General features: G+C 46.8%; 1 protein-coding gene across 1 annotated transcript; it reads left to right on the top strand.

The window, feature by feature from the left end:
- The first annotated feature begins 3,301 nt into the window (after positions 1 to 3,301).
- On the top strand, positions 3,302 to 57,105 carry LOC125102903 (uncharacterized). Its single transcript, XM_047734517.1, has 10 exons — positions 3,302 to 3,394; positions 6,012 to 6,150; positions 8,453 to 8,529; positions 21,206 to 21,280; positions 46,350 to 46,433; positions 48,342 to 48,451; positions 52,766 to 52,826; positions 53,474 to 53,676; positions 56,071 to 56,170; positions 56,593 to 57,105. Coding segments are annotated over exons 2-10 (762 nt in total). The 5' UTR covers positions 3,302 to 3,394; positions 6,012 to 6,149; the 3' UTR covers positions 56,644 to 57,105.
- The last annotated feature ends 6,432 nt before the right edge of the window (positions 57,106 to 63,537 follow it).

Genomic DNA, 63,537 nt, shown 5'->3' with positions numbered 1-63,537 from the left:
TTTTAAAATAAGGATCTTTAAATTTTTTTTTTAAAGATTTTATTTATTTATTTGAGAGAGAGGCAGTGAGAGAGAGCATGAGCGAGGAGAAGGTCAGAGAGAGAAGCAGGCTCCCCATGGAGCTGGGAGCCCGATGCGGGACTCGATCCCGGGACTCCAGGATCATGACCTGAGCCGAAGGCAGTCGTCCAACCAACTGAGCCACCCAGGCGTCCCTAAATTTTTTTTAATTGTCATAATTATGTTGAAAACATGACAGAGTGGAAATGCAAGCACTTTCCTTATTCCCTCACCAAATATTTTTGAGTGTCTTTTATTAATATTACAAAAATGCAAAATAAGTAATTTTCATTTTGCTATTTGTTAGCTACATTATTTCACTTTATTATTTCCATAAATATTTTCATTACAAAGAATACTGGACTCTATATTTATCCTAGGTATGAATGAGCAGAAATTAATGTTTACTAAGCCCTTCAAGTATAATTTTCAAAAAGTTAAAAACATGATTCCCACACAAGTAAAAAACGAACACATAGAAAAGATCAATGAAACGAAGGGCTGTTTCTTTGAAAAGATAAGCAAAGTTGGCAAAAAATACATAAATAAATTCATTTATTTGAGAAAGGACTCAAATAAATACAATTAGAAATGAAAGAGATGTTACAAATGAAACCACCGAAATACAAAGGGTCACAAGAGACTACTATGAACAATTATACTCCAATATATTGGCTAACCTAGAAGGAATGGATGAATTCCTAGAAACATACAAACTACTGAGACTGAATCATGATGAAACAGAAAATCTGAACAGACTGATTACTAGTAAGAAGATCGAATCATTCATCAAAAACCTCCCAAAAAAATCCAGGACCAGATGGCTTCAGTGGTGATTTCTACCAAATATTCAAAGGAGAATTAATATCTCAAACTCTTCTAAAAACTAGAAGAAGGAATTCTTCCAAACTAATTTTACCAGGCCAACATTATCTTGATACCAACATCAGACAAAGAGGTCACAAGGAAAGAAACTTACAGGCCAGTATCTCTGATGAAAATATATACAAAGATCCTCAATAAAATATCAGAAAATTGAATTGAACAATACATTAAAAGGCTCATAACCTATGATCAAGTAGGATTTCTCCCAGGGATGCAAGGATGGTTCACCATCTGCACATTAGTCAATGTGATTCACCACATTAACAAAGTAAAGGATAAAAATCACATCAGCATCTCAAAAGATGCAAAAAAAAAAAAAAAAGCATTTGACAAAATAGAACATCCATTTATGATAAAAACTCAACAAGTAGTTATAGAAGGAACATTTCTCAACATAATAAAAGCCTTATAGGACAAGCCACAGCCACATCATATTCAGTGAAGGGTTGAAGGCTTTTTCTCTAAGATCTGGAACAACACAAGGATGCCTACTCTTACCATTTTTATTCAACACCATTATTAGAAGTCCTAGCCAGAGCAATTAGGCAAGAAAAAGAAATGAGGCATCTAAATTGGAAAGGAGAAAATAAAACTGTCACTATTTGGAAAGGCCACAGTATTACATACAGAAAACCTAAAAACTCCACCAAAAAACTCTTAGGGCTAATAAAAGAATTCAGTAAAGTTGCAGGAGACAAAATCAATGCACAAAAATCTCTTGCATTCCTCTGCCCTAATAATGAATTCTGAGAAATGAAGAAAATAATCTCACTTCCAATTTCAACAAAAAGAATAAAATACTTAGTAATAAATTTATCTAAGGAGATGAAAGACATGTATATTGAAAACTACCAGGCATTAATGAAAGAAATTGAGGAAGACACAAATAAATGAGAAGCTAGTCCATGCTCATGGGTTGGAAGAATAATGTTAAAATGTCCACACTGCCCAAAGCAATCTACAGATTCAATGCTGTCCCTGTGAAAATTCCAATGACATTTTTCTCCTGCAGAAATAGAACAAACAGACCTAAAATGTGTATGAAACCACAAAAGACGCCAAGTAGCCCAAGCAAATTTTGGATAACTTGTCATGGTCTAAGAGTATCTCTAAGACAATTTTATATTTGTAGATTTCTGTGTTCATAGGGGAAATATTCCCCTAAAATATTGATTTGAAATGAACAAATCTGGCGTACTTGGTATGTAGATACTACCATTCATGACTATTGAGGGTTAAAATTGCTCCCAGCAATTAGATTCTCAAAGCCACTATGGTTCCTTGACTTGAAGCTGCCTCTCAGTGAGCAGTGAGCACGGGAAAACTAGTAAAGGGTAAAGTTAGGGGTCTTGAGGAGTTAGGGGCCTGGTGCAGCACGTTCTGGGAAATGAATGCAAGTGAGCTATGACTCAAGACAAAGGAAAATCTCCTAGGGGACTCCAGGTTTGCATAAGGAAATTCTCCCTGGGTGCCTCCCTTCTTCTGAGAGGTGTCACTCCTTCACAATGAAAGGGAAAGGGGAACCGTAAACACACTCTATATATCCAAAGAAAGAGAAAAGAGAGAGAGAGAGCAGAAGGCTTCAAACCTCTTTCTGGGCTGGTGGTTGTTCTATTCAGGACTAGACTCATGCAAACATCGTTACTAACACAAGTGGGTCAACTTGAAATTTCTGTGAAGCCGGCTGGGTGGGCTGAAACAGGAGTCAGATGCTTTTTATCTCAAGCCCTTCTGAACAACATGGTTTTAAAAAGCCGTGCACGTGTATTAACGTGATGTTTAAAACAAAATGATGCAGAAATTTAAAATTTTAGATTCAGAAGGGACTGGAGGTGCCGTCTAGCCCAATTCATTTTAGGAGGAGTTTTAGTGTCAGGATCAGAAATGTTGGTTCAAAACTAAAAATAATGAATAGAATATATTCATACTTATTGAACATATATATTTTATTCTGAATTCAGGTTTCTAGTTCAGTTAGAATCAGTGGAAGAGGGCGATACCATTATTACAGTTTAATCAGCCTATTCTAACTTGATATTCAGGGCACAACACAAGAAATATAACGATGAGAACACACTTGAATTTTCACCAAGAAAAAGTCACCGAGATGGTAAGGCACAAACTAGGTGACGCGACTGCCTCTGTGGGGAGATGCCACCGGACACTGAAGTTCCTTTTGGGATTATTTAAAATGATTTGTTTGTCTCTTTAAACCTTCATCGGTGTTTACACTGTCGTAGGTTATCTATAAAGATATGTTTTTGATTAGATTTATTCTCTTCTTCTCCAAAAGGGAACACCACAGATAAATCATCAAGAAATAATTCCCAGGTCTTGGGTTACACTTGGTAATGCTTGGCAATACTTGGTGCCCAAGCATCTGAAGTCGACTTTCTGAAATGAAATTTACTCTGAACCACTTTTCCACTCACTTTCTCAAATGTTTAAGGTAAACAAGCTTAAAAGGCAGGACTCTGTTGGCAGTGCCTTCGCAGACAGAGCTCCCTAAGTTCCTAAGCATATCTCTGTGTGTGGTCTGGTACCTGTGGATTCCCCGCCCGGCCCCCAGACCCGCAGTGGTCGCAGCAGCCCGGCTGCACCCGGTGGGCGGCGCGGGCCTCCGACTCTCGCTGCCCTGGGGTCCTCGACCGAGGGGGTGGCCGCGGGCAGTGATGCTCGGGGACCGCGCAGGAGGACTGGCCCCAGCTGCCCCAGGGGTATTTGCCCAATCCCAATCCAGCCATCCTGAGAAAGAGCTCGCTCCAAAAATTAAAACCAGCTCTCAGTATCTTAAATAGGTCAGACACAGAGTCACAGCGGGGCCACGAACCCTTGCTTGACCACTGCTAGTTGAAAACAAATTTCTTAATAGTTTAAAATGTAAGGGAGCACAAAGGGACATTTGGTTATTCGGAAGAGTTGATTTTTTACGAGAAACTATTTCACAAGACTCCTTGGAAAGTGGCTTGATGCTCACAGCTTCGTGTTCACACGCGGCTAGTTAGGGGAGGACGTGAGAATGTGCCAGATCACAGAATCCCAATTTTCTCTTTTTACCCCTGGAGTCTTCTTATTGGGATTCCAGTAATTGCGGCTTCTAATGGCGCAACTGGAAAGGGGGACAGACGCGCGCAGCAGGTTTACGGCCTGCCAGCGGGGCTCCGGGCGGGTCGGGGCCCCGCGGCGTTTCCTCGGCCGGTCCCGCTGCGCGCTCATTAGCGCCCACTCTCCTTAATGGCTTCCTGTGGCTGGATGTTTACTTGTCATTTGTTGTCGCCTTTGTCTCCCCGCTACTGAACCGCAGGCTGACGGCGACTTTCCTTTCCAGCCTTGCAGCTTGCTCCCGGGGGTGAACAGGCGTCCCCGAGGCCCCCCGCCCCGCGCGCACCTCCGGGCGCCCCGCATGCACCCCGCGCCCTGCGAACACCCCCACCTCACCGCCCCCTGCATGTGCCGGGTGCAGCGCCAACCCTGCAGCGCTTCCTCGCCCGCACCAACCCCCTCCGCGCGGCGCCACGCTGCGCCCTGCACTCCACGCACCGCAAATAACTCGCATTGCCCGCAGCCCTGCATGCACCCCGCGCACCGCCCCACGCAGCGCATCGCGCCCGGGCGTGCACCTGGGGCACACACGTGGCCCTGCCGGTGGCCTCCCCGAGTGCCCCCCACTCCCGGCGCGCACGTACCTCGCGCTCTGGCGCTTCCCCAGTAGGATTTAGGGCAAGCCGGGAGCAGGGCTGAGAAGCCCTGGACAGGCACGCCCGTTGCCACAGGCAGTGTTCCGTGTGTCCCCTCTCAAATGTGCGACCCAGGAACTGGGGGGCCCGGACCAGGCAGCCCCTCTGCCCTGCATAGGTGGAAGCAGTGGCAGACGCTGTCAGACCCTCAGGGACACGTGAGACGCAGAAAGGTGGTCAGGAGGGGACACCCCAACACCATGCCCCCCAAACACCTACACCCTGAGGGGCTTCTTTCTGTACCCTCGCAGGCACTCGTGTTGACGCGCACGACAGACGCCCCTGTCGTTTCAGGGCCGTTCTGTTCCGGGCAGAACCCCAGGAGCAGCCTCGGCGGGTGAAAGCTCTTCCTGCCCAGAGAGGGAGGGAACCTACCTGGGGGGCCACCGCAGCCTCCACCGCCGATTGACCTCACCTAGTGAGGAGCTGCTTTAGAAATTGGACGGAAGACATTGTGTGACTTGTGCTGACGTCAGTTACATTTGCATCATCATCATCATCATCAAAAAAAAAAAAAAAAAGAGAAAAGTCCCCCAATCTTTTTAGAGCCCCGTGCTTCCTGATTTTATTCTCCTTGAAGGGACACAGGGAATTCCACCCCGGAGTTAAAAATCCCTGGGCTAATTGGTTCTTCTTCTAAAGAAGCTTCTCCATGTATCTAGTTATGCTTATTAACTGAAACAGGCCTTATCAGTGTGACATGTCCTCCCAGTTTCTAAAAGATGATATTTAGAGGAGGTGAGACTCCTGGTGCCGTCATTTATTACCACGCCAGCCTGCTTCCATGTGACAATTGGTTTATAGGGTGTGGTAATTCCAAAGTCTCCCCCTCAAAGGGAGATAAAATTAGAAATGGAATTGTAGCAGACAGTTATCTTGATCTACTTCCTCTCACAGTTCTCAAGGCTGCTCTTCCCTCTTTCTCCATTTCGTCCCGCCTGCTCTCTTCTGCTTCACCAGCTTGTCCAAAGAAGTCTCCTTATGTTAACTCCTAGCTACTATCACTGAGGATAGAAGGAGGAGGAGAAAGAGAAGGAGAAAAGAAAAAAAAAAAAAAGCCCAGTTCACTTCCCTTCAAATTGTTCCCTTTAATACTTAAATACAATTGAGCTCCTGGAACTTAGGGACAAAGACTTTCAAAGGTCTTACTCTTGCGGGGTCAGAAGTTACTATTGAAAATAACCCTTTCCTAATTAGATACCTGTCAAGTGTCCACATGTTAGACTCTGAGGCTTAGAAATGGGATTTTAAATTCCTAATTATCTGCTGACTCATAATTTGCCACTACAATATCACTGAAATACAATTATTGTTCTCTCTGAAAATAAGATTACAGAGTGGCCGAAGGAGTCGGCCAAATGCGGACCCTTGAAGAGCCTGAGCCCTTGTGAGGAGTTTTGGAAGCCGATTCAGGAGGAAGCCTGAGGAACAGAAATCAAACAAAAGCTCTAGGACATAAAATTTAAAAGTGTGTATTTTTCCTATTTGTTTCTTCTGGATTTTGATAAGTGTTTTCAGTTTTTAGCACTTAGTTCTGGGAAGTAGTGATATCATCCGCCTTCCGGTTAGTTTAACCTTACAGGTGGGATGTTTTTGGAACTATGTTGATTTCAGTTTAATTTTTTAAATAAATGGGCCCTGTAAAATCGTACTTATGTGGTTGATATTTCCTTTAGTGAACTAACATCCATGACAGCAATCATCAAGAACCAAATCCAAATCGCAGTCAGAAAACACTGCACACTTTTTCCCTCAGGACCTGGGCTGCCTCTCTCACCAGAGTGAGGAAAGTCATTTCAATAAACGCTGGGCATGTCCTTCTTGCTAAGTAAGTCCTTTGCACAAAGACATGCGATAAGTAGCTGGGGGATGAAAAGCCAATGTTCCCAAAAAGTGTTTGAGGTGTGAGAACATGAGATTTTAAAGTAGGGCTGCAAGAAATCTTGTGAGTTAAATTTACTTTGCGAGTCCCATAACACTGGTCATACCCCACCGTGGGTTTCATCCCAGCGGTATCACGGATGCTTACGGAAGCACAGCTGTTACACGCGCAGGAGACGCCAATGAGGGGAGAGTGAGGGAAACCCGGCCAGCACCGTTGGGTGGCTCGTGGTGCATTCAGATGAATGGGTTGGATCAAGCAGCCCATGGAAGAGCTTCATAGGGTCCGTAGATGAATGCTACCTTCTCTGAGGTCTGTAGCGCTCCAGGATGAACGAAGTCCTCCCGGATTCTTGCCTAAGTGCTCATTAAATGTTCACCATGCCAGGCACTGGTGTAGGTGGTGTTGGTACTCGGTGAACATGACCGACTGATATTTACACATTTTTCTTTGGGCAAAACGCTAACATGAAATAGGTTTAGGTGAGCACCACTTCTATTAGCTATGCATTCACATTAATATCTTGCATGAATATTTTAGACTCTCTTCCCTAACGTGTGCTCTGGGTCTTACAGACAATGTTATCTTTCACATTACCCCAAATATTGTTATGTGCTGTTTCCATAAAAATGTCTAAAGATGTTTTGTTCCAACTTGCAGATTTCTTCCATGATTTGTGCACTTAACCCATTTAACAAACAAAGTCAACTTCCAGAGAAGATTTAAGCATTGTTAGTAAAGTAACTTTTTTTTTTAAGAACAGAAAAATTCAAGGGCAAGTTGTGGTGAGGTGTGTTGGAGCAAAAGGGCCTGTCACTTTTTCATATGCCCATGAACTCCCAAAGAATGAAGAGTGGGGTGGTGTGAGAAGCCTGTTGAGAAAGCGCCTCCACCTGGGAATTCAGGGTGAAGGGCCGGAGCTCCCCAGTGTAAGGAAGCAGGAAGGACAAAGGAGGGACAGTTTGGAGCCCGTCATTGGGGTATGAATGGCTTCTGGCTGTTCACTCTGACCTGCCCATTTATATACGTAAACGGAACTTAAAGCCTGGGAACACACAGACTGTGGATCTTTTTGAGTGGACACAGAAACCGGGACATCTGAATGAAGCTTTTAAATTAGAGATAGAAGGAATAAAAAAAATCAAAACAATGGTTCTCACTCTTGAGAGCAAATACGTGTGCAGGTGACTTAGGGAGGTTCTGTGGTGAGCAGGGAAGAGTATCTGTTGTCAGAACATTTCTTTCCACCATTAGCAAGTGTTCTGTGTTTCCTAATAGATCAGTGTGATGAGATGTCCCAAACACTGGAAATCTCTGTCATCATCTGGTAATCATAGAGCTGTTGCAGTCGTGAGACTAGACCTCCGTACGTGATGTCAAGTTAGCGACCTGCTCATAAACATTCACAAAAGGAAAATAGTAACATTTTCTGGAACATGCAGGACCTTGTTCCAAATAAAAATGCTGTTTGTCAAAATTTTGGAATATTTAAATGCTATGTATAAAATGTGATTTTTGTCTCTACCAAAATAAGTTTAGTTTTTCTTGGAATTTTTAAGGATTGAAACATCCTGATATAATTCTTGTTTTCTATACAGTGATAAATAAAAAAATCTACCGGCACTCGTGCATATAAATAATAGTATTAAATATGGAAATACCAGAATAAATTCTGAAAGAAAGGACTGTAAATTTCCAGTTTTGTGCCAAAAGGATGAATTTATTGTTCAAATGTTAGACTTGATCTTAAATATTAAGCAATGTATCCCAATGTGAATTCATATTCTATTCTATTTATAGGGTAGTGCAAATTTATAATATCAAATGCTGCATTGTGTTACTACATAAGTAGGTGAGTCCTTGATAACTTTAAAGTATTTCTTTCCAGTGTCTACTCCTAGACCCTGGGCTGCTCCTAAGACAAGAGAAACTCGGTTGATGGTCAACACTGATCAAAGGGAAGAGGTAAGGTTTCTCATATTGATGAAAAATGTATTTTCTAACACTCTGTTTTAAATCCATTAGGGAATATTTTTTGTGTGCTTCCTATGCTCCATGATTTTTAGTTACTTAAAATTAAAATATTCATTTCAGCCAAGTGGCAAGTGTAATAAACATGTTTGCATTCTTTTTTTTTTTTAAGATTTCATTTATTTATTTGAGAAAGAGAAAGAATGAGAGAGAGAGGATGAAAGGGGAGAGGGCTGAGGGAGAAACAAACTCCCTGCTGAGCAGGGCGCTGGATGTGGGACTTGATCCCGGGATTCCAGGATCATGACCTGAGCCAAAGGCAGTTGCTTAACCCACTGAGCCACCCAGGTGCCCCACATGTTTACATTCTTATTTTTACTCAAAGTAATGCTTTGTGTCATCCAAATAGTTCTTACTTGGGTGACCTAAAGGAGGACAGTCATGGTCCCTGCCCCTGAGACTGTATCCGGGGAGATAAAACCCATTAAAAATGGCACAAGGAGAGTAACAAAATCACCAAGGAGGTGATTTTTTCTCCACAGGTTTGGAGAGGAAGAAAATAAGTTATGATCGTTCCTTATTATAAAAAATCAGGATGAAAATGAACGAAGGAGTTTCTTTTTTTTTATTTTTCAAATTTATTTATTTATTTGACAGAGACAGAGAGAAAGACAGTGAGAGAGGGAACACAAGCAGGGGGAGTGGGAGAGTAGGAGTGAGAAGCTGAGCAGGGAGCCCGCTGCAGGGCTCGGTTCCAGGATCCCGGGGATCATGACCTGAGCTGAAGGCAGATGCTTAACCCACTGAGCCACCCAGGCAACCTGAGGCAAGGAGTTTCCTGATACACAGCAGGTTTAGCACTGTCTGCAACGGTTTGCTTTTCCAGAAAGGAGAGTACGTGTCCCGGTGTGTGGTGTGTGTCTGGTCTCCTGAGCTGGTTTTAGCTGGTGTGGCTCTTGAAGTCGCCGGCTATGGTCACAGGGGTTGGGGGCGTGTTTCTTTTGGCTGGTGCCGTCCATTGTTCTTCCTTTGCTATTCTGTGCATCTCCATTCCTTCCCCGAGTGGTGTTTTGCCTATTATTCCAAAGCTAGATGGCAGAGTTCGGAAATTAAAGACAGAAGGATCTAGGATAGAAATATAGAATATCGTGAAATGCATTTTTGTACCTGCACGTTACTGGTTAGATTTCAGCGCCCAGATAACCCCTTTGCCTTGGTTCGTGGCGCTGGATTTTGTTGTTATTGCTGCGTATTTGCACCTGGCGGAAGCAGCGGAGGGACAGCTCCATCCGGCATAAGAAAATCTGGGTCCAACTCCTCGTTTTGTTCCTTTAAAGTGGCCTGAGCATGCCGTCAGCCCCTTGAGTTCGTCTAGAAGCGGTGATGACGGCGCCTATTTTGTGAGCAGAACCCCGCGTGAAAGTACCTGGCACAAATCCGCTTCAAGACAAAAATGAAGCCTGTATGCTGTTTAAAGTATGTTTTATTTTGTTGTGAGTCATTTCATCATCCTTTTTTCTAAACAACCTGGTAGGTTGTGTCCTGAAATTTTTCTTGACCAGAAAATCGTTGGGGGCACAGCCAGCCACAGGATACCGCTCAGCGCGCCCTCCTGGATGAGCGGAGGAAGGCGGGCCCTTCGCACCTGGGTGCAAGGAGCACATCGCTCTCGGTCTGCTAGACAGGGTAGCATTTTGGGGGCTCCTTTGTCAGATGGTTGGAGATGGCTGAAAGTTTAATTTGCAGCCAACATTTGTCTTATGTACAGCATTCTCTGTAGGGAAGACAACATGGTCTCATGATTCCAGACTCAGAAGTTCCATTTAACACCTTTCTATCAAGATAAGTCTTACATGTTGAACTAGGAAAGATGGTTTTCTCAATTAATGTTAATAAGTGTGAAGCTTTTGGGAAAAAAAAAATCACTATCTGCCTGAAAGTAAGGCTTCAGTGTCTGTGGAGAAATTGAAGAAATTACAACTATCTTTGATGTGAATGATTTCTGGCCACCCCCTCTATTCAAAGAGGAACTGAAAGCACGCTCTTTATCCACACACACACACGCATGTGTACAGAAGCAGTCCTGCTCCTGTGGGGGAGATCTGGTAGACAACTTACAGGATTTCATGCACATTTTAAGGCAAAGATGAAAATGTCATTCCCTTTGCAAAACAAAGCTGGACTGTGTAGTAAAGCTCTAGAAAATTCTATACCGGGGAGACTCAAACAGGTTTACCTGAGCCTGGGAAGACACGTGTAAGGGGAGAGTAAGTGTCTTCAGAGACTTGGGGTTCTCATGTGGGTTTCATATTATTTCATATTCCAAAAAGCATATTTAAGATGTATTTCATGTTTTTCCTAAGTAGATTCAGAGACCAGGCTAGGGCCCAAGGGAGGGAGTTACAAAGAAGTAAATCTCGTTCAATATGAGATGGCATGTTTTTAATGACTAAAGGTGTACCTTTGCTCCAGGCTAAGTTTGGGTAACTTGGAAGTGTGTAAGCCTGAACTGGGACCACCACCCACCTTTCCCCTGTCCTACCACCCTCCCCTCACCCCCACCCCAGTGATTTTGGTTTTTGAGAGAAGTTTACTTAGGCAGCTGCTAATGTTCCTCCCAATTCAAAGTGTATAATCATCTGGATACAGAGAGAAAAACAACTAGAAAATAACACAGGACGTGAAAAACAAACGTACTGTATAGAAAACTATTCAGGAGACTGAGTATAGATACTAGTTTATAAACCTGAAGCCACACTACACATGCAAGCTTGTTAATGTGTAATGAGTTTTTTTAAAAGGTTTCATTTATTTACTTGACAGAGAGAGACAGTGAGAGAGGGAGCACAAGCAGGGGCAGTGGGAGAGGGAGAAGCAGGCTTCCCGTGGAGCAGGGAGCCCAGTGTGGGGCTCAATCCCAGGATCCTGGGATCACGACCTGAGCAGAAGGTAGACACTTAATTACTGAGCCACCCAGGCACCCCTGTTAATGTGTAATGATTAATTAGAGTTTTTCATTTTATAGCTTTTTAGGAGATGTTAATATTATTTTATAGATGAAAAAAATCACTGCTGAATTTAAGTCAGACTGATTTTACAGGCATCTATGTGCACTATCCCAGTGCCACGGGAAAAGGCTCCAGGGAAGAGACTAAAAATTAAGTGTCCTAATTAAATAGTACAATAAGGAAAAAAGGGTTTAAGCTTATATATTTCTTGAACGTTTATGTATTTGAGAGAGAGAACAAGTACAAGTGGGGGAGGGGTAGAAGGAGAAGGAGGGAGAGGATCTCCCTGAGCACAGAGCATGAGCCTGAGATCAAGACCTGAGCCGAAACCAAGACTCAGACGCTCAACTGACTGAGCCACCCAGACACCCTGGGGTTTAGCACATACTAAAGCCATAAGATGTAGGCGAGGCGAACAGCAAAAATAGTAACTGTACGTATTTAATACGACCTGTCAAGCACCGCACCTGGATTATACCAATTAATCTTCACACAAACCCTGCAAGAGGGTGTACTGCTGTTTTTTTAGTAAATCCGTCTTGCAGATAAAGAAATGGAAATTTAGGACAATTAACAACTCACTTGCACAGGGCACCCAGTTAACATGGCACAGACTCTGAATCCAAACCCAGCCTATCTCCAAAGCCTGTGGACCTTGCCATGCCTATCTACGGCACAGCATAAAGTCACTAGAGAACATGCAGCAGATGTACAGAGAAGCCCTTCCTTGTGACCAGGGAGCAACAGTCCACCAATTTTGTTATTAATGTGTATTAGTAAAGTGACATTAATTACATTACAAGAAAAGACAACTACAGACCAATATCTCTCATAAACATAAATGCAAAAATTCTCAACAAAATAGTAGCAAATCAAACCCTCCAAAACATAAAAAGAATTATATATGATAACCAGTTGGGATCTATCCCGGGTATCTAAGGCTGGTTCAATGTTTGAAAGTCAATTGATGTATTTCAGTATGTCAACAGACTGAAAAAGAAAAATCACATGATCCTATCAGTAGATACAGAAGAAACAATTGACAAAATCCAACACTCATTCATGATTAAAAAAAAAAAAAACCTCTAAGTAAAGTAGAAATAGAGGGGAATTTCCTCAACTTGATAAATATCTACAAAAACATACAGTTAAGTTCACACTTAATGGTGAGAAACTCAAGGCTTTCTCACTAGGATCAAGTACAAGGCAAGTGTCCCTTCCCATCATTACTTTTCAGCATTGTACTGGAAGTCCTTATTCACGCAATTAGATAAGAAAAGGAAATAAAAAGTATCCAGATTGACAAGAAAGACAAAAAACTATCTTTGTTCACAGATGACATGATTATCTATGCAGAAAATTGAAAGAATGGACCAAAAAAACCCACCTGGAACTAATCCGTAATTATAGTATAGTTGCAGGATACAAGGCTAATACACAAAATCAGTTGTTTTACCATAGGCCAGTAATGAACAAGTAAAATTTGAAATTAAAAACACAATACCTTTACATTAGCATCCCTGCACCGGCCACCCAGAAAAAAAAAGAAATAAATACTTAGGTATTAGAGTTAGGTATAAGTCTAACAAAATATGGACAAGTTCTATATGAGGAAAATTACCAAGTTCTGACAAACAAAGTCAAAAGAACTAAATAAATGGAGAAAGACACCATATTCCTGGATAGGAAGACTCAGTAGTATCAAGATATCAGTTCTTCCAATTGGTCTGTAGATTCAGGGCAATCCCAAGCAAAATACCAGCAAGTATTTTAACAATAACAACAAGCTGTTTCTGAAGTTCATATAGAAAGCAAAAGACCCAGAATACTTAATACAATATTGAAGGAGAAGAACTTGGAAGACCGACACTACCCTACATCAGTACTTAACTCTAAAGCTACGGTACTGAAGACTGTGAGGTAGCGGAGAAGAACAGACAAACAGAAGCGTGGAGGAGAGTAGAGAGCCCAGACACAGACCCACATGAATGAGTTGTCCTGAGCAGAAGCAATACAATGGAGCAAACAGAGCCTTTGCAACAAGTGGAGTTAGAACAGCAGGAAATTTGCATGGAAAAAAAAAAAAAAGAATCTAGACACAAACTGTACACCTGTCATGAAAGTTAACTCGATGCATTCTATACTTAAATCTAAATGCAAAACTGTAAAACTCTTAGAAGAGAACAGGGGAGTAAACCTATATGTTCTGGTATGGTGATGACATTTTAGATACAACACCAGAGGCATTGTCCACAAAAGAACTAATTGATAAGCTGGTCTTTACAAAATTAAGAACTTCTACACTATGGGGTGCCCAGGTGGCTCTGTTGGTTAAGCATCTGACTCTTGATTTTGGCTCAGGTCATGCTCTCAGGATCGTGGGATGGAGCCTTGCATTGTTCTCTGTGCTGCACATGGAGCCTCCCTGAGATTCTCTCTCTCAGTCTCTCCCTCTGCCCCTCCCCACTTGTGTTCTCTCTCCCTTAAAACAAACAAACAAATAGAATAAAACAAAAAAAGCTTCTACTCTGAAAGACAATGCCGAGAGAATTTAGAAGACGATCCATAAGATGGGAAGAATATATTTGCAAAAGACACACCTGATAATGGACTATAATCTAAAACGTACACAGATCTCATAAGACAAGAATATAAGAAAACAATCCAATTTAAAAATGGACCAAAGACTGTAAGAGACCCCCTCACCAAAGAGATACACAGATATAAACTAGGAGAAGGTGCTCTGTATCATATGACGTTAGGGAAATGCAAAATCAAGCAATGAGATACCACAACACACTGATTAGAGTGGCCCAAATCTGAACACCGACAACAGTAAATGTCGACAAGGATGTAGAGCAAGAGGAAATCTCATTCCCTGCTGACGGGAAAGCAAAACGGTGCAGCCACTGTGCAAGACAGTTTGGCCATTTCTTATAAAATTATGTATGCTCTCATCGTACGATCCAGCAATCACGCTTTTCATTAGTTACCCAAAGGAGTTGAAAACTTATGTCCACGAAAGCCTGCACACAGATGTTTATAGAAACTTCATTCATAATTGCCTAAATTTGGAAGCAACCAAGATGTCCTTCGGAGGTGATGGTCCCTTCAGGCAATGGAACACGATTCCGTGCTAGAAAGAAATGCACTATCAAGCACGGGAGACTTAGAGGAGCCTTAAATGTGTATTAGTAAGTGAAAGAAGCTGTAGTCTGTGGAGGCCACGTACTGTGTGATTCCAACTATAAGACCTTCTGGAAAAGGCAAAACTATGGAGACAGTGAAAAGTTCAGTAGTTGATGGGGGGTGTACAGGGAACAATGGGCTGAGGAGAGAGGAGTTCTAGGGCAGTGAAAATATTCTGTTTGATATGATGACGTTGAATATGTCATCCAACCCCCAGAATGTCCAACCCCCAGAATGTCCACCATCAAGGGTGCCAAGGCAAACTACCGATTTTGAGTCAAAGTATGCTCATCCTTAGTAACAAACGTACCTCTTTGGTGAGTGTTGCTGATTATGAGGAAGCCTCTGGGATGTCTCTGTACCTCCCTCTCAATTTTGTTGTGAACCTAAAACCGCTCTAAAAACAAAGTCTTCATTAAATACAAAACAAAACGACAAACCATAGAACACACAATTATATGTATGTTGAAAATAAAATGACTACTTTCTAAACTTTCCAGTTAAAAAAGATGATATAATGTGACTCTGAAGTTTGCCAGTCCCTTCCTAATCATTGCTTTTTGCTAGATGGAAGTATTTTCACAGAAACCTTTCTGCAGAAGGACCCTTCAGGTGAATTCGGAGCTCGGTGGGTGCAGCTCGCACCTAGCTGTGAGAAAGCCTCCAGGCCTTTTATCTGGCCCTTGGGTCTCTGTTGGCCACGGAGCTCCTGTTTGGTTTGCTCGCATTAAGGCAAACACATCTTTGACTCAACATCGTTACTCAGTGGCTGGCCAAGGAGGAGAGTGTTCACAGAAAGGTGAGAAAAAAATAAAACTGAAATGAGGCAAGACCGTTTTTAACAGGAGAAGGAGAAGTGCCACTTGAAATTACATCCAAAATGAATTTGAGGTGATTGCTCCAACAGTTTGTCAACAGAGAAGACAGACAAATGTAGACAAGCCATGCTTTAGAGGAATGACAGTGGAGAAAATTAAAGAAAAGTGGGAGAAAGGGTGGAACGTATCTGTGGATTCCAGTGTGCCCAGATTTACAGTTTTGGCTGGGTAGTTTCACATTTTCTTTCTAAAACCATGTGGCACAGAGTTGTGGTTTTTATCGGCAGTGTGATCCAAGATCCAATGCATGACCATGGTCGCCAGTGTGAGGGGCTGCGTGAAATTTAAGTACCCGGCCTTAATTACTTGAACTTCAAAAATCCTGGAAAGAATGCCTTCGAAATACTGAAACCAGGTCATGTGGTTTGGGGGCAGCTCAGGCTCCTGTGGCCATAGGACCCCTCTGAGCCACCACTAGCCACCTGCCAGAAACTCAGACAATGGAGCTTTGAGCAGAGTGGGCTCGGGGTTTGGCTCACCACAGAGCACAAATGTCTTGCGGTGGGAGCTGCCCCCTTTGAAGCCTGGTGTCGGGTTGCTGGTTGAATTACGTCGGGGGTTCACTTCCCACTGATCACCAAATACTCTATTTTATGATCACGGTTTGACTTTTGTATTTTACCAAATAGTTCCTCACAGACCTTGCCTTTCAGAGATGGAGCAGCTGGGCTTTCCACGGCTTGGAAGCCACTCGGAAGCTCTAGGACGAGCCTGTTAAGTCCTGTTGCTGCAAATCAGCCTCTCTGTCCAGCCCCTTTGCCTCTGGATGCGGCACCAGGGACCAGGGCGTGGCACTCGAGTGGTGAGGGGATGGTACACGGCAGAAGCGTGGGAGTATTAGCAAATGCGGGCATTCTGGGCCTGTGCTGGGACAGATTCTGCCCCGTTATCAGACACCATACACCCAATCCCTTACCACACACTGGGTCAGCCAGAGCGGCCCTGACCAGCCCAGCACCTACTGGGAACTTCTTAGAAATGCAAATTCCCCGCGAAACTCTGGGGTGGGCCCAGCTGTCTGTTTGTAACAAGGCCCCTGGGATTCTGATGCAGCTGGAGTGTGACAACCAGGCCCTCCGCAGGAGCCCCAACTTGGGGTTTTGTGGTCTGGATTAATTGTTTGGCTCTTGGGTCTGCTAGAGAAGGACTGCCCCACTCTAAGTAATGACCCCAGGGCTTGCGTCTGAAGGCAGGTGTTGTCTACCTTGCGCAGGGGACCAGAGGGTGGGGTTAGCGATGGGGACCCCACCGTGCCTTGCTGCAGCACCCTGACAAGCCTCCAGGCTGCCTGGGCTCTGAGCTCTTTCTTCCCTGGCGGGGGTGGATTTGCCCTGGCTGGGCACCGGGTGACCAGTGGCACACATCTGTGAGAAATTCATCTGTGATTAAGCTGTTCTGCTCTGCGCTGAGGCTAGCTAGGACTTCGTTAGCCCCGAGCCTAAGCCCCTGGGATCCAGGGGTGAACCTGCTAAGGGGCATCTCCTAGTGGCCCGGCCTGGGGAAGACGGGGAGGAGACTTATCTTCGTGGTGTGAACAAGCGTTTGTGTGAATCGTCTGTTTAGCACTTCCTAGAATTTGGGTCCCAGGCCCACTGAACACAGGGCAGGGACCAGCACTGGTTCCTGGAGGAGCTGGCCAGTGCCCTGTACAAACCAGCATGCTCGGTAGGCTTCCTTCCGCGTCTTTGATCCCGTGTGAGCAAGACCAGCCGGGGCGTGCAGAGCCCCTGCACCACAGAGGAATCCCAGCGAGCTTTCAGAGCACGTGGCTGTCTTCAGAGCTTGCTGCGCCGTGCAGGTGACTGAGACCGTGGACCCATCTCTTCACCTCTGCAGCACGAGATTTAGAACTGGTGCCCGTCAGGCTCCAGACCCACGTCACTGCAGGTGAGCGGGGGAATTCGGTGGAGGGCAAGGAAGGGGAGGCGAGGAGAGCCAAACACGGGAAACGAGGAGCATCTGTGACCCCTCGTAGAGAATGTTAGAGAGAGATTTCCTAAAAGGGAGATTGTGGAGGCCCCTCGGCCAGCTCAGGGCCCTGGCACGGCCATGGCATGCCAGAGAATGGACAAACTACCGGTTTTCAAAGTTCCAGATCTGAACCTCAGTGTTCCGACTCAGAATAAAGACCGTCTCAGAAGTAACGTGTTCGTGGGCGTAAAGCAGGTGCCAGGTAAGAGTCACGGACTGAGTGAAGGCCTCCAGGAAAACCAAAGGAGTCACGGACCTGGATCCCCCGTGAGGCAGACGGAGCCCCAGCTCGAGTCCTTGGAAATGAGCGTTGTGGTTCTGGGCCCAGAGCTTGGGCGGGAGCCGCCAGGAAGGGATCCGGAGCGGCAGCGATGAGCTGCGGGGAGGAGTCCATCACCTGCCCACCTGCGCAGACATCTGTAACCTGGCTGCCTGGGCGGGCAAAGGCCGTAATCCCTGGGGGAATGTCCAGGGAGACATGAATGTGAACTTGGAGTCCCTGGGATGCTACCCTCACGAATTCTCCCTAATGACTGCTTTCCCATTTAGCGTTGTGTCCCCTTTGTGAGCAAATAAACAGAACCTGCTTCCTGGGAATGAGAAGGGCCGGATCTACTGATCAGCTTTCAGAAGGAAACCACCACTGGAGTTCGCCTCCCAGAACTGCTTGAGGACTCTGGAGGAGTCTTTGGTCCTGAGTCTTTTGGTCCCAGTAGCTGCCTTGTGGTCTCCATACCTGTACGTGAAGTTCTAGAAAATTCCTAATCCTCTGTGCATCCTTGGGGGATGGGTGACTCCCCACAGCTCTGTTCACTCCCAGTGCTGGCACACATCTGAGTGTGGGAACCTCTGCTGGGTCTTGGGACCTGCCTTGTCCTCTCAGACAGTGCACCTGCTGATGGAGAACTTGGACAGTGTGTGTGCTGCTGCTTTGGGGAAGAGTGAGCTGCCAGGTATGAAGTCGACTTTGGCCTTGACTTGTCTCTTTTGTCCCAGCTCCCACACGATGTCAAGAGTTGTGTGGGCCTTTCCTTCAGAACATATCCAGGGGAAGCCACAGATGAGTTCTGCCTGTATCAGAACTCTGTGTAGACGGAGACATACTCCAGAGTCCGGGGACTCCAGAGCCTGGTATGATTACCCACGTCCAAGCTGGGCTCACCTCTTGTCCAAATCATCGCCCTTAGCTTCCAACACACCCATGGAGTCTAGTGTTAACACAAGGGCCAGACCAGTCCTGTGTAGGGTTTTAGACATTTGTTGCTATGTAGCAAGTGCCCTGAGTTGAGTGGCTTCAAACGACATTATATTTTGTAAGGATCAGTTGGGGCTCAGGTGGAAGATTCTTTTGTTGGTCTCCCCAAGGCTTAACCATGTGGCTACATTCAGCTATGAGCTGGACTGACTCCAGTCCCTCCAAGATGGCTGTAGACCTCTTCTTTCTTTCTTTCTCTCTCTCTCTCTCCCTCTTGCTCTCTGTCTCTTTTTACCTCCATTTCTGTCTCTATCTCTGTTTCTGTGTCTGTCTGTCTCTGTTGCTCTCTCTGTCTCTCTCCGGTTTTCTCTCTCTCTCTGGCAGGGCTGCTGTTTACTGAGTGGTGACTGTCTTCTAAGAAGAAGGAAGCAGAAACAGATCATCCTCTTAGGACCTGGGTTGGAAGTCCCAGAATTTCGCTCTGTCATATTCTGTGAGTCAGAGCAAGTCACAGGGCTGCCCAGGTGCAAGGGGAGGGGACACCCATCCCACGAGCTCCCAGGAGCAGCCACAAAGATGAACAAAGACAGAAGAGTTGGGCTGCCAGAGATGCAGCCCACTCCTGTGAATGTCCTTGAAAGACTCCATGTGCTGTAGGAGCCAATGAGACCCATTTGTTTATGTGTTTGTCTGTCTGTCCACCTCCCTTCGCTGGACTGATTTTCTTGTGGACGGGCATAGCTTTTCTTTTGTTCCCGATTGTCCTCCATGCCCAGAGCAGTGCCCATGAGTAGGAAGAGCTCAACGAACATTTGCTGAGTGAGTAGAGGAGAAATACATAAGCATATTCAGATAAAGTCATATGCGTGTCTTCAGCTAACTGCCTATGTTTAGAAGCATGTGGGCATGTAAGAGCGTTTCACAGCATGGTCAGTCATGGAGAATGTGAGACAGAAAGTACTGCCCTGGATCCGACTTGAGCTTTTGTGTTTAGAGCAAACATGCTGTCTGAAGAAGACTGCGTGGGCTTCCCCCGTGTGGCCAGCCACTCCCAGTGAGGGGCACACTGTGGTAGTCCCGTGCTTGCTGATGGATGGTACCAGGAGAGCCCAGGCTGGGCCTGTTCAGTCCCAGGATCTACCAGAGAAGTTCCTTCACTCCCAACGAACTAGTCCTCAACCTGTCAATCTGTCATCTCCCCTGGTACCATGTTAACCTGTGAATTCCTATCAAGTGAGTCTTCTGGTTGGTAAACAAAGACACACCAATTTGAAGATTAAAAATATATTGGAATAATATGGCAACAACATATTTTTAGCTTTGATGGATGTCCAGTGCTGATTTTTTCCCTTTAATTGCCCTTGTTTGGGGGGAGTGGTCGGTTAGGCCTGACATGAAGTTAGTCTGTTCACAGAGCAGCACAGATGCCGCTGCCACTCCAGATGCTTAGTCCCTGGCACTCTGTTCAACAACAGAGCCCTCAAGTCTGGGAGGGGACCCTTAGTTGTCATACCACCGGAGAGATATCTGCTCATGTTTTCAGTAAGATGAAAGAAAAAACATGTCATGGTGACATTGCATCCAGGGTCGTAGTGAGGAGGGATTCACGTGTCTAAATGTCAAGGGTACATAGGAACGTGGGAATGCTCTTTTGGAAGAACATTACCTGGCCATTGTTCCCTCTCTCTCTCGGCAGGCACCAAAGCCATCACAGTTTAGCTGCAAACTACCAGCCCACACTCCGTTTTAGTAGACGTTCATTGTTGGAATCTTCATGTTACTTAAACCTAAATGGAAGCGATATCTGTTATTGGTTTATGGGGAATAATAAAACTTCTCAAACTTCAAAAATGAAAAGATAAAACAATCACCGTTACACCAACTACAGACTCATTTGACGTTGCACACTTTTAATGAACCTGAAATTACAAAAAATATGTGCTCAGATTTTCTAATTATAAGTTATTTTTCTTGACAGCCATCAGCCCACTCTTATTTTGGCCAGAACCTGCGCTGAAAGCATGTTTAGATCTCTTGAGGAGCAATAAGTAATACAGCTTTGGATCCTTAGTGCTATGTTTTACAAATCTTGTCAATCACTAATATTGACATAAAAAGACATTTTCAAGAACCAAAAATAATTTTCCTCTAAAAATGTTACAAAATTATATATATCTTTGGTGCCTTATGTGCAGGCATTGTTATATGTGTGAATCTAGACTGATAGAAGGACTGTATTTATTCGAGCAGGAAAAGTTATTTGAATTACCAAAAATATATGTAAAAGTATGTTTTTCACTCCAAAATATCAAAATACATAACATCTCCAAACGAGAGGTGTTTCGTTTTTGCGAAATGTTTTGTACGATGAGGCCTCTGTCCACTGGAGTTGCTGCTCATGGGACTTGACCACTGGATGTTCTTTACAGGTTAGGGGCTCTGCCTTGGAATCAGCTGCTCATCCACCCCAAGCCCAGGAGGGATCTCAGCGGCCCCTTCCCAGGGTAAGCAACTCTTCAGTGTGGCCTTGAAATCTGAAGGTTATTTATAAACTTGATAATTGAACCTGGACTCATTGTGGTGGAAAATGTGATTCCTTCTGCAGACATCAGCTGTAGAATATGTGTGTGTGTGTGTGTGTGTGTGCGCGCATGTGTGGGTGCGTGTATCTGTGTGTGTGCATGACTGTGTGTGTGCATGTGTGTGCGTGCTGAGATTGTGTACGTGAAAGTCTCTTCTCTGTGCAGATGAAACTGGGAGTGTATTATCACTGTCCTTCCCATGAGTGTATTGTCCTATACCTGAGGGTGTCCGTCTCTGAAGTTCTAGTGCTTACTTCTAAACTTGATCAAATATCATCATCCATCCATCCCCCCACTCGTATATTCATCTACTGAAACCCCTTAGAGAATGCACCAAGAGATTCTGTGAGGGAGAAAGACAGGAACCAACTCCTCAGGTGACTCCTACTTTGGTAAATGTTTCAGCATTTATTGTTCTGCAACTTGATTTAGGTTTTAGAAGTAGAGGTAGAGTGATTTTTCATTGTGATAATGTAGGTGAAATTTTACTTTTTTTTTTCCTTAAAAATAATTCCAGTATTGGAGCTCTTGGGTGGCTCAGTTGGTGAAGCATCAGACTCTTGATTTTGGTTCAGGTCATGATCTCAGTCAGGGTCATGAGATCGAGCCCCGTGTCAGGCTCCACACGTATCTTTCTTCACACTGAATGTGGAGCCTGCTTGGGATTCTCTCTCTCCCTCTCCCTCTGTCCCTTCCCAACTCCCCCAACACCCACCCCGCCCCGCCATTCACAAGCATTCTCTTTCTCTCTAAAAAAAAAAAAAAAAAAAAAAAAGATTCCAGTGTAAGAAAGTATCTAAAGGGATGAGAAGTAACAGCTAATGAGAAAACGTCAATGAAAACACATGTTGTCCCATCATCTTCTCCCCGATTGACTATGAGCAACTCAGTGTTTCCCTGTCCCTTCGCTTTCCTAAAGGCACACTCCCACCTGCACTTACACTCACCCCACACCATCTGCACTGGACAGGGAGGCCCTGATATAGAGTTATGTTTGCAAAGGTGTTCCTAAAATGGAAAAAAAAAACACAAAAACCCACAGTGCTCTTTCTGGAGCGCCTATAATGGGACCTTTGAAGACATCTTTGTGGGTCCACGATCCCTAAGGGTTTGAACCACCCCTGGAAGCAAACAGTGTGACTGGGGTGGCCCTTTTTCTCCATTTTTCTTCATTCTGAGCATCAGCCACAAACAGTTCCTCCCCTTTCACATTGTAAAACAAAGCGGAAAGACTGTGACTGCCTTTTACCAGATAGAGGTGATGTTTCACGAGAAAGGCATCTCCCGAGGAGGGGTCTGCACATGGTCCACACGGTCCCTTCCAGGATGCAGTGTGGACGCTGAAAGAGAGCTTCCTGGAGCCAAGGGGCTGGTTCCCGGGTGCTCAGACCATAAACAGCCTTCAAGGCACTTAAAAAATCTGCATTTTGTGGGTGTTGGCAAAGCCACTCTCGCTTCCTCCCCCCGCCATCTGTTCTTTGTGTCTGAGCCCTCCCTTTGAACATTTGCCTTGGCGTGTAAATACTGCAATTTACTTCACTTCAGGCTTCAAGTTGATGCCATTTTGCCAAATGCACTTGTGGTGGGTCCGTTCCCTAAGAAGCCTTCATGTTTGTTAACCAGACTCAGCTTTTCTTGGTGAAAGCCGTGGGGCAGGTTTTAGGGAGCATAGGGGCACACCTGGGACCTGGCTGTCTGTCCCGTCGATGTGATGGTGAGGACAGAGGCCACCTTTCCCAGCCCCCTTCATGACCCACTCCAGACCGTGGCACTTTAGAGTCCACATGCAAAGCCCTGCAGGCCCACTCGGGACGCAAGTCCTCACATCCAGTGTTCCCCTGTCATCTCAGGACTGTCTGGGCACAGGACCCAGATGGGGTGTCCCGGGCCCCCACTGTCGTTTACAGGCACATGAAACTCCCATGTGAGGAAACACTTTGTCTCAGGGACTGTTCTTTTTTTTTTTTTTAAGATTTTATTTATTTATTTGACAGAGAGAGATCACAAATAGGCAGAGAGGCAGGCCGAGAGAGAGGAGGAAGCAGGCCTCCCGCTGAGCAGGGAGCCCGATGTGGGGCTCGATCCCAGGACCCTGAGATCATGACCTGAGCCGAAGGCAGAGGCTTTAACCCACTGAGCCACCCAGGCGCTCCTCAGGGACTGTTCTTAAGAGAGCCACCTCCGCAAGGTGGGCTTGTGTGTGCCCAGCGGGCATGGCTGCTTCCCGGGACCTGGGGTCTCACTGTGGGCACAAGGACGGGCTCCCTCTTTTACCAATTTTCTAGAAGAGGCTTCCTCATGTGTCAGGAGGACTCCAGAGGACTTTGTAACGTTTGGGACTTGTTAAATCCCTTCATGAGGCTTGGAAGCAGTCAGAATTTGTGAATGGACTTCTCAACAGTGAGGTGAATGTACTGATGGCGCTGGGCTGTCTTGAAAAGCCAGGTCCTCGCCCTGCGGGTTTGATGACATTCAGGGGACTCCGTCTGGGGTCTCAGCTGCCTGTTTCCAGGCTCCCAGCTTTCTCCCCGTTAGCTGTCTGCTCCTTGCTCTTTCTGCCCTGGCCACCCTGGTATCCTGTGCCCCATAAGCCTTCCACCCCAGGGCCTTTGTATGTACAGTTCCCTCTTCCAGAAATGCCCTTCCCGCAGTGACCCCCACTACCACCCACCTCCGCTTCCATCCTTACTCAGAAGGCTCACCCTGAGAAATCTGTCCAACCTTTCTGCACTGCCTCCTTGCCCTGCCTGTGTTTAATTCCCTTTGCCAGCTTTGGTTTTCTCTCTTAGCCCTCGCCACCTTCTACTATTTTACGTAGTAAAATACTACGTAATTTATTCTCCGATTTAGTGTGTCTTTCTCCTCTTCCCCAGAGTGTCTTTCTCACTCTGTCTTGTGTTTTCTGTATATCCCCAGTGTCTAAAAAAATGCCCGGCATTCAATAAATACTTGATGAATTAATGAAAGGAGTAGCAGATTTTCTAAGAAATGTTGCTTTCCTTGGCAACACTGTCCACTGGATTCCGTCAGGTGCAGTTCCGGAACACCGAGCGCAGGCGAGATGCAGGCTGTGTAAGCGGCACATGCGGTCAGCCTGGGGTTGGAGGCCTTCTGCAACCTGGGTGTCCGCCGCTGGGAGCCGTGGACCCTCCGATCCCCCCAACCCCGCCTCCCGCGCATCAGCTCCTGCTCCCTGGGCCTCTGCTGCCCAGCACCCCTCCGCCCCGGTTCAGCCTTTTCCCTGCCCTTTCTCTTCCCTTGTTCTTTCCGGCCTCCGCACGCCCTCCCTGCAGAGAGCTGGGGATGCCCCTTCTTTTCCGGGGTTCCGTGCACACCCGTGCACACCGCGGTCCTGGAGGAGGCCGTGCGTTCCTAGCGGCAGCGCCGCCCCTGCTTCAGCATCCCCGGGGGCTGGGCCTCGAGCATCGCTGCTGCCTCCCGGTGGGCTCGGCCTGGCCGCGGGAATGCCGGCCCAGAGCCCCGGCTCCGGTACCGGTCCTCTCGTGCGGCAGGCTGGCGTCGCGTGGCTCTCCACGTTCCCTGCACGGTGTCCCACCTCGGTCTCTCGCGGGCGCCTTCTGTGCGCAGCCGTGTCACCTGCCCGGGGTCCACCGTTCCGCAGGCGCAGAGCAGCTTTCGGACGGGCCCCATGTGTCACGTGGATTATTTGGTTAGAAATGGGGGTCCTGAAGCCATGACCACGGGTTCCCTCCAGGGGCAGGGTCCACTCCAAGACTTAGAAGACCTCCGCCCGTGGCGGCAGCCCCTCCTTTCAGGCACCCGCCTGCTTCCTGAGCCGGGAACAGCGAGCCGCACCCTGCGCTGGGGCCAGTCCGTGTGTTCTTGAGTTTGCACGGTCAAGAGGACACTCAGCGCGGCGCCAGTCTGTTTGGGATCATGCTTAACGCTCACAGACAATTGCTGAGTTCCCTTCCCTTTTTAAAAAAAAAAAAAAAAAATTGGAAAAAGTTCCATTTCAGGAAATCTCTTCTTTCTTTGCCATGAACAACATGCTCATGACCTCCGAGAGACGATTAAACTCCGCCGGCTGTGCTTTGGTGAAGAGACGCTGCATTACACCCGTTATAGGAATGAAGGATACGTCCAAGGAAGAAAACATAAGTGGTTCTGATGTCTCACAGCTGGTGGCCTCTACCTTTAAAATATTCCATTTTCCTTGGAAAATACAATTCTGATTGGGCTTTGCACACTCAATTTGGAGAGTGTTTGCACTCATCTTGTTTTCTTATTCACTCTGTGTATAAAACTGGGTGTTTTCAGGCCAGAACAAGATCTCTGTCTGTATCTGTCAAGGGGGTGGCCCGTCATTCTGAGGAGCACAATTAACACGCAAGGTACAAGGAATGAACGAAGGAAAGAATGAGCGGGTGAAGCCGCGGTGCTGGGCTATGAGAATGACCCGCGATAACATGTGCGGGGGTATCTCACGGGTGGTGAAGTTGTCATGAGAACTGATGACCTTGGGTAGACCTTGGGTAACTCCCCAGAGAGGCGATCAGCTCACCAGGCAGCCCCCACATTGGGAATGGTCAAATACAGCTTCTACCCAATCAGAACGCACACAGAGAGGCAGGAAAGCTCATTTACTATCCACATATAGCATAGTCTCAATTATGGCTCAGAGCCTCTACTTTTTTATCTTTATTGGAAAATGTTTTAGACTGTAACAGGCAATATTATTGAGTTACTCTGAATCACCTAGACCTGAGCTTTGATCCTGGTTTTTAGTTGCCTGTCAGTGACCTTGCTTAAGTCCCTTATGTTTCCCGTATGTTGGCTTTCATTTTTTTAAGTTTTTATTTTAATTCCAATTAACACGAAATGTTATATTAGCGTCAGGTGTACAATAAAGTCATTCAATGCTTCCATACAGCCCCTGTGCTCATCACAACAAATGCGCTCCTTAATCCCCGTCCGTTATTCCCTCATACCCTCTCAACCCCCTCTGTAACAATCACTGTGTTCTCTGTAGTTAAGAGTTGTTTCTTGGTTTCTCTCTCTCTCTTTTTGCTTTTTGCTTTGCTTATTTGTTTTGTTTTTTAAATTCCACATATGGGTGAAATCATATGGTATTTGTCTTTCTCTGACTTATTTTGCTTAACATAATGCTCTCCGTCCATGGTATACCCATGTTGTAAGGGAAAGCTTTCGTTCTTTTTTATGGCTGAGTAATATTCCATTGTGTGTGTGTGTGTGTGTGTGTGTGTATGTGTGTGTGTGTGATGCATGTAATACACACACACACACACACACACACACACACCCCATATCTTCATCCATTCATCAGCTGATGGACACTTGGACTGTTTCCATAATGTAGCTATTGTAAATAATGCTGCTATAAACATTGGGGTGCATGTATTCCTTTGAATACATCAGGAGTGTAATTGCTGGGTTGTAGGGTGGTTCTATTTTTAACTTTTTAAGGAACCTCCATACTACCACCTTCCTCTCCTCCTCCTCCTCCCCCTCCTCCTCTTCCTTCTCCTCCTTCCTCTTCTTTAAGATTTTACTCATTTATTTGACAGAGATAGCACAAGCAAGGGGAGCAGCAGGCTGAGGGAGAGGGAGAAGCAGGCTCCCCACTGTGCAGGGAGCCCGATTTGGGGTTTGATCCTGGGATCCTAGGATCCTGGGATCATGACCTGAGCCAAAGACAGACGTCCAATGACTGAGCCACCCAGGGCCCCCCTGCACACTGTTTTCCAGAGTGACTGCACCATCTTACATTCCCACCAACGTGTAAGAGGGTTCCCCTTTCTCCACATCCTCGCCAACACTTGTGGTTTCCTGTGTTGTTGATTTTAGTCATCCTGACAGGTGTAAGGCACATGTGTCAGCTTTCTTATCTTTTTTTTAAAGAGTGCTGGTTGTTTTTTTTTATTTTTATTATTTTTTAAAGATTTTATTTATTTATTTGACAGAGAGAGATCACAAATATGCAGAGAGGCAGGCAGAGAGAGAGGAGGAAGCAGGCTCACCGGCAAGCAGAGAGCCTGACACGGGGCTCGATCCCAGGACCCTGAGATCATGACCCGAGCAGAAGGCAGAGGCTTAACACACTGAGCCACCCAGGTGCCCCCAGCTTTCTTATCTTTAAAAATGGGTGCAGTAATTCTAATCTGATAGGGTTACTGAAGAATTTAATGAAACAAATTATACAAAGCTTCTCCCACAAATTTACCACTCATTAAATGTGCTTTCTTCTTTCTCTTATTTTTCCAGGTGAGTTGAATTTTAAAAATAATAGCTAATGTAAATTAAAATTTTTGATAGAAATATGATGTAAAGAATTGAAAATGATGGAAAAAGAACTTATACTGTACTGCATCTCTGCTTATAATTTGGTCCTTATTTAGAATAAGTTTGATAATTCAGATAATGCCAAGCTAGACTCTCTAATTGTTTTATAAATTTGGGGGGGCGCCTCCGTGGCTCAGTGGGTTGAGTCTTGGACTCTGGGTTTCCGCTGAGGTCGTGAACTCATGGGTGGTGGGATCCAGTCCCCCCTCGGGCTCGGCGCTCCAGCAGGGAATCTGCTTGAAGATTCTCTCCCTCTGCCCCTCCCTCCACGTGTACTCTCGCTCAGACTCTCTCTCTAAAATAAATAAACAAGTCTTTTTAAAAAATAAATTTAAGAAATAGTTTCATATCGGATCAATCCAATGCACAGTTTTATTCTTTTATATGAGTAGGGGTGGGAAGGTTTGGTTGCTAGCCAGCAGACCGAGGCTGTAAAGATGTATAGGAAACAAGATTGCACATTTCCATGTTTTCTGTGCCAGGCTTTCCTCCCCATGAGTGGTGTGTGACCCCCGTTGCACTGGTGGGACCCTCCTCCCCAGGAGGGGTGTGTGGTCAGCACTGCACCGGCCGGGTGCTCTGCCGGAGAGGAGCTGGCTGCTTGACGGTCAGAGGCAGACTGCATAATTCTCAGGAAAGTGGTTTTGTTTATAAAAAGCAAAGTTATATTCATGCTTATCATCAATATGTCTTTTCTCCAAAATTCTTGGAACTTTGTAGTCTGTCTATCTCTTTTGTCTCAAATGTACTCCAATAATCTTTCCTAAATAATTGTGTCTATTTTGTAACAGATCTTCTAAACACATTGCAGCTTGGCAGAATCCACTGGGCCACAAAGATGTGTCTTACTTACTACGTTCTATGCAAAACGATTGAAAACCAGACTTCAGGACAATGTTTAGCTGCAGCTGACAGAAGGACTTGCCGTTATGCAGACTGAGAAATAAGTTCTTGTTGTCCTTAGACTACAGTGAGGGTTGGGCGTCATACGTGCTGTTGCGTAGTTGAAGCGGGTAGCGTGTTCGTGATCAGACTCTGCTTGTCCTGCAGGTAGGCTGTGGTCTGTAAGCCGGTGCCTGGCCCTGTTGGGTCCAGCTGGCTGGGAAGTGTGACTGCAGCTCTGGCTAGTACAAATGGCAGTAATTACCTCAAATGGGCATAAGCCAAATGGAGTCATTGGTTTTAGGAACTAACCATATCCTCCACTTAGATCAAGGATCAAACTTTTATTTTGGCTGGTTCCAGAAGAGCAGGTTTTGTTACATTTCTATAAAGCAACCCTGTAGTCAATAAAACGAAGACAGTCCAAAATAAATTTCCTACTTACCTGATTCGCTTTCTTTTTAGACACTGTCCATATGAATAGATAAATCCAGGCAGATTTGTTTTGTCTTAATTTTTCAAAATGTATAAATTTCCTTTCATGACCAAATATACTTAAAACCAATATGAAATACATAATGTAAAACTTTGAAAAATTCCAACTGCAGACTGTGAGTAGCTTACCGTACCCACGTGGGAAGGGCAGCATGAAGAATTATCAACAGAAGCGGGAATGGCTTCCTTGTTCTTCTTCAGTCATGTAGTGGGTAGCACCGGCTTAACTGGGTAGTTAAACAGTCTTCAGTTATCCTGAAAAGTAGTTTTGTCCCCAGGTGAACTGATCTTTGTGGTTTAATTACAAATAGAAACCGTGGTTCTTACACGTGCTGATTGTTATACACACACGTACACATGTACTTTATCCACATACAATGTCTGAGTTAGAAGAGGTAGCAGAATGGAGTGGCCCAAAAGACCTTTCAGAAATCAACGACATTTGAATACTATTAAAATGTTTAGTGTACTGATTGCTTTATTAAGAAAGGTATTGCACAATCCATGTGAAAGCAGGAGTTCAGAAAGCTTTTAACTTCTATAGAGAGCCCTCGGACACGGCAAACCCCGAAACCTCTAAGAGCAAGAAGGGGATAGCATGCTGGGGTAGGCACGGCTTGTTTCTAGCTGTTTGTAGATGTCGGCAAACATTTTCTGGAAATACTAGAGGCCCGTCATTTTGCGGGTCACATTTGATTTGGTCACTGTGACATAGCCCCTTCCTTCCTTCCTTCCTTCCTTCCTTCCTTCCTTCCTTCCTTCCTTGTTAGTAACTGTTTAGAAATGTGAAAACCGCATACTGGGCCCACAAGCTAGAGGTCACCAACCTCTGATCCATGATGTTGCTTGGTCATTCCTTCCTGGACTTGAGTGTCTTCATGATCCTGAAGCTTCTGTTGACGCCCTGTGCCTTACCGTGTTTAATCTTTATGCACCAAGACCCCCAGCCCAGTGCCTGACCTATGGTAGGTTCTCAGAAAATGTTTGCCACTTAATACCTCATTTTACTCTAATTTAATTTACATTTTCCTCACTTAATTCCCTCATTTTCCTCTAACCCTAGTGTTGAAAGGGCAGCTTTGTTTCCGAGTGATGTTTGTTTTACCATCAGCCTGAGCAGTGCTGTTTCCAGGGCCACCCCTCCCCCACCCTTCTCTCTAGATGTTAGTGGGGAGCCCAACAGATGCAACTTATCCAAGCTGCTCCCTCGAAGAGCAGTATTATGCATAACGCAAACCCAGTATTACAGAGTAAATGTAATTTAAGGGTGTAAGATAAATTCTTACTAAGTTTTAAAACGTGTTTAGTCCAGTTTGTGTGTGTGTCGGGGATCCCCGATTTCAATGATGACAGCATTGTGTGTCAACCATGCTTCAGTAAAAAAAATAGAATGTCCTTGAGGGCAAACCCAGAACTTTTAATTTTTCTTTCATGCTTCTTTTCCCGTCGTCCCTACCTACCCCTGCCCCCACCACACTGCGGATCACAGGGTGGAGCTTAATGGTACCTCAGCCCCACACTTTGCTTCCCAAACATCTCTAAGATGGATCTTTCCCCTTCCCTGTTCTTTCCTCTTGCAAACGCCACATCTGTTTTTCCATTTCTTTAAAGAAATGTGTGCATTTTTCGATCTGCCCAACAAAAACAATATAAGCAATTTTAGATTTCTTTAAATCAATTTTCTGGCCTTTTACCCCTTCTGTTTCAAAATATGAGGTCAAGGGGTGTCCGGCTGGCTCAGTTGGGAGAACATGCGACTCTTGATCTCAGAGTTGTAAGTTCAAGCCCCACGTTGGGTGTAGAGATTACTTAAAAATAGAATCTTAAAAAACAAACTCAAAACCCCACAAAAATATGGGATTAAAACCATAAGGCATAATGAGCCAGTGATTTGCAAAATTTTATTACAATTGACTAACGGTTAGTCTAAATTATTAATTTCTTTTATCACTAAAAGAAAAAAGGACAAAATGTATTCCATTCTTCCTGTTATGTACCAATAGAAATCTGACATCTTTGAAAACGTGTACAATGTTTATTTGTTTATTTATCTCTCCCAGTTTGAGGAGGAAACAGAACCTGGGCTTGCAGATTTTTTTTTTTTAAAGATTTTATTTATTTATTTGACAGACAGAGATCACAAGTAGGCAGAGAGGCAGGCAGAGAGAGAGAGAGAAGATGAAGCAGGCTCCCTGCGGAGCAGACAGCCCGATGTGGGGCTTGATCCCAGGACCCTGGGATCATGACCTGGGCCGAAGGCAGAGGCTTTAACCCACTGAGCCACCGAGGCGCCCCTGGGCTTGCAGATTTTAAAGCACTTTGCTATAGTACTTGATGTGGTTTGATGTCTTTTGAACTTGGGTTATCAGATATTGGATCTGATTTGGCTTCTCTCTGCTTTCCTCCTTTGGTGGTCTGAGTTTCGGTGGATTCGTACAGGGGACACAAGTCTCTGTGGGGCTTCCCCACGCCCCAGCACATGTAGCAACAGTAATTTTGGGAATAGTTTCAGGGGCTGGAAGCCACCGCTGGTCCTGGAAGGGAGAGCCGACCTGGCACAGCCTCCCGAACAGCGAGAGTGCACATCTCACATCTCGCTCCAGCCCCTTCCTCCAGCAGCTCAGCAGGGGGTGTCAGAGAAATCATTAAGGGGGCATCCTGGCCTCTCCCTCCCACACCTGCGGGTCCTGGTTCCCTGCTGTAATTTTATGGGCCGTGAGGAGGCAGGTTTGACGCCATGGAGCACAGTCTCTGCCAACAGCTGCAGACGAGTCAGCTCCCCAGACAGTAAAATGTAAAGCGGGGGGAGGGAGAGAGAAGCTTTGAAGTTTACAAAAAAGCATGACTTTGACCACTTCCTTTTTCCTTTTTAAATTGGTGTCCCAGGTATGTTGAGAGGAACCATCAGCTAACTTTACAAGGAAAGACCCACTTCCTCCCAACACTTAAGGGCTGCGCGATTCCCAGCATTTGAATACCGGCCGTGCTCAGTGGCCTTCTTCATTGGGGGGCGGGGACATCTGCTCTGAGCAGATGAGAAGCAGTGTTTTAGCCAAAGGAGTGAACGCGTACAGACACGGCGCGGTGTGTCCTGGAAATACGCACTCACACACAGAGAGCTTCTGGATTCAAGTTGAAGGTTAAAGGTGCGAGCAGCCCCCAGTCACCTTTCCCGTGTGTTTACCTGCCTCGGGCCTTCTTGCTTTTGTCCTGAAAAGAAGAGATGTGAAGCTGTGCCCTTATGTTCTCCCCCGAGTTTTCATCTCTAATTAATGCCTTTCCTTTCCACTTTGTTTTCAGTATTTTTCTTTTTGCTTAAAAGCCTAACTCCGGGAGAAGTGTCCTGGAGGGATGTGTGCATGTTTGTGCTTCAGTGTGCTCATGTGCATGTCTGCGTGCGTGTGTGCACGTGTGTGCTCATGCACACGCCTGCGTGCGTGTGTGCACGTGTACGTCTGTGTGCATGTGTGCATGTCTGCGTGCGTGCGTGCGTGTGTGTGCTCGTGTGCATGCCTGCGTGCGTGTGTGCATGTCTGTGTGCATGTGTGTAGTTATGTGTATGCATGTGCTTGTGTGCGTGCGTGTGCTCAGTGCACGTGTATGCACGTGTGTGCACACGTGTGCATGATGCACACATACGGGTTCAGCAGCATTGATCTTCTGGAGACTTGCAGAATGTGGGGTTTGAGTCTGCAGCTTGAAGATGTGCGTGAGAGAAGTGTGGAAGTCTTTTTAAAAATTATTTTAAAGATTTTATTTGTTTATTTGAGAGAGAGAGGAGAGGGGCAGAGGGAGAGAGAGAGCGTCTGAAGCAGACTCCACACCGGGTGGGAAGCCTGGTACAGGGCTCAGTGTCATGACTGTGAGATCCTGAGCTGAGCGGAAATCAAGAGTCAGACACTTAACTGATGGTGCCACCCAGCACCCCAAAAGTCTTTTCAAATCACACGGCACACCTCATGTTATGATTTCCAGATTAATTCTGGTCTTTGTTTAATGAAACGTGGGCAAAATGGGTCCGATTTAGACTCTTTGATGCTACGTTCGAAAGTAAGAATGAAGGTCATCACAGACAGCTGTTTGGAGACCAGCAGAAAATTTAGAACAAAGAATCTCGTAATTCACTCACTTTTTCTTCAAAAGTGTTCAAAAGAACATGAATCCTTGCACCCTGTCGTATAGGGTAGAATTAACGTGGGAATGAATCTATTTGGGCTGTATGATACCATTGTCGATGTACGTGGTCTTTGCCTACTTAGTTGTAAGACTTCGAACCAGTCATTTACCTCCTGGGATTTAGGCTCCTTATCTGGAAAAACAAGGCAATCAATCCAGATCTCTTCTGTCTAATACGGCGGCCACTAGTCGTGTCTGTTTAAATTTAATATAGTTAAGTAACACTAAAATTCAGTCCCCTGGTTGTACCAGCCACATTTCAAGTGCTCTGTTTCCTTTCTTCTCTTTGTTTTTTTAAGATTTTATTTATTTATTTGACAGAGAACAGCATGCACAAGCGAGGGGAGCATCAGGCAGAGGGAGAGGGAGAAGCAGGCGCCCGCTGAGCAGAGAGCCCGATGTGGGGCTCCATCCCAGGACCCTGAGATCATGACCTGGGCTGAAAGCAGAGGCTTAACCCACTGAGCCACCCAGGCGTCCCGTCAAGTGCTCAGTTTGTGCACGTGGCTCGTGGCTAGTGCTTTGCGCAGAAAGGAGAGGGCAGACCCCAGCACAGATTGGCAGAAAGTTCTGTAACATACCTGAAATGTTATACCAGAGAAACAGAACCTGGGGATCTCCAGGCTTCTGTGCTCCAACCACAGCTTACTTACTATTGGAAGTTTATTGAGTCATCATTTTATTTTGTTGTTGTTATTTTCTTTTTTAAGAAAGAGAGAGGAGGGGAAGAGGGAGAGGGAGAGAGAGAATCTTTTTTTTTCTTTTTTTGTCAGAGAGAGAGGGAGAGAGAGCGAGCACAGGCAGACAGAATGGCAGGCAGAGGCAGAGGGAGAAGCAGGCTCCCCGCCAAGCAAGGAGCCCGATGTGGGACTCGATCCCAGAACGCTGGGATCATGACCTGAGCCGAAGGCAGCTGCTTAACCAACTGAGCCACCCAGGCGCCCCGGGAGAGAGAGAATCTTAAGCAGACTCCACATCCAGCACAGAGCCAGCCCAGCGTGGGGCTTGATCTCATGACCCTGAGATCATGACCTGAGCCCAAATCATTTTCTACCAATATTGTAAATAAAAGTGGTTAGTTTTGCATCTTTTATTACTAGCGAGCTAGAACACACCTTCCCTATTTCATTGCTATGTGTCTCACACATCACTTTCATGAGTAGCCATGTCCGTGTGTGGGGGGGGGGATGTGCGTGAGTGTGTGCATTCTGAGAGTCCAATTTCTTTTTGATTTGTACGATCTCATCATTGGAATATTAACCCTGTGCCTGTCACAGAGTTGCAAAAAGTCCCACGTTTGTCATTCACCCTTCAATGACTTGCATTATTTTTTCATTTATGGAATCAACCGATAGTTTTAATTCTGAGGTCATTGAAATGTTTCAGTCTTTTCCTTGATGCTGTTTATCTTCCCAAAGGAAATATTATATAAATATCGGTCTGTGTTGTGGTTCTTTACTTTGGTTGCACATCGGAGCCCTCTGAGGAGCTGGAGAACAAGAGGGCGCTGGGGCCTCTCCAGCCACCGGGGAGTTCCGCCCGCAGCCGAGCTTGGAAACCTCCTGTTCAAGCTGCGCACCACTTCCATGATTTCATTCTCCACCCTTATCTGGTGATGAGGCTGGGATCTGACATTATATTTCCAGAACATCCAGCCATCTGTCTTAAAGCTGTTTGTTAGAGCATTCATTCTCTATTGCAGTCTACCTTTTCAAAGCTAGTTGGGTCTTTTTCTGTATTTTGATTCTGTCCAGCTGCTTCCTGGGACAGCGTCACGTAGGATGAGTCCCTCTTGTTACTTCCCTACATGTGAGACTCACGTCACGATGGCGCTCAGTGAGCTTGAGGGACGCCTGGGTGGTTCCGTCCGTTAAGCGTCTGCCTTCTGCTCGGGCCACGATCGCAGGGTCCTGGGATTGAGTCCCAAGTCGGGTTCCCTGCTCAGCGAGGAGTTTGCTTCTCCCTCTTCCTCTGTGCTCTCTCTCTCGCTCTTGGTCCCTCTCAAGGAAATAAATAAAATCTTTAAAAAATAGTAAAAACAAACAAACAAAAAAAGTGTGGTTGATTAAGTAGAGGGAACCTAGAGATTCATGGCCCAAATAATAACATTTGATTGAGCCATCTGGATTGGTTGGCGGTCAGTTAACATTAAAACAGGGTTTGTTCTTGAATTACTTAGTGTAGGTATGTTGAAAGGAAATACACAGTCATGTATGGATGCCAGGGCTTTGCGGTTTAGGGCAAGGCTTGTCCTTGGAGGTTGGTTCTGCTGACCGGTTTGGTGCGGTTTTGCTTGTGTCCTCCACCACGAGACGCAGTGTCGGCCTGGACTTCCCGGTGGGCGATGATGTCAGCACCCGGCGGCCACCCCCGGTGTGAGGCCATTCAAGCCCGGCGTTTCTCTCACCGTCACCAACTGGCTGGTAGTTTCTTTGGTGATACACTTTTATCACGTTTTCCCCAAAGTGGTCAGCACGGTGGTTTTGTTTATCTAAAACTAACTCCCTGTACTGGTCTATCTTATGAGATGATGTGGAAGGTTCACCAAATTATAAAACCTGGACGGTGACTCTGCTTGGCTTCAGTGGGGCTGATGGCGGAAGGAGCCACACGGCTGCCCACCGAGGGGCTTGCCACGGGCTCAGCCCAACCCGGGACCTGTGGGTATATTTCAGAGAGGATCCTGGACTCACCTGGTTGGTGGGTTCAGTGGGGTTCCAGGGAGATTCTGGGGTGCCCATGCTGGGAAAGCAGCATGCTGGTAGAAGCAGATGGGCCACGTGGGAACCCGCCCAGCTATGAGGCTCTGGGAAAGGCACTTCTGTCTCTGCCACTTTCCTCCTGCACCCAGCAAGGGTGAAACTACAGGTCACTGTGATGATTCAGGGTGGCAGTGTGGAGGCACTTTTGTGCATGGCCTCCCGGAAGCCTGTAGTTATCCCTTCTACCTCTCTCTTCCCCCAATATCTGATGTACCCCCAAACTTGTTCTCATATCCCAAACTCCTGACATCTCTCGGGGTCTCCATGCTGAGGCCAGGCCCCCATGACCTGCCTCCTGCCGACTCTCACCCTCCTTACATCAATTTTCAATTGGATACTGATTTTCAAATACATCAAAGGATGTCAGCCTCCCCTTCAAAATATCTCAGTGTCTCCTGCTGCTCTTAAGATAAAGACAGAAATTCTGATGTGATCCACAGAGCTCTGTCCCCGTCCCCCACCTCCCTGGCCTTTGGGTCCCTGCAGGGCTTGGAGCATCTCTTCCCAGGGAGTGCACACGCTTCCTCTCCTGCCCTCCTCCTCCGTCCCATGCTGGCCTGGCCTCACTCCTGGGGGGCATGTCCTCCTCCTACACTAGCTCTCAGGGCTGGGGTTCCCGTCCTCCCGGCCACTTGTCCACTCAGAGCCGTGGGCGTGGTTCTGTCTCCCTGGTGAACCATGGGCTCCCTGGAGACGGGAATCCGGCCAGTGCTGCTCTTGTCAGACCCGCCATGGCGGCCACAGGGTCCGACCAACTCAATAAATCGTTTACGGATTGAATAAGCAAGTGAAAGGATAAGTGTAATGAAGCCATCCGATGGAGTCAGACACAGAAAACGAACTCTTATGTAGCTGTTTCTTTTCTCCCATTATTTTAGACGATGGGATCATGTTTAATAAAATGAAATATCTCCGCTCTGGGCCGACTGCACTTGTGGGAGGAAAATGCAGTGGCGTCCACCTTAGAAATAAATGGTTTCTACCCATAGAGGGAGGGGATCTGGGAAAATGTCTTAGCAGACACAAAGAGAGTGAATTCTCTACAGAAAAGGTTCATATTTCGGGAGAATTCAAATCGGTCCCCGGTCAGCTGCTCTCCATAAACCTGAATCCTTGGTAACAAACTGTCGGTTTCAGATCATACCAAATTGCAGCTTATTTTTAATTATATTAGACTTTTTTCTCCCCTGTTGGGAGCACACAGGGAAGGCGAGCCTCCCTTTGATCCGGGGGGCAGGTATGTTAATGTTGGAACAACAGGAAGCCGCCGGATTGCCACCCGCCCCCCTGCCCCGCAGGCCCGGCCCTCCACACCCTTCATCTGCTGGGCCTGACCAAGGAAACCGACTTGAAAGGCCCAGGCACTTGGTCTAGTTACATCAGCTGTACCCGATAGGAGGGTAACAAATACCTTATGGAAAAAAGGTTTAGGGGATTCACAGGTTAGTCAGAATCAGTGGCTGGTAGGTTTGGGGCTTATGTATACCTTCCAGGGGTGCTGCTGGCTTTCTCTGTAAAGGGCCCGGGTGGGGGTGGGGTGGGGCTGGAGTTCTGTCTTCTTTATGGAGCGTCTCAGCCTAAAGGCGGTGGGAGGGGGGATGCTAGAACCACCCCTCGTCCCCTTTCCTCTCACATCAGGGCAGAGGAGTCTTCCTAATACCATGACTTGTCCCAAAGCCCCCCTCTCCGCAGGCTGCTCCCACCTTCCCTGAGGGCCTGGGGACATTTGTGTTGCTTTGCCGTGACTCACCTGCTCTTCTCTCCCCAGCGGCTCAGCAAACCCCCACGGGGCTGGGAGGGGGGACCTTGCGTTCCCTTTGTATCTCCTCAAACCGGGCGGGTTCCTGGAAACACTTACTGAGTGGAATGCGTCACTGCTGTGTGGCCCTGGACTCGAGGGACTTTGCAGAGTGGCTCTGGGAGTGCGGGCTGCCCTGCCCCTGTGCTCCCCGCTTTGGTGGAGAACTCCCTCCCCTCAGGAGGGGACAAAATCCTGAAGTTCAAGCCTGTGAGTCCATGTTCTCCGAAGTAGGGTACCCCACATTGCCCATGTAGGTGAGGAAGAAAACTTCCATTGACACTGTTTTTTCTAAAAATAAAAAAAGGTGTTAAGTGTCACTAATATTTAATACACGGGAGGACCCTGGCGGCCCCCCGCCCTGTGTGCCTTCAGTCACACAGTGCCCAGGATTTGTAGGGCCTGGAGCTTGGACACCTTCCAGAACTAATGTGATATTTGGGGGATTATTTAACAAAAAGTCTTCTATTGTAAGTGCACAATCCTGAGGCCACCCAGTGGGACAGGCCGTGCCCGTCCCAGGGACGCTCCACCATTCCTGGGTTTGGTTAAGTGGGCTCACAGATGATGCTTCTCCACACGTCGGTGGTGGTCCCAGTGCAGTGAGAAGCCACAGAAAATGGCAAAAAAGACAGCCTTTAGGGCCTAGGATGAGCTCTTGGTTGGCTTTATGGGGGTAGGACGTGACATGACAATCTAATCAGAGGCTGATTTGGGAAAACAATGACCCAAACCCCACTGAAAAGGCACATTCATATCCACTCTCCCATGTAGGCAAAACCCCCTCGTGCACCCTAAGCTTTCGGGGAGTCTGGCTAAGGACCCCATGAGGCCTTCGAGACTTAGCGAGATGCTAAAAAGGAAGCATCTGGAACTTCCTGCTGAACTGCTCTAGTTCCCGGGATGTTTGAAATCACGCACTCTTGCATATGATGCTTGGCAGAGTTTTCCTGAAACTTGGTGAGGCTCATTGAGAAGGCTCTCCCCGAGGCTTCTTCCTCAGAGATGGATGAAACACCCTTGTATCATTCGTGAACACTTTGTCCTTTGACTGAGATAAAAGTCGCAGAAATAATCCTCAGAGCACAGTGGGGTGGCCCGTGAGAATGCACGTGCTGTTGGACCCACAGGCCTAAGGAAACCAGCATTGCAGCGAATTTCCAACGGGAGAGTTTCGCTGGATGCTTTGTAGGAAGCCAGCAAGGCTCTCAGCTCATGCGTCCGTCAGCACCTGTTCTATGAAGAAATCTGTGCTTACCTACGGGCGGCCGTCGGTCCGAATGTGTCGGTACAGCTGTGAGTTGCTGATGCATTGAAATCTTTCTGCGCAGGTGGGTCAGAAGCCCCTGCCCCAAGGGAGCTATCCCCACCCAGGCCACTGGGCCATTCAGCCGCCCAAGCCCGGGCAGCCAGCTTCCGTCCGCGTAGTGAGGGGCCTTGTGTGACCGGTTCACACGTTTCAAAATCTCCACATGGCTGTATATTCAATGAAGACATATTATCGAGAGTAAATCACCTCTTTAATTTAAAAAGATGACAGGAGATCGGTGCAAATGCACCTGTTGATGTCATGACAGCTTTGGCAGGAAGGAGAAGAGGATGATTCTGGGGCAAAGACAGACACGGGGCATCTTGTGCAAAAGTAATTCGCGGCATTGTTTCTGGACAAACACCGGTGAGATCTGTGGAATCTGGCCGTGGGCAAAGTGACGAAGAATGTCTTTAATAAAAATAAAGCATGAAGTCTGTTGGGCTTGCTGTCATGGCATGTGTCATGACGCGGGCACTGTCTTCTAAGAGGGGCGCTTGGAACGTCCCAACGTCAGATGAATCACACGCCCTTATTCTAGGCAGACGTTTCCTGTGGTGACAAATGGCTGGTGGGCTGCCACCTTGCCTAATCCAGATCCTTCAAGGCGAAGAGAAAACGATCACGTTGTTACTACACTGAAGCCCACAGCTGACATGAGGGTTCACTCTTGGTGTTCATTCTCGGGTTTTGACCAATGTGTGATGTCCTGTACCTTCCATTTTAATATCGTCATTTTCACGGCCCTCAAAATCCTCTATGCTCTGTTCTTCATCCCTCCCGCCCTCAGCACCTGGCATGCAGCCATCATCCTGCTGTCTCCATAGTTTGTCTTTTCCAGAATGTCATATCGCTGGACTCATCAGCGTTTTCAGGCTGGCTCCTCCCACTTAGTAATATTATTTAAGGTTCCTTCGTGCCTCTTCTTGGCTTGATAGTTCATGTATCCACTTACTTCCTGAAGAACATCTTGGTTGCTTCCAAGCTCTGGCGATGGTAAATACAGCAGACATGAACATCTGTGTGCAGGTTTTCGCATGGACGTGAGTTTCAGCTCCTTTGGGTAAATACCAAGGAGCACAATGGCTAAATCATACGGTAAGAGCCTGTGTAATTGTGTGAGAAACTGCCAAACGGTCTTCCAAGTGGCTGCACTATTTTGTCTTCCCACCAGCAATGAGTGAAGATTCCTGCTGTCCCGTGTCCCGCCAGCTGGCGTCAGTGTCCAGGTTTTGGCCATTCTATTGGGTGTGAAATAGTAATTAATTTTAGCATTTTCCTGATGACATGATGTGCAGCATTTTTTCATATAATCATATGAGATAATTCAAATTATTTCAAATAATCCTCTGCCAATGTTGTTCTTCTTTGGTGAACTACCTGTTAAGATCTTTGGTCCAATTTTTTTTTTTTTTTTAAAGATACTTCTGCAGTCTTTTTATTTATTTATTTTTAAAGATTTTATTTATTTATTTGACAGATAGAGATCACAAGTAGGCAGAGAGGCAATCAGAGAGAGAGGAAGGGAAGCAGGCTCCCTGCTGAGCAGAGAGCCTGATGCGGGGCTCAATCCCAGGATCCTGGGATCATGACCTGAGCCGAAGGCAGAGGCTTTAACCCACTGAGCCACCCAGGCTCCCCAAGAGAGGTCCAATTTTTAATTGTATTGTTTTCTCGTTAAGTGTTCAGAGTTCTTTGTGTATTTCCTTTTTTTTTTTTCTTAAAGATATTTATTTATTTATTTGAGAGACGGAGAGACAGACAGTGCCCATGAGCAAGGCGAGGGGCAGAGGAGAAAGGAGAGAGGGAGAGTCCCAAGCAGACTCCACGCTGAGCTTGGAGCCCTACATGGGGCTCGATCCCATGACCCTGAGATCATGACCTGAGCTGAAACCAAGAGTTGGACACCTAGCCAACTGTGCCTGCCAGGCACCCCACTTTATGTGTTTTCAATGCAAGTCTTCAGGTATATTTTTGTAATTTTTTCCTGCCTGTCTGTGTTTGTCTCTTTAGTCTCTTTGTCTTTCACAGAACAGGTGTTTTAATTTTAATGAAATCCAATTAGGGGCGCCTGGGTGGCTCAGTGGGTTAAAGCCTCTGCCTTCGGCTCAGGTCATGATCCCAGGGTCCTGGAATCGAGCCCCGCATCGGGCTCTCTGCTCAGCAGGGAGCCTGCTTCCTCCTCTCTCTCTGCCTGCTTCTCTGCCTACTTGTGATCTCTGTCTGTTCAATAAATAAATAAAATCTTTAAAAAAAAAAAGAAATCCAACTTACCAACTTCTCCTTTCACGGACTGTGCTGCGTTTAGTGTAGTACCTTAAAAACACATCACCAGCCAAGGTCAATTAGGCTTCTCCGTGGGATCTCCTACAGGCATCGGGGCTTGCATCCTCTGTGTGGTCTATGATCCATTCTGAACTTGGGTTCGTGCTCTTTAAATTCTTTTTGCTTTCACATGGGTGTTCAGTTGTTCCATTTCTTGAAAAGACTTTATCAAAGATCAGTTGCTGTAGTTGTGAAGGTCTGTGTCTTAGCTGTTTATTCTGTCCCACTGATGCACTTGACGGTCAGTTCACCAATTACACACTGTCTTAATTTTTGTAGTCTGAGAGTAAATCTTGAAGTTGGATAGTGTTGGTCCTCTGACTTTGTTCTTCACTATTGTGGTGGCTTCTCTGAGTCTTTTTTTTTTTAAAGGTTTTATTTATTTGTCAGAAAGAGAGAGAGAAAGCACACAAGCAGGCAGAGAGGCAGGCAGAGGTGGAGAGAGAGGCAGAGAGAGAGGCAGGCTCCCCGCTGAGCAAGGAGCCCGATGCGGGACTCGATCCCAGGACCCCGGGATCATGACCTGAACCGAAGGCAGCGGCTTAACCCACTGAGCCACCCAGGCGTCCTTCTCTGAGTCTTCTGACTTTTCATGTAAACTTCAGAGTCATTTCTGACATTTGCAGAAGAACTTGGTGGGGTTCTCGAGGGGACTGTACTGAATCTATTTGTTGAGTTGGGAAGAACTCTTGTCTTAGCAGTACTGAATCTTCCCATCCCTGAACATGAAGAATCTCTCCTTTTATTTCGATCTTTAATTTCTTTGATCAGAGTTTTGTAGTTTTCCTATCTATCTCATACATATTTTGTTATATTTATTCCTGAGTACTTTTTTAGGTGACCATATAATGGTCTTGTGTTTTAAACTCCAAATTCCAATTGTTCATTGCAGTATGTAGGAAATTGATTGCTTTTTGTACATTAAATTTGTATCCTCTAACCTTCATATAATCACCTAGTTCCAGACAAAAAATTTTGGGGGGCTAGTGCTGGGATTTTCTACATAGACAATCATGAACAAAATACCTGTGAACAAAGACAGATTTCTTTCTTCCTTCCCAATCTATATACCTTTTCTTCCCTTATGCATTAGCTAGAATTTCCAGTACTATGTTGGCTATGAGTGGTGAGAAAGGACATACTTGCCTTGTTTCCATTCTTAGGGGAGAGCATCTAGCTTCTCATCATTAAGAGTCAAGATAATTGTAGATGTTCTTTATCAATAAGGAAATTTCTTAAAAAACAAACAAACGTACACCATACATGGGGCTTGAACCCACAATCCCGAGATCAAGAGTCACAATGTTCTACAGACTGAGCTAGCCAGGCACCCTGAGGAAGTTCCTTTCTATTTCGAGGTTGCTGAGGGTTTTTGTCATGAATTGGTGTTGGATTTTTCGAATGATTTTTTGCATCTTTTTTATTTATTGACCTGATGGATTACATTAATTGACCTGTGAATGTTGAATCAGCCTTGCACACCTGGGATACACTTCACCTGGTCATGAGCCCATTTTCTTGAGAAGGATTTTCTCCCCATACAGTTAATTCGCGTTAGCACCATTTGTGGAATAGTCTATCCCCTCCCCTGAACTGTGTTTGCATCTTTATCACAACTCTGCTGGGCACAACTGCCCAGTCTTGAGGACGTTCCTCTCTATTCCTAGTTTGCTGCTGAGAGATTTATATGAATGGGTGTACGATTCAGTCAAATGTTTCTTCTGCATCAGTTGGTTTCTTAGCCTATTGGTAAGGTGGTCTATAGTGACTAATTTTTGAATATTGAAGCATTTCTGCATATCTGAAAATTCTACTTGGCTTTTCTGCAGATTACATTGGCATTTTTAGAATTCCATTTTTGTGTACTTACCATGTTTTTTGATCATTTCACTTTATATTGTTTTCTGCGTGGTTGTTCTAGATATTACAATATGGAAGAAACTTACCTCAGACTCCTCGTATCAAAGTCTTACTGCCTTGAGTGAAGCTTTGAATGTCTACGTCTATTTAGGTCCCTTTACCCTTTCCACTTTTTAAAGAAATTGTGTTTCTTCTGCAAACCCTGCGCACCACATCAGGTGGGGTTCTAGTGTTTGGTGTTACAATGAAATCTGATTTAAGAAACTCATGAGATGGGTGCTCCATTACCTCACCCCACACTACAGACAGGGGGATTAAACCACAGGGATGCATTTCTCACAGTCCAGGAGGCTCCGAGTCCAACATCAAGGTGCTTGCCCAGTGGGTTCCCGGTGGGGCTCTCCTCCTGGCCTGTAGATGGCCGCCTTCTCCCCTGTCCTCACATGGCTTATCCTCAGTGTGAGTGCACACCTGGTGTCCCTTCCTCTCCTTATAAGGACACCCGTCCTATTGGGTTGGGCCCCATCCTTGTGACCTCATTTAACCTTGATTATTTTTTAAAAGACTCTATCTCTCTGTATTTCACATTGAAGGTTGAGACTTCCATATGTGAATTTGGGGAGAATCGCAATTTGGTTCGTAACACTCGCAACTGTTTCTTCCCCTCTGGAAACAGTACCAAACGCCTCGAGAATTCACGTGCCTCCTTGCAGAGAATCTCAGTGTTGTGTTGCTTTTGCCAAGTGCAGCTGAGTGATCAACCCAGGAGCTGTTTGGATACTTAAGTAATTCCTCTTCATCGAATCTGTTTCTCATCCTGGAAACTGGCTTTTTCTTTTCTTTTTTTTATCTTTATGATACAGATTCATTCTCCAAGTTACCATCCCTGTTATCTTAGTGGGCTGGATCTCAATATAACCTTAAAACATTACCTTCACTGATGTGTTGGAGCCATTGTAAAAATCTGAATTTAGTTTGCAAATTAGAGAATAAGCATGAGAGCAAAATTCAGTTCCTAAATTTGTTAATTTTCCTAAGATAATATAAGAACATAACCTTTTTATTGGGAAATATCTGATGAAATATTTAAGGGTGAAGGGTCATTGCGTCTGTACAAAACGGAGTGCTGCTTATCGTACGAAGACTTTGTCTTTGCTGCATTGGATGGTCTTTTGCCGAATTTCTTCTTACTTGTAACTAAAAGTAGATTTCCCCTTCACACATGAAAGCTATATTTCTGAGATATTTCAATTCTGAATTTGTCCGAAGTTCAATTGTATTCTTGCTTTTAATGGTAATGACTTAAAAAAAAAGAGAATTTGAAACGTTGAAGTGCTTTTTTATGTAATAGATGAATGCACCTTTAATTTAGCTGGGCACATGTCTAGTTGGTCTAGGTAGTGACATGTTCTATTTGGAGAACGTAGGTAGACGAGTGATGGTTGATGTGGGGGTTGGATTTTGCCTCCCACCCCCAGCCCTGCCCCACCCCCAGCAGCCCCTTGGAGGGGTTTGCAGGTGTGCCTGTGTGCCCGCTTCTGTCTCTCTATGCCGATGTGCCTCACTCAGTCTGCCCACTTTCTACTTTGTTAAGAAAACAAAATTCAATTGAGTGAATTTTAAAGGTCTTATTGGCTTTATTCAGTGACTCGTGAATCGGGCAGCGTCCCATCTGCACGCAGAGAGGAGCTTTGAGGAGCTGTACAAGTGGGCAGACTTACAGGCAGTTGGGAGGGAGGACAAGAAATGGTTAAGGCAACAAGAAGTAGGTTGGAGATTGCACTTTGCTTTGGGGATGGCAGGCGTCAGTCCAGCTGGGTTCCTCACAGGGCTCGTCAGGCGATTCCCAGTTGACTGGCTAAAGACTCCCTTTCTGGGGAAACCCAAATAGTACTTAAGTCTCGGTTTGGTGACGTGGAGCTTAGCACGAGTGACTCTATTTTGAGCTGTTTTGTTTGAGTAATGTTGTACCCTATCTCATGCCTCTGAAAGCTGCATGATGTTCTGTGGCGAGCCTCTCAGCCCATTTTCCTTATCCACGCTCACTGGGTGGCTCCAGTCTGCAGAGATGACGCTAAGGTGAAAAGTGAGTGAGGCAGAGATGCCAAGCGACAGCTTCAGACAAAGGAGTTCGGGGCGGGGAGCAGCAGAGACCCTGCGTGAGCCCAGCCTGGTGTGCGCAGTGAACAGAAACAGGGCGGGTGATGTGTGGTCACGGAAGCTAGAGGAGGGGTCCTGGAGGTCAGAAGGGGCCAGATCAGACTGTCAGCTTTCTGGAAAAGGGTCCCGTGGGAGCTGAAAGGCAGTGGCCAGTTATCCTTATCCACCAGTGTGATTAAATGTCACTATGTGCCAGGGTTCTCTATTTCTCACAGTCAAGTTAGGAGCCATGGCCTTTACCCGGTGGATGAGAAAATGGGGCACTGAGTGAGGTCATTGCCCAGAGTGACAGGACAGAAGGGCCAGAGCAGAATGTCAGCCCGGAAAGACCATGTTGCAGATGCACTTGCATTCACCCCCTTGTGCAGCTGCCTGCAAGGCCAGCGGAGGTCAGCAGGAGAAGTCCACTCCCCACCCCCCATACAGATTTTGCCTGGTTTTCCTCTGGAGATGATTCGAGAGAAAAGAATGTTTGGGCAAATCTGAATCCGCAAGGAGAGGAAGAGAAGCAAGCGCGGAGGAGACGCTCAGTGTCCTTACATATCTGATACGTTCCTTTATACTCAACCGGAGAGCGAGATGCACGTGCATCAGCGGGCATTGTGGGTAAGGTGCAGAGCGTCCCCAACCACACACATCCGCCGGCACCATCAGACCAGGGATCCTAAACCGGCGTGCGACATGTACATGCCCTAGCTGCAGGGATGAGGTTTGTGTGTGGGCAACACCGTACCGCGTTTGGGATCTTAGCCTGACCCTGCCGCTGTCTGAGTGCGACAGACAAGGCCGGTTTCCCACTTTTTAAGTTATGGTGAAGGTGGAGGGACACCGCCCGGATGGGACAATAGGCAGCAGCACTGAGGGGTGTTTGCAAAAGCCCATGTTGCGTTTTCCTCTCAGGGTCTTCTTCCTCGGCTCACAGAGTGGGGAGGAATGCAGGAGCAGCAAGACGCCATGGAGAGGGGAGTCCAAGGCCAGGACAAGGTGAGCTGCCAGGCCTCCCTGACCCCGTTCCCTGCCCCTCCCACCTCTCTCTGCCTCCCTCCCAGGTTGAGTCGGACTGTCTTAGCTAAGAGAAGCCCCAAGATGTGGGGGTTCCCAGTGGAATCTAGAAGAATCGATAGTGGAGGAGGAAAAATGAAAGGATTCAGACAAATGCTTTCTTTATTGTGAGAATACCCACGAAGCCCAGCTACGAAACAAATCTTGTCCTATTACTAATATAGTCTATCTTTTTTTTTTAAGAGTCCCTGATACTTTTTTTTTTTTTAAGATTTTATTTATTTATTTGACAGAGAGAGAGAGAGATGACAAGTAGGCAGAGAGGCAGGCAGAGAGAGGAGGAAGCAGGCTCACTGCCAAGCAGAGAGCCCGATGCGGGGCTCGATCCCAGGACCCTGAGATCATGACCTGAGCTGAAGGCAGAGGCTTAACCCACTGAGCCACCCAGGTGCCCCTAATATAGTCTATCTTTAAGCGAAGAATACAGTGCTAAGTTGTTTGCATATGTTTGGGGCTTTCCAAGAAGACCAACCTCTTGCCTACCTGTTTGTCTTCCCGAGCCATGCTCGGCAGTACGAATAATCCTGACATGCTAGATCACAGCAGTGTCCTGGGGCATGGGGTAAAAATGGGAAGTTCCAAGCTTTTCCCCGAAGACTCCGATTTAGTTGGTTTGTGTTGGTCAAGCTCCTCAAACAGTTCCTTTGATTCCAGTCATTGGACAAATCTGGGAAATCCTGAACTGATCAGCCTATTGGTTGGGTCTGGGTGGCGTGAAGGTCAAGGATGGGTCTTGATCATGGCTAGTCAAGGATGGGTCATGATCACGGCTAGTCAAGGATGGGTCATGATCATGGCTAGTCAAGGGTGGTTCATGATCACGGCTAGTCAAGAATGGGTCACGATTGGGGCACCTGGGTGGCTCAGTGGTTTAAGCCTCTGCGTTCGGCTCAGGTCATGATCTCAGGGTTCTGGGATCGAGCCCCGCATTGGGCTCTCTGCTCAGCAGGGAGCCTGCTTCCTTCTCTCTCTCTGCCTGCCTCTCTGCCTGCTTATGATCTCTCTCTGTCAAATAAATAAATTCTTAAAAAAGAAAAAAAAAAAGAATGGGTCACGATCACGGCTAGTCAAGGGTGAGTCATGATCATGGCTAGTGCTTCTCCAGTGGAGCACTCACTGAGGACATGTTCTGATTTCCCTGTAATAATTTCCTCCACAAAGACCTCGAGGGCTTGAAGATGCCTTCCTATGCCTCCTTCCACACCACCCTTATCATTCCCGTTTCTTGTTTTTTGTTTTCCCCTCTCTTTGAAATGATCTCAAACCTAATATTCTTTCCCTGGGGATTCAAGTGGGTTTTACTTTAACTTTCCAGCTACTTCTGTAATCTTTTAAAAATAATTTTTCCTCATTTTCTAAATTAAGAGCAGTGCAATTTATGTGACTGTTTTGGACTCTTAAAATATTACCTCAAATACTGTGCTGGATAACGCCCTTAATTACACTACACTGAATGCTATCCATTTATTGATTTACTTATTTTAACCAGTCTGAGCCCGGGGAGCCTCGCTCTCTGTCAGAGACTACTGCTTTTCAGAGACATTTGCAGTCTCTCATCAATGAATTTATCCTGGAAGACCGAGGCCGAGGAGTCTAAGTATTTACAGCATGCCTAGAATATTTTGACGCACATCCAAAAGCATAGTAAGTGTAAGCTCAGTTGATAAGTGCTAGATTTGCTGGAAGAAACAGCACAATGCACCGCTCCCATGTGTGACAGAAGTGTGCGTTGAAGAGGTAAAGAGGGATAGGTACTCATCCTTGACAGCTTGCGTTCTAGCTTTGAAGGAAGGACAGGAAAGTCAAATACAAATCAAACATTTCTTTCAGACCAAGATTACTTGTAAACCAGAAGAGAAGGATTCCCCAAGTAAAGTATACCTTCGCCGCTTGCATCAGATGTATTTATCTTCCCTTGCTAACATGGACTTCTCCAGGAGGTGAGCTCCTTTCTAAAACACATGTGGATGCTGATTTTTTTTTTTTGAAGATTTTATTCATTTATTTGAGAGATTGAGCACGAATCGGGGGAGGGGCAGAGGGAGAAGCAAGGTCTCTGCAGAGCAGAGAACCTGATGCGGGGTTCGATCTCAGGTCTCAGGATCATGACCTGAGCTAAAGGCAGACCCTTAACCCACTGAGCCACCCAGGTGCCCTGGGGAAGCCTATTTTAAGTTGTCTTTCCACACTTGTGTTCACAGTCTTTTCACAGGTCCGCGAAAGCACTGTCACTCTCCAATGGGTTGCAGATGATATCCCAGTAACAGAAGTGTCATAAAAGCTAATCAGTAAGAAAGAACCTGGCGTAGTGTAGATCTACACAGTAAACCAAGTAACTTCTCTCCTTTGAGATTATCAGGGACTGTAGGAAGTTGCCCCGGAGGAAAGGGACCATTATCTTTGAGGATTATGTAATGATTCCCTCGGGACTGGAATTTGCTGGAACGTCTTGTGCACACAAACTTAAAATACAGTGTTGCTCCTACCAAGCACGTGACATCGACAGAATGGAGCTGAGCTCACCTGCGCACCAAGGGAACATAAGAGCTCATGGCGGGGTCAGCCATGTGCCCCACGCTGGGCACTGGACAGGCACGAACTCAAAATGTGAGCAATCACATGATTGGTGGCTAAGGCAAATATGAAGCCGAATATTTTTAAAAAATGCTATAAGAATGGCAAAAGAGAGGCCAAGGAGAGAAGACTTTAAAAACCTCTCTATCATCTGCCCCAGTTGAGCACCTCCCTGGGCTCTGTGTTCCAGCACCGAGGGCTTTCCCTGGCATGGGGCAGATGCCATGAGCTCAGCCCCTCCTCCTCTGCTACAAGGTGGGTGCTGTCATGGAGACCAGGGCCAGGCTCCAGGCACAGTCTGCCTGGTCTGTGTCCACTTTGTGGTGAAGGTACCATGGCCTGTGATCTGTTGAGTCTGAGTCCCACGGGGAGCATCGTAGGTATCTGTCCTCACCTGGGGGAGGAGGTAAGCCTCTGTCTCCCTATTCCCCTAAGACTGGAACAGGTGCACGGTGTACACAGACACAGAGCGAGGCCCCTGGCCCCAAGGTCACACCCTGAGACGTAGGATGTGAACTTGGATCTTCTAGCCCAGAGTCAGTCTGCTGCCTTCAGCTTCCCGAGCCAGTAGAGACTGGTGGGAGGACCAAAGAACGTGGCAGCTGGGAGTGGGGAAGGAGAAGCTGCCTCCTCTCTTGAGAGCCCAAGGAGGCAAGGCCACCTTGGAATTAGGAGGAATCCAGATGGTGGCAACCATCTCTCAAACTGGGGGCTTCGCCAGTTGCCTGCGGATGTCTTCCGGGACACATGACCGGGAGAGGGGCTCACGGAAGACTGCCCGTTCTTAGAGTCAGAGGCTCTCTCAACGGAGGGCTCTCCTCTCCCCTGCAGAACCCCGTGCACAGAGCACACCGCACGCCCAGACCACCACAGCCGTGCTTCCCGAGGAGCGATTTTGCAGAACGTCCAATGGGAAGCATCCTGCAGATTGCTGCTGCAAAGGAGTGACTTTCTGGTCATTTGCAGGGAAGAGTGTCTCCCTTTTAGGGGCCAATTCAGGCCCGGCTATTAGCATTTGAATCAGCCAGCCGTGCTGTTTTGATTGAAGAGAGAAACCCAGCCTTTGTTGTTGCAATTTAGGGGCCTAAGTACTTTTCTGTGCTCCTTTAATCAGTTCAAACAGTGGGGGAAATGGCAATATATAGGAGAAGTGTGGTCTGGCCTCGGAAGTGCAAATGTGGCTCCTGTCCCGGAGATCCCCACGTCAGCTTCTGATCCCGCCTGCGGCAGCTCCATGAGCACCAGTGACCACCCTGGGCCGGCTGTCCTCCCATCAAAAATGGGAGGATTGTCTTCAAAATATTAAACGGATGCAAGTAATCACAGAAATGCACCAATGGGGTCAGCCCCTTTTTCGTGGGCTGACCCTGCTTCCTGCCCCTGGATGTGGCCAAGCCCAAGGGTCACGTCCAAAACGTCAGTGACGCTGAGGTCCCTGAGTCCCTCGGGGAACTTTAGAACATGTAATTTCCTCGCTTAGGAGAAATTTGATTCATTTTTGTAGCTTAGAAAACTGCAAACTTTCAAGTTTAAATAGATGGAAGGCCAAGTTTTCCAGAATCCTGTTTGCTTTGCTTTTCTGCATTTAGTCTGCATTATGTTTGCGTATCTCGTGCGTGTGCGCGTGCGTGTGTGCGTGTGTGCAGCCTCGGGTGAAGACTGGATTCTTTGCCACGCAGTGATGAGGGAGAAAAGGGAATGTGTTGGCGAAGCTGGCGCGTTTGCTGCCCAGCTGGGAGCAAAGTTCCACACGGTGCGTTGGTTTTCGCCCTGATCCTTGGGCCGAGGCCCGGACCGTGCGGGGCGCATCTCAGCGCGGCAGGGCGTCAGCTCCGGCCAGATGGAGGGGCCGGGGTTGGCCGAATACCCTCCCTGTGAGTTGGTTGACCAAGGCATGGGCGACACCTCGGAGGGCGCATGCGCCCCGAGGCCTCCGGCAGGGGTGCACAAGGACCCCGCCTTCGGGGGTGGGCTCGGGCTCCAGCCAGGGAGGAGCCAAGCGACAGGGGCAGCGGCCGCCTGCTCTGCCCGCGCGCCCGCCCCTTCAGAGCACCTCTAGGAAGAGGCTTGGCAGGGCTCACCGCGGACGTGGCCTCCGAGGGCATCTGCGCGCACCGGCCCACGTCCGGCCACTCCTCGGCTGACTGGCCAGCTTCCTTTCTCTGCTCCGCTCCCGTAGATGACCGGGAAAGGCGCTCCTCCGGGACTGCGGTCCACCCACACCCTCGGGCTCTTCCCTCTTCATAGCTGACCCATCACCTCCTCCAGGAGGCACTCCGAGATTTATCTACTCCTTTCACTAGCCCCTGCCTCAGTTGGGGCCTAACTTGCCCCTCCCCGGGGACATTCTTTAGCTGTTTGAGCTCCTGACTACCGTGTACCCTCCCTAGGCCTGAGTCCCTTTCCAGGAAAAGCAGTTTGTCAACAGCTGTTCTCCAGGAGCTAATAAAAGGCTGTTTGTTTCTGCCTTGGTGTTTGCTGTATCATGTGTACAGAGACAAATGGCAGGCCGGGCTTTCAGGCACCTGCCTCATCCCAGCGTGAAAGGGCACCCGTGCAGGGGGCAACGGCCCTTGCTTTCCCTCCGCCGGCTGCCCCCCTGCCCTCCGTCCTGTGGGCTTGCCCAGGGGGACTCACCCTGGAGCCTGCTTCACCTGGCCTCACCAGGAGAAGCATCGGGGGAAGAGGATGAAGTCCCCTGGGGCCTGGCCTAAGGCCAGCCTTGGTGGCCGGCGACACTGAAGTTCTTCTGTTGGCTTTAGGGTTGGTGTCCTCAAAGATGACACAGTGAGGACCGTCATCCCTCCATGTTCTCATCCAGCCGTTGTGAGAACCAGTGGGGTCTGCAGTGGTCACCATGGGGTTATGGGGAGAGAGACGTCCTTGCAGCGGTCACTGCGGGGTCTGTCATTTGACTTAGAACAGAGCCCAGAGGAGCCCACAGATCCGCAGCCTCCAGGGCTGATGGAGGCCCGAGGGGAATTCCCCAGGAGACAGCTTCCCCACCTCTGTCCCCGAAGTCATAGGGCAGCCCGGGAGGCGGGTGAGGGAGGGGATGGGACAGCACCAGGACACACGTTCATTGCTTACTGGTGCTGAGAGCCAAGTGGCAGCTAGTGAGGGCCGAGGCTGGTGGAGGCCTGTGCAAGCTTCCCTGAGGGCCTGTGTCACTTCTTCCCCCTGACGTCCCTCTGGCTGATCCTGAGTTCTCGTCAAAGATCAGAAAACAGGCTCAGGGACTCTGAGGCTGTCGTGTCCACACCCATGAACAGCCTCAGAGAAGCAGGCCCTGCTCCGGGAGCCGTCCCTCCAGCCGTCGGCACTTCTCTGGACCCAAACCTCCCGGATTGAGGCCCATTTTATTGCCAGACCTTCTTTTTAATTCTCTGTAGGACTGAAAGGAAAATGCAATTTCATGGGCTATAATCACAGGTGGATTTCATACTGAAAATCCGTATAATCCGTGTAATTCGTCCGTCCATGAATGCATGCTCGTGAGCCCCGAATGCCTTCTTCACCCCGTTTATGATTGCTTCGTTCGAGATGAACATGAGCCAGAGGCTCCCAGCGAGAGAAAATATTGAGGGCTTTCTAACAACAGCACTGTGTGTTCAAGGAGTGCTGAGCTTGACAGCTTACTTCTGTGTTTGCTTTTCTCTGCTTGGTGCTACCCTGAGCAGACTCCTGGAGAGGAACGGCTGGTTTGCAGATGTGGACCCAGAGGGCAGAGCTGGAGATCTGGTCAGTGTGGTCTTGGGCTGACACCGCACAGTGAGGCCCTGTCTCAGGTCCAGGGGGGCTGGGGGCGAGGGGCCAGCCCCATGGAGCTTCCCTGCTGTGTGTCAGCAGATTCCCCAGCGGCAGTTCTGGTGCGTGTAGGAGGGCTGCCTGTAAGCAGAGGCCATCATCTAGAATGAGGGATGAAGCAGCAGCCATTTGTAACCAACCGCATTTCCATTCTGGATCTTGATGTGGTGGAATAGAGAGGTCAGTTTCAGTTTTATGGAAATAAAAATATAACCTTGAGTCTGACTTATAAACAAAACACAGTCAAAGCAGCACTGGCCTTTCCATGCCCTGGTTTCTCTGGCCGTTCCCTCTGCCGCCAGGGCACCGCCCAGTGAGGCCGCTGCTGGGGTGGGCCATCAGACAAGATGAGCTCCCAGGGTATTACAGGGGACGTAACGGTATTTCTTGGCAATAAGGAACTATCTCCTAAAATATCAAATGGTATGCAATGAAAAGATTAAAATGTGAATAAATAAACCCACCTCTTAATGACCCTTCTCGTTCAACTACCAAGTTCTGCTTTAAAAGTTATTACTCATATTCTGACTGTAATGAAAATGGCAACAGCAAAAACTGAAGGTCACGCTTGCTTCCCAAAGCTGGATTACATGCTCGCACGTGGACACGGGCTGTGTGCAGTGCGGCCGGAGCCCAGGGGCAGGAGGACGGGGGACACAGGGCCGCCTGGACAGCCGCCCACAGCACTGCCCCCCCTCCGCTTCCTGAAAGGCGACAGCCCAGCTGGTAAAATGGAAGATCCCAGCCTGAAGACCAGAGGACACCGAGCAGCCCAGTGTGACATGTGAGTGGTCTAGAAAAGTGCCAGAAAGGAGAAGCATTGCAAAAAATCCCAAACTGCAGATTTTGAGAATGGGACAGTGACAGGGTGAGTGGGATGGAGAGCTAAGAGTGCCAGATGGCAAGTGGCAGGCTCCCATGCTAGATGTCAGCCTAAGCCCACTTTCCCAGGGCAGCCTTCCAGCACGTCCCTGTCTGAGCGCGGGTGCCGTGCTGTCCCTCTGACTGAGCGCCGAGACCCTGTCCGGCCACAGGTGGCTTCTTCACTTGTCTGTCTACCCCTCCCCCGCTGCCCCCCAGTCGGAAACCCAGTGCTGGGGGGACGAGAGGGCACACCCGCTGTCTTGCTCACCGCAGTGGCCCTGCTCCTGGTCCTGTCACTTGCAAACAGCAGGAGCTGGGCTGACTTTTCTTGAACGAATGCAGGAGCCCCTTCTGGCTCAGCTTTCCACCGCGTCTGTATTGCGTCCGCTCCCCGTCTCACGGCGAGGCAGGATGGCATCAGAGGCATTACTGGACATCCCTGATTCCGCTCCTGTCTGCCCTGTGTGCCTTTGTCAGGCCTGGCCTCGATCTCCTCCTTTTGTTCAGTGGCGACAGAGACACCCACGTGGGATTGTTGCACACAGTCAGAGGAGTGTCGGTCGGTAAGGTGTTTTACCGACACCCGGTGCGTACGCCCAGCTCTCTGATGCTGAGGGCTTTGTGCCAGCCAAGCTCCGCGTACCCTGCGATACAGCAGGGAGCGGTCGTGGAGAGCGTCTAGTGTGTGACGGGCACCAAGTCTGCCAGCGGAAGCAGTGCCCGCCAGCCCGACTCCTACCAGGGAGAAGCGCAGTCGCAGCCCAGCCTGATTAGGTGTATGTGGGGCAGGTGTTTTCCGTGGTGTCATTCTGATGTGGCACGGAGAGCTGCCAGGACAAGGCACCTGGAGGCAGTCTCTTACCACCTTGGTATCTTGTCAATGTCCACTTTTCTTTTTGGAGTCCTTTCCAGCTTGAGTGAAAGGAACAGAGTTAACTTGTTTTTAAGATTTTATTTATTTATTTGACAGACAGAAATCACAAGTAAACAGAGAGGCAGGTGGGGGCAGGGGGAAAGCAGGCTCCCCGCCGAGCAGAGAGCCCGATGTGGGGCTTGATCCCAGGACCCTGAGATCATGACCTGAGCTGAAGGCAGAGGCTTAACCCACTGAGCCACCCAGGTGCCCCCAGAGTTAATGTTTTAATTAATGCACCTTGACCTTTAAAGTGTAAGCATCATATTCTCTCACCATAAAGATGAAATTTAGCCCAGGGGCAGGGGGTTTTTCGAGAGCCTGAGAAATCGGGTGCACACTCATTGCTGACTGTGGCTGGTCAGGAGTCAGGAGCGCCTCTCAGTTCCAGTTGACTCCTCCCTCCAACAAACGTCACGGGTGGTGTTCTCCTGGGCACCCAGGTGTAGACCCATAACTGAAGACAGGACAGGATCATCTCACCACACCTGTCCTCTGATCTCTGTTTCCTGGGGCGCCCTCAAATGGTACTAAATTATAGCTGCTTATGGGTGTTAACTTCAGGCCAACACGTATAAGTGTACACCCTCGAGTCATTTGTTTGGATTTTCATGCAAGTTGCAACAGAGATTTTTTTCTTCTGCACATGCACACGCACACACACACACACACACAAACACACACACGCATGCGCCCCTATCCTTGTTAACACTGATTTGTTTTCACTTCTCTGGCAATGGGTTTCAGTGGAGATTGGTGTGTTTTGCTAGAAGCAGATACTATTTTACTTAGCCCATATCTGTGGTTCTCAAAACATTTTCCGAAGTGGAATTGTTGAGTATAAGATGCAAATCCAAAATTATATGCTTTATTTCTAGAATCTTGAAGAATATTTTCATGATTTCCCTAGTGATCAAAATTTCCAATCTGAGATATAATAGTCTTGTATTCATATGATCAGAAAAAGATGTATAGATATTGACAACTGTGAACATATATGCAATAAAAAATTTATAAGTGAGACAGTCTTCAGAGAGCCACTGAATGGGGAAACCTATTGGCAAATGGATAGTAGATTTTGGTGTTTAACATACGATTCATAAGCTTGGGGGGTATAAAAATACTTAATATATATTGTATATGATTATGCACATTTGTTCTCAGAGAAGGGATTCATAGGGTGTTGTTGTTTTTTTAAATTAGGTTTTAAAGGCGGTTCCAAAGGTCTTTAAAATGATCCAAAAGTGTTTGATGTTATGAAGTTCAATGAAGTGGAAAAAAATCTTATATTTGCAGAAAACAATATACACTAGTATTAATACCATTTTAAGATTCACGTGTAGGCAAAAATAATTTAAATACAGTCTTCAAGTCTCTCTGTCTCTTGTTCTCTTCCTTTAGGATTAAGCTTCCAGAACACAAGAAGGGGACACCTGCTCCTCCCAGGATGACCCCAGTACCTCTGACTCTGGAACAAGCAATTCAGACTCACCACGTTGTGGTTGGCTCCTGTCTTTTCTCTGCCCGGGGGTTAGAGGACATAGCGCCCCAGGCGAGCAAAGTTAGAGTGGGAAGGAAGACAGGAGATGTGCAGGGTGGGAGGCTGTGGCCAGAGCAGGATGCTGAGCGGGATTTCTGAGTCTGAGCAGCTCTGGGCAATGCCTAGAGGCAGGAACACGAGCACCTTCCCTGGGTGGAGGGGGGTGATGGTTGCAGGGATTAGGGCTGAGGTTTAGATGGGTCAACAGCCTGAAGAGAGGAGAGTCCCAGTATGACCCCAGGGGCGGGGGCAAGGGTGGGGGTAAATTTTTTCTTAACTCCTTGGTGAATAAGAAAAAACGGCCAAGGGTTAGGGTTCTAAGAGGCAGTAGGTGCACTCGGCCTTTGGGGTTTATATATCTTTTTCCTTTTCCTTCATTGCAGGAGGCCAGGACAACAAGACGATATTGGACCAACTATGTGGACCAGGAATGAGACTCACATCCTATCTTGATGGGAAAGACGAAGAAATGCTGAAACTCTCAGAGAAACAATTAAATGGCAGATTTCCGTTTCTTTGTTCGAAGTTATGACAGGCAACAACAGCATCCTCGACTAAATTATAGACTCATTGTAAATGTGACATTGTTCATACGGAAACGCAGAACCATGAATGAGAACAGACAGGGGAAAGCGTCAGCAGAACGTGCCTCACCAGAGTCAAGATAGTGGAAATTAACAGATGGAGAAAATACATAAGTATGATGTATGTGGTTAAATTTCAGAAAGAATTTTTAAGTTATGGGTAAGCATTAGGAGAATCTTAAAATGAATCAAAGATGTTTGAGAGAGGATGAAATAGAGCTTTCAGAGTGGAAAATTAATAAATATGTAAATTCATATTGAGGGGGTTAAAGAATACATTAGACATGCCCAAGGATAGAATTATTGAAATATAAAGATCAAGATGGATTTTCCAAAATAGCGCACAGGGAAACAAAGCTATGGGATATGTAACAGGTTAAAGGAAACAGAGGCTCTAGGAGGAAAATCCAACATACATTTCGTTATAGCTGGTAGTAGGGATAATCGAGAGAAAAGTGTCAATGAGAAAATTTGAAAATTCCAGAATTGATGAAAGAAACCAATCCTCAGATTTAGGGATCCCAAGGAACCACAAAGGCAACAGATGGAAAATGACATTGTTTAAAGAAGCAGGAGAGGGACGCCTGGGAGGCTCAGTTGGTTGAGCAGCTGCCTTCGGCTCAGGTCATGATCCCAGCGTCCTGGGATCGAGTCCCACATCAGGCTCCTTGCTTGGCGGGGAGCCTGCTTCTCCCTCTGCCTCTGCCTGCCATTCTGTCCGCCTGTGCTCGCTCTCTCTCCCTCTCTCTCTGACAAATAAATTTAAAAAAATCCTTAAAAAAAAAAAGCAGGAGAGAAAGGACAGGTCATTATAAGGGAACGACAATGAGAAAAACACATGACGTCTCAATAGTAACATTGAATAAATTCTTATAAATTATTTTAGTGAGAAGAAGTAGAATACTTAAATAGTCTTAGCTATTGAGTAAATTAAGTATATAATTTCAACACCCTCTAACAGAGAAAATGAGAAAACCCTAGGCCTGTATGGTTTTACTGGTAAATTCTCTGAATACTTAAGTAAGGAATAATGTCACCATTCCTGTGTGTGCTCTCCAGAAAATGGGAAAGGAAGGCATATCTCCCAGCTCTTTTTGTGAACCCAGAGTAACCTAGAAGGCTGATCTCATTCAGGAGTGCAGCTGTAAAAGTCCTAAGCAAAATATTAACAAATTAACCCACTAATGTGGAGTTCATTTCAATAACTTCTTTTGTAATAAAAATTACCACAATTGATGGGTAAGAAGGAAATTACTCAATTTGTTAGTGTACTTAAAATTATATTTGTAAAAAACATGTACTTAATGGTGAGATATTGAAACCTCTCTGTGAAGTTGGAAACAACAGAAGGATGCTTGTTCTTCTCATTTCTAGTCAAGACTGTTCTGGAAGTTTGACCAGTATTATAAGCAAGAAAAAGAAAGAGAAGCTAGAATGTTTACAAAAGATATAAAACTATTTTTTGTAATAGAAAAATCCCCAAGAACATAGAAAAACAAGAAGGCATCATACATTTCTGGAAAATGCTTAACTTTAAAAGGGGTAGAGGGACTCTTGATGGGGAAGGGAACTTGGATGCTGGAAATGGCCTATTTCTTGACCTCAGTGGTGGTTACTAAGTGTTTGCTTTATAATGAGATTCTGTATGAGATTTATATGAAATTTTATAATGAGATGAGGGGTCTACATAAAAACTATAAAAATTTTATTATTTTATAAAATAATTTTTTAAAAGATTACATTTAAGGTAGCAATAAAAGTTAATTACCTAGGAGTTAATTTGGAAAAAGTATGTGTGAGCCCTTTGTGAAAAAAAGCATAAAACTTCTTTGAGAAACATTTAAAAAGATCTACGTAAAAGGAGCCATTATACTTTTGAATAGAAATACCACATACTTAAATGGTGTGAGTTCTCCTCAATCTGGTTTTTAGATTTAATGCAATTTCAGTAATTTTTCATGGAATTTGACAAACTAATTCTGAAGTTTGTGTGGAGGAGCTACTGGTTGGAACAGGTGGGTCACACTGAGAACAGAAGATAGTAAGCTTGGGCTTTTTCTGTAAGACCTCGGGCCCTGATTTCAGGTTCTACAGCAACTTAAATGGATGTTTATTGGTTCAAGGTGGATAAAAGCATCCGTGAACTAGAATAGAGAGCCCAGCATAAAAAGTCAGACTCCAAAATCATGTGCAGAACGGAAACTATCACGGTAGATTTGTTGCCGATCTTTGGTGAGACAGTGGATGGTTTAGCAAATGGTGCTTGGACAATTGGTTTTCTCCATTGAGGATGGATCTCTGTCTCATCTCATGCACAGAAGTCAATTCTATGTGGGTTAAAGTCCTAAACGTAAAAGAGAGGACTATGAAACTTTAAGAATATGGGAGACTATCTTGGGGGTAGGAATGGCTCTCTTAAAGGTGCAAAGACTGTAAAATGGGAAGAACAGTGTGATAAATTTGACCATGTTGACATGGGGATTTTTTTTTTTTTTCACTAAAAGACATCGTCAAGGACAAGAACAGTCTAGTCACAGAGTGGGAGAATGTTTGCTCTTAGTAAAATCGACAATGATTGGTACCGGCATTTAAAAAAAACTACTATACTTGAATTTAAAAAAGAAGATTCAACAAGATACTAAAAATCCTTAGTAATCAGGAAAATGCAATTTGAAACCATAACATTCTTTTTCTACCTAACAGATGGGGAAAATGATAAGATCTAACAATATCCACTATTGGGCAAGCTACAAAGCGAGTGGAAACTCACTTTCTGTAGGTGGTATACACAGTTGGCGTAATGTCTTTGGACAACAGTTCAGATATTCTACACAATTTTTTTTTAAAGATTTTATTTATTTATTTGACAGACAGGGATCACAAGTAGGCAGAGAGGCAGGCAGAGAGAGAGGAGGAAGCAGGCTCCCTGCTGAGCAGAGAGCCCGATGTGGGGCTCGATCCCAGGACTCTGAGATCATGACCTGAGCCGAAGGCAGAGGCTTTAACCCACTGAGCCACCCAGGCGCCCCAGTTCAGATATTCTAGAAACACTGAAGGAAGACATTACCCGGAAATTCCTTTTCTAGGCTTATAATCCAGCTGTGCACACTCTTGCACCAGGGCATCAAAAGACACATGTAAGAATTTTCTCATGAACTCATGAGACCAACAGGGAAATCTGAACACTGACTAGATTTTTTTTCAAAAGACTTATTTATTTTAGAGAGAGAGAGAGAGAGCACATGTAGGAGGGGCAGAGGGAGAGGGGGAGAAAGTGAATCTCAAGCAGGCTCTGTGCTGAGCAGAGCCCAACATGGGGCTCGAGCTCAGGACCCTGAGATCATGACCTGACCTGAAACAAAAAGTTGGATGCTTCACTGCACCATTCAGGCGCCCCAAGCACTGACTAGATTTTTGATGGTATTGAGGAATTCTTTTTTAGGTTTGAGAATGGTATTAGGGTTAGTTTTAACTAAAAAGAACCCTATCTTTCAGGGATATACACTGCAGTCCTTCTTTTACGGAGGCAGATCTGACGTCTGGAATTCCCTTCAGAGTGAGCTGTAGGTGGAGGAGATGGGGTGACGGGTCCGATGAAACAGGAAGCCCCACAAGTGTGTCTTGTTGATGCTGGGTCGTGAATCCATGAAAGTTCACCATCGGATTTACTCTCTGGACATCTGCTGAGCTGGTTTGCTCAGCCTCAGGGCTGGTCCTCATCTCCACACCATCATTGGGAACATGTTAGAGCCAAGAGAGCCATATACCTGGGCCCAGATAGTGGGGGTCTCCTGTCCACGTGAACCGATCTGCCGCATTTCCTTTCCTTGGCTTCTCGTGCTGTGTCTCCAGTTGATTCACTAAACCTTGTCATTTGAGTCTCTTCATTTGGTCTGTGAAGCCTCCCATTCCGTGATTTCAGCAACAGCCTTCTTGGCCATGAGCTTGAAGGCTGTCTCTGTAGAGAGTCATTGCCCAGCATGCCAGCACGGAACCCTGCTGTCCAGAAGTGTCTGGGGCTAAGGACGGACATGGAAGACAAGTTTATTTTGACCGTTGTGTTGAAAACAGACTATAGGGGCAAGATGCTCGTGTACAGGTAAACGGATAAGGAAGACAAATGCACGTAAAGAACTTGCTAGATTGGATTTAATATTTTAAGCCAAGGATTATGGCAAATAAGTGATCAGTGGTTCAATATGTTTGTTGCATTTTTTGTAATGGACGGTGTTTGTGTGAGCACTCTTTTTATAACGACACCACTCCGCACCTCACCGTCCTGTAGACCTCAGTCTCCTGTAGGTCCGGTAACCGGAGTGCTCATTTTCCAAAGACTTAAGGAACAAACTGTGGCCTTGTGTTGGACACTGAGCCCATCGATTTTAGGAGGACCTTTGCCACCTCAGCGCACAACTGGAAATGAAACCGATTCCGAATGGCATCTTGTTAACCTCCCCAGGCCTTTCCTCGGAACCCGCGTATCTGCATTAAAAATGGTGACAGAAACTCGGGCTACAGGCTATAGGTGTCAAACGATTTTCTCACTTGAAGGCCATAATTTACCTGATCTTTAATCCCATTCTCTGGCCAACTAGCCAACTGATGACTCACATTATTGCCTGTTGTAAAAAATAACAAAATTCCCACATATTGGAGTTTTAATTGGGTTTTTAAATTTTAACACAGTTTTGTTTTGTCCCAAACACGAGAAACCCATGACGGCATCTAGCTGCACTCAAACTGTGGCAGAGAGGTCTGTATGAGTTTCCTCCACGGCCTTCAATATCACGACCCCCTCCCACACCCCGTGAAGAAGAGCTCGAAGTGGCGTGGCGCTTGCAAAGCCTTCCTCTGGGGTAAGGACGATGGCCGGAAGGTAGGCGGCAAGTGGACAAGCGTTGACTGAGTTAGTAAAAGATTAGGAACATGACTTGAGTCTTCCTACTCCCTTTTGGAATTACTGTAGTTCTCTGGCATAACTTGGAACTCTCCCTGCCTGACCCTGGGGACTCTTCACCTCCCAGATCTACATTAACTTTACTATGGACAGCTTTTCGGAGGGGGAGGAGAACAGCACAGACTGCTACCGGCTTCTGCAGAAAGGTGACGAGGAGAAGGTATCGGCTTTTGAGCTTCCCTCTGGTTTCCAACCTCTCTGCCTGGGTGGCAAGTTGTTTAAGGAATGAGATTTTTGCTCTTCACCTCCCAGCATATTGTCATCCTTTATACGATTAAAGTTTGTTTCAGATTTTAAAAGTATTTAAGCCAACCTGTTCCCCCTCCACACACACACACACACACACACACCGGTCCCCCTCTAGGCCTGGCCGTGTGCCTGTGGTGGGTGAAAGGGGGAAAGTTGCCTTTATTCCCGTTTGCGGTGTATGGAAGCTGGTCTAGGGGAAACACGGTGAGTTTAAAACAAGAGAAGTCAGGAACCCGTGTGCTGCTCTGTTTTTCCTCTGTCGGGGGGTCTTAGCTACCTGGACATACAAGCCGGGCTCTGACCCCCCGCAGGGCTGGTGCCCAGAGGATGCTGTGGACCGTTCCTTGTGTGCAAGAGACCTCAGCAAAGGCTAACAGCTCCCGCCAGTGAGCAGGGGCGGGGGGTGGCAGGAGCCCGCCAGCTGTGTGAGTTCCCGTGTATGTACAATGTGCCAATTCTCATTTCCAAATGGACCACTGACTGAGACTCTCTCCTCACAGCCCTGCTAAGCCCTCCTGCGGCCCCGTTTTTACTATCAGTCTGGTCCCCGACATGGACGGAGCTCCCACCTTAGCTCCTCCCTCCCCATCCTTCCAACCAGACACGGGAGCTGGGCTAGCTCCCCTCCGGCACTTTCATCCTCTGTCCTCCGGAGTGGGCCTGCCTGGCTCTACCTTTGTCCTCTCTCCTGCTCCTGGATTAGCTACCCCCAAACCATTCTTACAATGTGATTGGTGTCTCAGTCTTCTTTGTTCATTTTTTGTCTTCATCTGTGTATTTATGAGAATTTCTATAGGACCCCCTGGAAGTGCCCCACTCGTTGCCAGTCCACTCTGCAGACCTTCTCAGGACCTTCCCAGCTATTCTTGAAGAGGCCGAAAGCCCACTCCCTTCAAGCAGTCTGCTTGGGGCCTCAACCCCATACCTCCCTGCCCGCTGCCCCGTTTCTCTTCCCATATCACACCCATAGCACATCTGTCTCAACAAATGTCCCACCGGGTTGGCCTTTCTAGGTCGGGGAGTGTGTCTTCGAATCTCTGCTGTCATGAAAAGGCCACTCTCTCTTAGCTGCTGTCCTCACCATGGCTCCAGAATCAGCACAGAACATCCCGGATGCTCTCTGCCTTCCTCAGGTCTCCGTGTATCTGTGTGTCCTCCAATCCCACGTGTGGCCTGCCCCCGGGGCCGCACCCGGAGGCTGCTGCTGCCCCCTCACACGGACGTCCAGTCTGCGAGCTCTTAGCTGCACCAGCCTTTGTTGGAGCAACGATCACCACCCGTCAGGATTCTGGACCTAATGTCCACCCTTCCTGCTGAGGAGCAACGATGGAAACCAGAGCTGGTCAGGGGTGGGCCCTTCAACCCGCATCATTCCCAGCATCCTTTTCTACCAGAGAATAGATCTGACACTTCGTACTTCATTTGGCACTAACACGGGACTTTCCAAAATCTAGGTGCAGGTATAGAGAAGGTATAAAGAAAGGAGAAAGAAGGTCCCGTCCTGCTGTGTGTGGTCATGACGTCGCCGTGCAGCGCGT

This window comes from Lutra lutra, chromosome 6, assembly GCF_902655055.1.
Source record: "Lutra lutra chromosome 6, mLutLut1.2, whole genome shotgun sequence".
Classification (NCBI taxonomy): Eukaryota; Metazoa; Chordata; class Mammalia; order Carnivora; family Mustelidae; genus Lutra; species Lutra lutra.
The sequence above is the reverse complement of the archived record's forward strand: the minus strand, read 5'-3'. Positions and strand labels throughout refer to the sequence as shown.

Excerpts from the sequence above, each read along its gene's own strand:
- LOC125102903 (XM_047734517.1), top strand. Across the intron at positions 21,281-46,349 it reads CTCAGCGGCCCCTTCCCAGG|GGTCTTCTTCCTCGGCTCAC; the intron begins GTAAGCAACTCT and ends TTTTCCTCTCAG. Across the intron at positions 48,452-52,765 it reads AACATGGACTTCTCCAGGAG|ACTCCTGGAGAGGAACGGCT; the intron begins GTGAGCTCCTTT and ends TACCCTGAGCAG.